General features: G+C 46.3%; 3 protein-coding genes across 8 annotated transcripts in view; 1 reads left to right on the top strand and 2 right to left on the bottom strand.

The window, feature by feature from the left end:
- The first annotated feature begins 3,769 nt into the window (after positions 1-3,769).
- On the top strand, positions 3,770-27,176 carry LOC139352033 (neuronal membrane glycoprotein M6-b-like). The gene is made up of 7 exons (XM_070994058.1): positions 3,770-4,084; positions 19,934-20,120; positions 20,520-20,679; positions 21,153-21,321; positions 23,209-23,282; positions 23,364-23,429; positions 24,513-27,176. Exons 1-7 carry the CDS (start codon positions 4,015-4,017, stop codon positions 24,663-24,665), a joined length of 879 nt encoding a protein of 292 aa, XP_070850159.1. The 5' UTR covers positions 3,770-4,014; the 3' UTR covers positions 24,666-27,176.
- LOC139352028 (ras-related protein Rab-9A-like) lies at positions 26,482-35,185 on the bottom strand. 6 transcript variants are annotated; one of them, XM_070994047.1, is made up of 5 exons: positions 35,110-35,185; positions 32,873-34,934; positions 32,021-32,245; positions 30,305-30,341; positions 26,482-29,754 (listed from the first exon to the last, which is right to left on the bottom strand). In XM_070994047.1, the coding sequence occupies exon 5, from the start codon at positions 29,669-29,671 to the stop codon at positions 29,048-29,050; it is 624 nt and encodes a 207-aa protein (XP_070850148.1). In that variant the 5' UTR covers positions 29,672-29,754; positions 30,305-30,341; positions 32,021-32,245; positions 32,873-34,934; positions 35,110-35,185; the 3' UTR covers positions 26,482-29,047. The 6 variants fall into 6 exon arrangements, with proteins under 6 accessions (XP_070850148.1, XP_070850149.1, XP_070850150.1 ...); XM_070994048.1 differs by having other exon boundaries at positions 32,033-32,245; positions 35,110-35,182; XM_070994049.1 differs by lacking the exons at positions 32,021-32,245; positions 32,873-34,934; positions 35,110-35,185 and adding an exon at positions 31,833-31,865.
- Positions 35,186-63,161: 27,976 nt separating this feature from the next.
- The window catches only part of LOC139352041 (thymosin beta-12), a 2,347-nt gene continuing 1,575 nt past the window's right edge, over positions 63,162-63,933 (bottom strand). The window contains exon 3 of the mRNA XM_070994067.1: positions 63,162-63,933. This exon is cut by the window's right edge and continues 117 nt beyond it. The gene's annotated coding sequence lies outside the window, so the exon portion shown is untranslated.

Genomic DNA, 63,933 nt, shown 5'->3' with positions numbered 1-63,933 from the left:
TCTTTGTCCGCTGTAAACCTTTATGGTTTCTCATTTCTCAATATGGTCATACAGCCGAGGGGATTATATGTGAATCCTGACCCCTGACCCCCCCCCCCCCCCACACACACACACACACACAAATGCCCAAATCATTTTCTCTGTTGCAGATTTGTTTGGCCGCGGCAGCAGTGTGGGTCTGCAGAGGCTGCACTGTGGCTCGATGTGCTGGTCGTCACCAAATCGTACACAGACATTCGTGATTCTGGAGACTCGCTGATTTTTTCCTTGAGCGTCGACAAGGTTGATGAGATTTGGAGGTTTCTCATACAGTCAAGTGCAGGATGTTGGTTCAGTGCTCCTGAACTCTGCTGCACAGCGTTTCCCAGAGATGAACAGTCAGGCGACTGCCGCAATGTCTTTTCACACACATGATGTCAGTTTAGCCGTGATGCGACAGGAACTGAATCCTCGGAAAACCGGGCTGAGAAATCCTACTTGGAATTCCAACTCGAGGAGGCTTTTTGCATTTTTCCAAGTAGGAACGTTGAGATTTCCGACTTGGTGACGTTTCTGGAACGCAACATTAGTTGAAGGTTTGGGCCAAGTCCAAGCACTGCAGTTTATGTGTGTGTGTGTGTGTGTGTGTGTGTGTGTGTGTGTGTGTGTGTGTGTGTGTGTGATGGTGGAGAGTGCCAGCGAGCACTGTATCTCATCTTCTGGACAAGTCTTTAATCTGTGTGACCCAGCAAGGGATTATGGGGGTTCTGGAAGAAAAATGGGACTTGAAACTCACCCTTCAAGCCTAATAACTGACAGTTTAGACTGTTTGTGTGTGTGTGTGTGTGTGTGTGTGTGTGTGTGTGTGTGTGTGTGTGTGTGTGTGTGTATGTATCTGAGTGTGTGTGATTCATTCTTACTGCAAAGCAAGGCTCCTTCTTCCAGCACACTGTATTAACTATAAAAGGGAATTATGTCATCTACACCTGCCTTATTCTTCTTCCCCCACATGGAAGGAATCTCGTTGTATGGCCGTCTATTAGCAACGGCACCACAAACCACCACAGGACGATACTGGAGTGCAGTTTGGACTATTGGGTCAGCAGTTGATTTACATTAAATGGCAGCTGATAAGGAGCTCATCCTCTGTATTAAATCAAAGAATGCTATAAAAAACCTACCAACAAAACAGACTGCACGTCTTGATTGAAATTGGTCAAATCTTTTATTACACGTTGTTGTTTCTGAACACATTTCCTGCATCTGTTTTGGTTCCTGGTTCTCGAATCATCGAGTTTCTGAGTCCTGATATGAAACAGGAAATTATTTGCTCTGAAAGTGAATTATGCAACCAAATAACGTGAGCAGTCCAGCAACACACACAGATACACATTTAGAAACAAGGATAAATAAGTGAAACGGCGTCTCAATGAAGAGGATTTGCTGCTTTAAAGTAAACCTGACATCTTCAATGTGTTGGTCAAGCAAAACAAATAAAACTGGAAGTGTGATTAATTGGAAAAAAATGGCAGATTGAACAACAGTTAAAGTTTATTTTGCAGCATTATTGACGTCCTTACACTAATGCTTATGATAGCGTGATGAAACACGTGCATGTTAGCAGCTAATGCTAACGTCAGGCTCCAGTTCTCAGTAGTATTTCATAGAGACTTCAAACCTGGCCTTTTGTTCCTGCAGTGGATCAGGTTTCCTCACGGCTCAGTATCACAGAGCCACTCAAATGTCAGAAAGTCAGTGTGACGGCTGACGCTCTTTGATTCTGCAGCATATGGTGCAGAGGGGGTGTTAATTTCAACCCCCGGGGTAAATGGATGCACTAAATGTCATTTATGTCACGTTAGCTGTTCTGGTGTCTGGAGGAACACATCACCTCTGTCTGCACTGTGTGTGTGTGTGTGTGTGTGTGTGTGTGTGTGTGGTGCCGGGGGTTCCTGGACTGTTGTGTGGGCTGAGCTTTGTCTGAAACGGGGCCACGTGGGCCCGAATTAAAACTCTGTTTAAGAGGATTCAGGACAGATGGCGTCCCATTGTTTCAGGATGTGTTTATTATTAGAAAAATGGGGTGAAGGACGGAAACAGCACCCCCACCCACACACTCCTCTGAATAAACACGCCACACCCACCTCTGCTTGAACCAGTTCTCCAGGACTCACCTTTCCTGATATCTCATTGGACTGTGAGATATTGCCCTCAGCCAATCAGCATCCTTGGAGGCAAACAAAGAGTCGCCTCTTAAATAAAGCCAGGCACATGGCTGTTTAGCAGTTAAGAAGCTCTGATTGGCCAAACGGGATCCAATCCAATGAAGTGAGGCTGTTTGTCCAGAGTGAACCAAGGAAAGCACAACGACGTGTCTACATGTGGAATATCAGCAAATAAAGACAAGCAACACACACATTGCTGCAGGAGAGTGAGCATCCTGCTGTGTGTGTGTGTGTGTGTGTGCGTGTGTGTGTGTGTGTGTGTGTGTGTGTGTGTGTGTGTTTGCCTTCTTTATTCCAATGGGAATAGCATCATGGCAGCGATGAATCTTTGATCTTGTTGTGACATGCTCACTGGCTTGTTGTGTCTTTAACACCCTCATACACACTCACACGTGTTAAAAATATCTAAATTCACGATGACGGGTTTGAATTTTTATTCTCAGATTTAAATTTACACCAAACTAAAATCCACAGCCGGCCCAACTTTTATTTTACACACTAAATCTTTTTTTCCTCTCGATTTCCATCCCTCCTCTCTTCTCCTTCCTTCCCTCCCGCACTCTCAACTCACCAGATGGCGAGGGGGCGGTGTGTGTGTGGTTGCATGCGCGCGTGTGTGTGTGTGTGTGTGTGTGTGTGTGTGTGTGTGTGTGTGTGTGTGTGTGGTTGCATGCGTGTGTGCGTGTGTGTGTGTGTGTGTGTGTGTGTGTGTGTGTGTGTGTGTGTGTGTGTGGTTGCATGCGTGTGTGTGTGTGTGTGTAATCATGCATGCATGGTTAGCCATGAGTTTGCATATTTACATCTCCTGCACATTTTGTCCTTATATCTTCCTCTGCCTCGCTGAGGCAACAAATAAAAAAAGAAGGTCACTTGCAGAGCAGAGACAGAGGAAACCATTCAGTGAGGAAATAAAGTGAATGAGGGAAGAATAGACCCCATTAAGACAAACATGTATCACCAGGAGAGATATTGTACTAGTATATTACACCATGAGCATCATTTCCCTCACAGGTAAGCGTGGTTTGACCGGCTCGCTCTCACCCAAAGTGGCCACGCCCTTATTTAATGCATAATTTTAACCTTAACATAATTCAGAAGAGTGAACTGTGTGAAAATTCACCCTCCTACAATCGTCAGGAATGAGGAAACTAGCTATAGAGACCAAAAACATAAACATGTTTAGTTCTGGTGTGCAGTTGGGCATTTTAATATGGGGGACTATGGGAATTACTGGCCTTTGAAACCAAACTCAAGTGGTCATTTGAGGAACTGCGTTTTTGGCACCTCCATGTTGACTCCATTCAGCAGCAGAGGTTGCTGCCAGGTTTTCTAAAGATCACTTGAGTCAGTTCTTTTATTATTATTATTTTATGGGTATTTGTTTTTCGTTTTCTCCTTTGTGATTGATTTCCTGGAGGAAATTCTCCCCTTTACTCTTCAAGTAAAACAAATTCCAATACTTTGGAAATCATTTATGACCACAATGAACCATTTGAGTCTTAGTGCTGACCCGTGAGGGACTCCACAAATAATATCCAAACACGGTGATTCATGCTTCACAAACTGTCTCCTAAACATCTTCAGCACGGTGGAGCCTACCTTTCCAACGCATCTAGTATATCAGCTTCAACAGGGAGGTGGAGAGAGGGGGAGGGTGTGTACGAGGAGAGAGAGAGAGAGAGAGAGAGAGAGAGAGAGAGAGAGAGAGAGAGAGAGAGAGAGAGAGAGCATCAAGTCACCAGGACACACTCCACCATCCACACACTGAAAGGTACAAGTGCCACAAGGAGACTATATACCGTTAAAAATAATGGATGGAACAAAGCCGGCCATGGAGTCCAACGCAGAGGAGACTCAGGACGAGGGACAGGAGAGCAAAGGTACGCGCAGCCAGCCGCTGACATTTGCGCGTTTTTGTGTAAATTTCCTTTGGAGACATTCGCGTCTGCGCCAGCCTGAGCGGTTTAACCTACTTGCAATGGCTTCTCGCTTGTGCGCGACACAATAGTGGTGTTTTTTTCTCCTTTGGCCTCTCACCTATTTGAGGGCGATTTGGAGAAAAGGCAATAATGGTCTCTCTGTTGCGGGTGACCGAGATTAGCGCACCAACCCGAGCGCAAAGGGACGTTTTTCTGTGTTATTTTGCGCCTTCAAAGGGATTCGGAGGCGGGTGGAGGAGAATAAAAGGATGGGCGGGTTGTGGAGCGTGCACGGTCTGGTTTATGGTGCATACATTAATGCCAATTTGCCTTTTGCGTTGCTGCACCATCGTGAGCTTATCTCTGCCTAATGAGCGGCTGATCGGGAGGCGGAGGAGGCTGCGCGCTGTGCACGGCTGCATTGTTCAGGTTCAGGTGTGGAGCAGCCGCTTCGTGATCCTCCCCGCCGCAGCCGCCTCGACTGTTATCTGCGGTTCCCCCACAGAGGCTCGGTGTCTGATCTGTCAGGAGCGTGATAAGTCGACGGCGCTGCTACCCATGAAGCCTGTGTTTTTTCACGGATGCAGCGGTCTGCTCCATTGGTGGAGCGGGAGGCTGCAGAAGACACGATCGGCGGTGCACTTGGCGCAGATGGATGCTTGTGTTCGTCAGTTACAACCTCAGACATGTTAATGGAGCCTCTGTAGGGCGCACACATTCAAATCTGCCTTTATACAAGATGGTCTGTCAGATAGTAAGATCGCTCTGCAGTAAGCATCCTTCAGATCGCACAGCGTCAAAATGAGCCCGTAATCAGTGTGCACGCAACAGAAATCCAGATGCAAATCACAGGAAATAGTGTGTGATGTGCACATCAAAGATCAGCCTTAAATGAGTCGATTTTATGCAACCAAACTGTTGCTGTTTCCTCACTGGAGCTGTGTGTAGGGACAGTGAAGGCGTGTCTCTGTGCAGTGGACTCAGCGTCCATACAGAGGGGATGAGGCTGACTTGTTTTCGTTGTGGCTCTGTAGTAAAATCACATCCTTCAGTTTGGAGACAGCATTCAGCCAGTGAAGGAATTCTGGCTGTGCAGGCTGCTCATCATGGCCATCTTATCCATAGAGCCACTTGAATACGAATGCTCAGGTTACCTGCAGATGTGTGTCGCTCATTATGATGTAGAATTGGATCTAAAACACAACAAAATCAGCTTTGCAGCTGATCTGACATGATGCCTTTTTGCCTTGTTGACTGTTAGAGAGCATAACAAGTAAGAGTGCACAGGCCTGGAGGGCCTTAACACACACTCAGCTCGCAGTGTTTCCCCTGCTTTATTCCTTCTTCTGCAGTTTCACATGTGCAAATGTGCTAAAGTGAAGCGGTTCTGTTTGAAAAGACATTTCGGAAGTGATTGTTCACTTCAGGGAAGGGTATAATAGTATTTTGGAAGCTAATGTTCAGATTTTTAGCTTCAGTGTTGCAAAATGGCATGAAATGTCGCTAATTTGGGATCTAATATTCACTGTAGTATTGCAAAATGTGACTCTTTTGAGAGCTAATATTCAAATTTCTAAATTCAGCTGTAGCAAATGTTACTATTTTGCAAGCAAATATTCAGATTTTTAGCTTCGGCATCACGAAATTACTACTGATTTTAATATTTTTGCCCGATTTTGTGACTCCAACACACTTTTCTACAAAAATACAGACGTTATTTGTAGTTCCTGCAGCGCTCGGTGGGCCCTGCCACAGTAATATCGCTGGGTCACAGTCGGTCTGTGACGTAAGGTGCAGGAGAGTGGGGTGTCCCTCAACAGTGATGTTTTAAAAAGACATTACATCATCCTCTCCTGAGGCACGCTGCTACGCACAGACCGGTGTCCAATGAGAGCCTTTACCATCCAACTTCAATTGACAGAGTGGGTGAGTCTGTTTGAAGACCCGCAGGATAGTTGGGCAGGAGGGCGGCCATATTTCTAGTTAACAATTAACCCTCTGATTTCCTTAATCACCATTTTATGTTGAAGCGGTGAAATTATCTCGGTACGTTCACCCATCTCCACCTCTGCAGCCTGGACTGTTGTGCTCCAGGTGTGATGTTGCGCAACCAATTCCGCCCACACCAGCGTACTGAAATAGACTGGATTGGAGGATGGCCTATTTGTTGGTGCAATCATTTGTGTGTGCGTTTGACATCTGGAATGTGACCATAAGCTTATAGCATCCGTTAAGAAGCTGAAGATTTACAGTGGGGGCAAGAAGGCGAGCGCTGTCATGTAAGGAGCTTGTGTTTCTGAGTGCCAGCGCTGCCTCTTCTGCATCAGGACACGTTTCTGATTCAGAACGCAGGAGGAAGTTTTCAAATAAAGACAAACATTTTACAAAGCCGAATCCAGCAGCTGCACAGTGTGACGAGCGAACGCTTTGTGTGAAATGATCCAACAGACGATCAGCTTGTATTTCCTGCAGCATCTGAACCTTTTATCTGACCAACAGGCCCGAGAAAACAAAGTCGAGCCGGATGTGTTTGGTTCATATCCAACAAATCTAAACATCACGTTCATTTTAGGTGATATTTGTCACAAACACCTCTGCTGTCAGTAGACCAACCCACTGATCCTTATCTGTCAAGAATAAAGAAACAGGACCGGAGGCCTTCACGTCGAGCATCAGCGCCATACGTTCACAGTTGTTTGTGGAGAGCGTGCTGATTAGCTGTGACTTCATTTGCTAGCTTAATTATGGTAAACAGACCATGTTCTTGATTGCAGCACTGTTGAGTCACTTTGCAGCGTGTGTGCTCGACATTGAGCTGAGAGTAATTACAAACTGGAAAATGAGCACAGAGCACAGGCAGGGTTGATAATCCCAGTGACGGGCGGTGGTGGACGTGGTGCTGGCGGTGGTGTTTACGGGTATGGATTGATCTTTTTGCTTGATTGTGTCCTATAATCTCTAATCTGTATGTCTGCGGAGGTGCGCTGTGCTCAGGACTCGGATAACGAGACATCAGCTCTGCTCTCTGAGGTACAATTATATCTGATTTCATTACTATGAAAGTTTGATTAGAGGAGCAGGCGCCTCCCTTGTGACGTTTGGATTTTAACTTTAATGTGGTTCCCTAAAGCGGCTGCAAGGGTTCACAGCGGCCCTGAGTGCGTTTCCAGCTCGTCTCACTGTCTGTCCGTCCTCCCCTTTGTTGGAAATGATTAGCCTGTTCACACACACCTTCTTTCCTTCCTTCCCTGCGTGTGTCCGCTCTTACATAACATGTCGCTGGCTCGCCGCCTTTGGTTATGATGTTCAGATCAGAACCGTAAGAGATTACATCATCGTCTGGAGGGGTGCAGGTTTTGTTGAATTTTCTGCATGGAGGGGCAGAGCTCGCTGCAGCCTCCGAAGCACAAAGAGAGCTCCTCTTAATCTGTCCTGCAGCTTTGAAAGTCTGTGATGTTTGACCTGAGCAAAGCAGGATGGGAAGATTCCTTGCTGCAGAGTTAATGCTAGAAGATTTCAGATGAAACATGGACAGATTCAAGGAGGAGGAAGTGGAAATCCAGGAGAGGAGATCAATGTTTAAATGTTGTTTCGGGAAATACGCTTATTTGCTTTCGTGCCAGGAATTAGATGAAGCTAAGCTAACTGGCTGCTTATGACTTTTTATGACTAAGATAGCATAAACCCATTGGATTGAACTGCTTTCTAACACATTTGCATGTTGGCAGTGATTGGTGGATTGAGGGGACTGTTTCACCATGTCGCCACTAAAAATAAGTGACTGGTTTCCATTGGTCACTTTTACGCCATAAAAGAAAATGATAAGAATCTGTGGTCTCGTCATTCTTTTCAGCACTGCTCTGGTTGGATGTTTTTTAGTTATTTGATTGATTTTATTGCTGTAACTCACATGGAGCTGAAGTTGTCAGCCGATGGATTAGTTCAGTGCTGCTCGACCTGCAAGTCTAAGGAGCCACAAGATGATTGAATGCATGAGAAATAAAACATTTCTGTCACACAGAATTAGGCCAGTGTTTTGCTCTCTTTATATGAAATACCACTTGTGCGCTGCCCTCAGCCTGTCCCCGCACTGTGGCATGACCCGTCATGAGGGAGGGGTGGGAACCACTGGAAGTCTGACATCTTATTCTGACAGAAAATGACTCAGTAACAAGCAAAAGTGCTAAAAATGTGCGGTTCCAGCTCCTCAAATGAGAATATGTGCTGGTTTTCTGTGATCGTTGAATACCTTAAAGGTTTTGGACTGATGTCACATTGTACTCGCTGTCGCCTCTCCAGGGACAGCGCAGGCTGAGGCTAGCTGTTAGCATGCTTGGTTGGATCAACAATGACCTCACAAGAGGGGGAAATAACCCAGGGTTGTCTTCTGATATCAGCTCAAGCCAGGAGGAGCCGAGAAATGCCTGAGCACCACAGCCCAGCTGAGCCGATGGAGGCCTCGAACCTAAAGGCCGACCCGTGTTTGATGACCAGGCGGCAGCAGAGGACCTGGACTGTTGTCCCTGCTGGGGCTGACATTTAGTTTGTGTTTCTGATAAACACTGGACAGGTTCCCTCCCCCGCCTTCTTGACCTTAAAGTAGATCAAGCAGCATTTCTTTATGTTGCACAAAACATTTGAATCCTTCATGGATCATTGTTGCTGTACTGTAAACATGAGAAGGTGGCCTTTAGTGACTTCTGCTCCTTTTCTCAATGAACTTGTCGCCAGTGTCGGCGTTATTATGCCTTTTAATCCACTTTGTGGGCCAAAGCAAATCACTGCTGCCACACACATAAATCCTAAGAAGCTTCTTCTCCACACTCTGAACGGAGCGAGAGTCTCATTATTCAGCTCTGGTGTGTGTGTATGTAATAACTTTAGGGCAGAAAACGGCTAAAAATCATCAGTTAGCCTCCACGCATTTATCTACTGTAGCTTCGCTAACGGCAGAATTGCATAATATCCACACACTTTCCTCTTGTCCCTCCATGCGGATACAAAAATAGAAGAACAGTTTGGTTGGATGATGCTGATGAGCAGAGGAGGTGATTGGACTCGTAATAAAAGCAGATATATTGATGTGCTCATGTTCTTCTTCACTTTTTAATGGCTTTTCTTTGCTAACAAGCATCATTTGCTCATCAGCTTTATGTCTTAAAGTCTTAAAATGCTCGACTAACTAAAGATTCATAGTTGCTGAATGAAAATGGAAGAGGACCAGAACATTTTACAGCAGCTGATTTGGACATTTTCTCTCACACACACCCACATACACTCAATGCGTAGACTCGCTGCTGTTGGCATCCAGCTCCTCTTGACTTGGTTACACATAGCCACCCCTCACTTCGCCTGAAACTCTCTCTCCAGTTTCATCTCTTTATGGCAGTTTTTCCAATGACATATCAAAAAACTAGAAAGGCTCCCACACAACGGATTGATGCTCCTAAAAAGTGACGTATTAATAAGAATATTGAGTGGAACAAAACAACAAATTGGAGCTCGCGAAGTCGATTTGAAGCACAGAGAGAAGCTGAGTTTTCCTAAAACACACTTTTGATGTGTTTTCTGCAGCTTTTTTCCCATTCTGATACATCTTTAACATCTGAAACGTAAAATCAGTCTCACAGGATGACCCTTCTCTGATGAGATCTGATGAGTTTAGCTCTGCTTTCACTTTGAGTTTGCATGCAAGGAATCCAAACCAAACGGACGTCTTATTTCATGCTCAAAGCCAGTGACACACACTCCTCTTCAAACATCGATTGTGCTCTGTATTCTGTCCTTACACGCTCTGAAAACTTGTTTTGCACATACAAATCCGTCCCTGCGTATATATGTTGTAACCAAACTGCCACAATCCTCCTGCTTTCCTTCCCTCTGTTCTCTAGCCCTCCTCTTCATCTTCTGTCCTCCCTGTCTTGTCCTGATTCTCCTGCTTATCTTCCTCACACACACACACACACACACACACACACACACACACACACACACACACACACACACACACTCACACACACTCTCACACACACACACACACACACACACCCTTCGCCTTTCCTCCCTTCGCCCTGGAGGTGTGTGAGGTTGTGGGAGCATGTGAAAGCCGTCACACAGGGAGAGGCTCATGTGTTCCTCATTTGAAGCCATTTGCCCAAAGCATGCTGTCAGCCTCCATCTGGAGATGTGTGTGTGTGTGTGTGTGTGTGTGTGTGTGTGTGTGTGTGTGTGTGTGTGTTTGTGTGTGTGTGTGTGTGTGTGTGTGTGTGTTTGTGTGTGTGTGTGTGTGTGTGTGTGTGTGTGTTTGTGTGTGTGTGTGTGTGTGTGTGTGTGTGTTTGTGTGTGTGTGTGTGTGTGTGTGTGTGTGTGTGTGTGTGTGTGTGTAGTATGTCAGGGTCGGTGTTTGCGCTTGTATTTGTTTACGTGTCAATGACCAGGAGCGGTTCAGGGGAATGTGTGTGTCGGTGCTTCGCTTGCACCGAAGGAAAAGCTCTATTTTTGCAAGTGTGGGCGAGACTGCGTGGTACACCATTGTGTTCACATTCAGCCTGAGTCCCCACACTGTGTCACATTTATGTTCGACTGTTGACAGAACAAGCAATATTTAGTATGGATGTGCCTTGTTGCCATTTCTTTTCTGCATGCATGCTGGGAAAATCCTTTAAAAATATCTTAAACTGCCTGTGTGAGCTGTGTTTAGTGTCTTTTTAAAAAGAAAGTAAATTATGAGTAGTCCACTTCAAAAACATTGTCATTGCAGTGTGGCTAAGTGTGTGGCTGTGTGAGGTGATGGTGGCATTTAAAGTATTTCTGCTCACAAAAAAACAATTAATAGCTTATGAAAGAAAACTAATTGAGAACATGTAGAAAGTTTTCTTACATTAGCGAACGTTATCCATCATATATAAAGTCTGCAAACAATAACTAACAGCCAGCATATCAGGTTTGCTAACATTAGCCACTGTAAGCTGCTGGTCATATGGATCAAGTAAGGCTGCAGCGGCAAAGCCCCTCGGTGTAGGGGGCGAGTCGCTGAAGGGGCTGCAGGCTGTTGCTTATGTATTCAGCTTTTCATCTGTTGGTGTGACAAAAGACATCATTTGAAGACGTCACCTCTGCGTTTTCCATTATTATGTGATGTTTTACAGACTGAACTATGAATTTATTCATTAAGAAAATAATGAAAAGATGAAGCGATAATGGAAAACAGTAATCTCAGCGCACCACCCTCCAACACTGCGTCCACGTTTGCGCCCCGGTCTGCAGTGGGGATATGAATAGCAGCAAGTGGCAGGTTGGCGCAGCATGCCTTGTTCCTGAGCGATGCCAACCTCCTCTGGCCTTCCTCCATCACCCACTGATGCTCAATCTGCTCCTCTCATCCATAGCCCATAAAGCGCCTGATGCCGATTAGCACTCGTCATCATTAGCCACGGCTGACATCGATAAACGACGGCGCCTGAACGATGAGTCGCTCATTTTGTGTCTCTGTTTCAGGCTGGGTTCTGTTTGGTCCTGCTTTAAGACCGCTGATGATGATATGAAGCTGTGTTTTTTGGTTTGTGGTGGCGACCCCAGACTCTCGAAGAACTTCTTCTATTTGTCTTATTCACATTTTCCTTAACATTTGATGAATAATCAAGAAAACAGTGTGGAGTCAGCCCTCAAAGAAAGTGTGTCTGTGTTACAGTAAATGTGTTGCACTAACTCATATTTCAGAGTATCTGCCCCTTTGTGCCAACCACACACACACACACACACACACACACACACACACACACACACACACACACACACAGAGTGTTTGCCGAGCCCCTGAGGCTACTGGATAGTGAATCTCCATAATCACATCAGGGGGAGGAGGTGGAGTGGAGGCGAGGGGGCCAGGGGAGGGCCACCGACTTCGCTGACATCTCGGGGAAAGTGACATTAGCCAAGTTGGTTGCGTAACTGCTGAGCCATTCAGTTCGATGGCACGGCACGTCTGGCCAGAGGGGCCATTTTATATTTTGGTGGAAAAAGACCCAAACTAACGTTCACTGGGCTCCGCTGAGCCGGCAGCTCATTACAGGTGATCTGCCTCTGAGTACTAGATCAGAAACAGCACACAGAGAGAGTTTTCACTCACCCTATGGCAGGCACTTCAAATTTACTCTTCTAATAATTGGAAATAAACTCTATTAATTGCATCATTGTACAAAATCGCCCTAAAGGACACAAATCCAGCTGTCGGTAATACACTTCAACCTATGAGGCCGCCTGAAGGCGAAGCACTTTCTCAGTAACTCGAGCTCCTCGTTTCATGTGTGGAAACTAATTTCAAGCACAAAGGGCAAATCAATGAATGAAAAACATTAAAATAAGACACTTTTTTGTTGTATTTTAAGTAATTTTTCATTTTCTTTTTATTACTCTCTCTTAATTTTATCACAATGAATCAAAATTCAGACTAATTTTCATAACTTTTGACCCTCCGTGTCAAAAACGTCGAGCTATTACAACCAATAAAGAGAAAGTTCTTGAATGTGAATGTGAATGTGATTCATTCCAGTTTTTTCTCAGATTTGTAATTTTTGTTTGTGGCACGCACAGGTAGGAGGTGTCAGTGCGAAACAGATGCAAACATGCAAACAAACTGATTGTAATCTGCACCAGATGAACCGTTTGTGTGTTTCCACGTGTGTGCTCCATCTGTGTACGTGTTCCTGTGTTGTTTTTGTGTATTTAACGTAGGTGTGTGTGTTCGGTGTGTGTCTTGGGATTTGAGTCCCTCATCCAGCTGTCGGTCTTTGGCCCAGATTGGCCACAGAAAGTGAGAGATGGAAGCAGGTGACATCCAGCAGATCAGCAGGATGAGAGTATTGATCACGCCGCCGAGCGCAGGAACAGGATTTGAGATTCGTGCCGTCCATCATGCTCAATTACGCCTGGCCAGATGCTGACCTTGTGGCATTCATAATGCTGCATAACCAGCCAAGGTTTTCTCACAAACAGAAGATTAGGGTCAGCTATGCACCGTGGGAAAAAAGGAAAAAGGTTTGTGTTGGGGAACGCGATGGCGGCTGGCGTCATCCTCTCACCTGGCGCAGAGCATATTGTGTCGTCTTGATCAGCGACGCAAACAAGCTGATTACTGCAAACATTCACTCTGTTAATGTGATCAGATGAGTGTGTGTCGAGATGAGGAAGGAGGAACTAAACATGGTTTTTTAAACAGGAAGTGAAACTAAATGCATATCCTGAAGTATTTTCTCTGTATGAACTCAAGCAGCTGAACTTCCTGCACAGTTTTCCTTTGATGTGTTTTCAGATTTATTTTTCCATCGCTCTGATGCTCATGATCAACACTGAGCTTACATACATTACTTCAGCTTTCAGCACTACATGCAAAAGAGGTGTGTGTGTGTGTGTGTGTGTGTGTGTGTGTGTGTGTGTGTGTGTGTGTGTGTTGTGGGCAGCTTTCTTTGAGCCTGAGGAAGTACTGTGGGCCTTAATTACTTCAGTCACTGGACGATGATCTCACACTTAATGTTTCCCTCTCATAATCCTGTTGGCTCTGATGAAGTTTAAGAGGGAGACAAGAGGAACTGTAAGAAATCAGGTGGGCTGACAAACATCTCCTGTCTGATTACACAGAAACGATGAGTGTAGCTTATGTCCACAGACTTCCATTGTGAAAGAAGCAACAAAATTGTGACGGTTCATGCTAAGGAAGGCCAGGACCCAGTCGCAGAGAGGAAGAAAACCAGGATTTATTGATCAAAAGTACAAGCAAAAAAAAATCACCTGAACCAGGGAGAACACATACAAGCAAGAACAGAAAATCACCACAACGGGGAAAAGTACCAAAACAAAGATGATCAGAAAAACTCAGAGCAGTAACAAGTAGCAAAATAAAGTCAACTAAAAATCACCAGACTTCTGGGAAGAAAGGGTTTACCTAAGAAAACTCACATGATAAGTACAAATGTTCAAACAAACACTGGAGGCAAGAGGAGCGGGACGAGAGACGAGAGAAACAATTCAGCAGTGAGCTGCATGTGGCAGAGACAAAGCGAACAGTCCAGCACAGGAGGTGAGCGTCAGGTGCCTTAAGAAGCCGAGCTGATTAACAGATGAGATGCAGGTGTGTCTCATCAAGCTCGCTCCCAGAGCAGTTCGGCCCCGCCTCTCTCCTGAGACCACAGCCATCACAGAAATGACAGCATTAACAAGTCTACAAGAGCTGTGTGGTTGAATTTCATCCCCATTCAAGTTGGCAGAGGGCTGAATGGGAAGTTCGCTGTCTCAGCTACGGGCCCCGTGCTCTGAGCGCTGGGGCCCATAGCTGTGCACTTGTCCAGGTAATTTCTTTACAGCAGGAAGTGGCTTTTTTGGCTTCACGCACCACTGAGCAATGTTCATCAGAATGAACGAAGCCTGAAGGAGAGCTGAAGCTGCTGCTCTGCTACGTGTGCTGCGTTCACTGCACCTCGTGTGTAGATGTTAGTTTGATTAATGAGCCGACGACAAAACACTTAACTGAATTAATGATGACAGTGACAGGCAGGTTAGTTTAGTCAACACTTCACGTTCAGATAAACCGTGGCGTGCTCGTCATTGAACCGCTCGTCTTTCTTTCCCTGTTGGACATTGTTGTGGCTGTGTTCCCAGATTTAAGCCATTACTTTGGTGTCACAACTGATAGAAACAATGAGAACAACGACAAAAACAAGAGCCGAGTCGCAATAAACTGGAATTATCCTTTAACCAGATACAGCTTTGTTTTTAACCTCATGACGACGCGGTTTTGATGTTCCCTCATGATTTTTAAAAGGGTTTCATAAAAGCTCAGAGCAGCATTTGATCTTTCAGCTCAAGTGGAAAGACGGAAATCTCCCAAGCTGAAGTTACGAGTTTGTGAGTGTTGTTGTGTCTGAAGTCTGCTGCCATCAAACAGATGGGGCTTCTTTTTCATGTCAAGCAGAGGAGACGCAGCCATGCGCCCCCTCCCATCCCGTTCCCCTTCACTTTCCCACACCCTTCCTCTCTCTCTGAGGTCCTCCTCACCTCTTGTGGGAATCTACCCATAATGCAATGTGAGGAAATTGCCCCATAATGAATACTGCACTTGTAAATTGGAATGCAGCCGCGGGCAGGGACCAGACCGGTCGCTGAAATATTCAAAAGCTTTATTAACACTCTTATTCCTGGCAAATGCTCTGTGTATTCGAACAGTTGGCGATCATCATGCGGTGCCACTGGGTTGCACAGTTTATAGCAAATTATTAACCATCAGGACGGTCGGGGTGATCTTCTTTCTCCAAGTTTTTAAAATGCAAACCCTACAAGTTCAAAAGTAGTGACAAAGTGATGAGGAGGTTTTAAGGCAACATGTATTTCAGGGATTATTTCACAGCGAACGCTCAGTCGTTTCATGTTGTGGGTGGCAGGTGATTGACAGGAAGCAGAGCATAATCACAAAGGATGTCAGCGGTGGGTGACAAGTTCTGTCTCCAGCCATGGCAACTCTGTGCCACTCCTGTTCATCCAATCAAAAAGCCTGAAACACTCTCTTCCAATGAGAAGACTGAGAATATGAAGGGGAAAAAGGGAAAACCCAAATGGAGCTTTTGTATTGACTGTGCAGATTGTTAAAATTATGAAGAAACATGTCTGCACACAGGAGTTTCTCCTGGACAAAGACTTTCTTCATTTTTTCATGCAGCTTCACAGTTTCTGACAAATCATGAACTGCCTGCAGTTGTGTAACGTTGCATAATGCCCCTGCTAGTGCATGATGGCTGTGTCGAGTAGAGCAGAAAGACTAAAACCTAAAAAGTTAAAGTGAGTCCTGGTGATTGTAATCTGAATTTAACGCTGCTATAATCAATATTTCTATCAACAATGGATGAAATGAATTATCACGACGCTCTGCAGGTCACTGTTTTGGTTTTCCAGCCTGAAATTTACGGCCCTCATCAACAAAAGTTCTCAGAAACCTGCTCAGCACCAAACAGCGGGCGAGCGACAAGCTGGTGGACGTAGAGGAGCATTTAGCAGCTGCAGAGCTGGATATTTCCCTCAGGAGTGAGTGAAGACCACAGACAGAGCTAAAAGAGAGCAGACGGTGGACTCGGCTTCATCAGGAGCACAGAGGTACACATGCTCCACTGCTCCATATCTGCTGGGTGCGTTCATAAAACACGTTCAGCGTCAGTGTGCACCACTTCCTGTTGTATCATCAGTTCTTTAAGTCCGTGCACTTCTTAAAACCTGACCAGCACAGTTCCTTCCCATATTTCCCATCATGCACTTCAGCTGCGTTCACGTCCTGCACTCGGTTTGTTATTTTTATTTCAGATTCCAGACTGTTGTCGCCGTTCAGCAGCCGTCGTCAGGTTTTGATTCAGGTTACATCACTCCGCATCAGTGTGTGTGTGCGTGTGTGTGTGTGCGTGAGGCGGCTGTGAAGGACTACGCCGCCGCTGAACTGGGTCGTGGGTAACGCGTTGCTATGGCAACTGCTGCTCGCCGGCCCTGGGGCGAAGAGCTGCTTTTCGCTCACACTTTCTCTCTCTCTGTTCTTCCTCGCTCGCCCTGCCTCTTTCCTCACCTTCTTCTTCTCTCTCTTTGTTTCGCCGCCTGCTTTCTATCGATCTCTCGCTCGGCCTTCCTCTCCATTCACCTCGCTGCTCTCCTCTCTCTCTCTCTTTCTCTCTCTCGTGCTCCATGCTTATTCCACCATCTCCCTCTCTCATCCCTCCGTTTTGTCTTCGTCTGTGGAGAAAACAAAAAGAGGCTGAATCTGTTATCACTACTTGCTTAACTGTCACCCTCAGCTGCAAATTGAAATCCTAATTTAAGCAGGGGGACATTTTCCAGTTTTGTCCTGCAGGCCGCTACAGCGATTTGGAAGGAGAACGAGCTTTATTAACAGCAGGGGATGTTAATCCTTAATTGCAGCTCTTGTCTGTCAAATTATTTGCCTTTCTGTCGCTTGAAACAATGAAAGTCGGAAGTCCCCAAATCTTCTGTTCTTTCATGCTGGCATGCTGGTGTTCCTTCACAGACAGCCTGCAAAATGTTCCCACAACCTGATGAATTGTACTTGGTCTGAGATTGTTGAGATGATATACGATACAACGTCTTGAGAGGAGCGTAACGTATTGTCTAAGCGATTAACTCCAGCTGGCTCACTGTAAGTACAGCGTGGGCATGCAGTCATATTTCAAAGAGAGAGCAGAGAAGACAAGCGGGGCAGAGATAAGAGGTAGCGATGCAGCGAGGTATAAAACGAGAGCGATGGGCCGGCCTCGGTGTGTCACCTAAATCCTACTCTAATGAATAGCCCATTGATTTCCATTAGGGCTGGCTGGAGCTGACCACTCCAGCCTGTCTGTTTCCCATTAGCGTACTTTAAAAACTGAGTCTGACAAACAATCGTAGCCAGAGGCAGACCAGATGAGGGGCCCCTGCAGTGTTTAAAGAAACCTGTGCATGGGGCGGGACGACCGGGCTAACGGCAGGAATAATATGAGCCTTAACTACCGGCCGTGCACTTATCTTAAGAAATGAGCAAAATCTGCTAACAGGCTCCTTTCACCACCTTCAAAGGACAGTTAAAGTCCATGAATGTCAAGATAACGTCAGTCGCAGTTGAAAAAGCAGGATTATCACATCTCCCTGACAGCTTTTACTCTCTCCCCTAAATAAAAAAGACAGGAGGACTAACATACTAAATTACCTGTTAAGATTGACCTTTTATGGCGGATGGAGTGTCATTGCACAGCAGCTTTTAAACAGCCTCCCGCTCGTCATTGTATCGACCTGTGAACCCCCCACCCCCCGAGGCCTGGCCCGTTTCTCGGCTCAGGATTTTCGAGCCATCCAGCCTTATCAGCTCCACCTCTCCATCAGCCCGCTTCCTTCATTAACATTAATAGGATTTGGATCTATTATGCAACAAGCCTCCGCTCGGTTACGCAACGCAGAGTCTTCAGCAGCAGCAGCACACTTTGGAAGGGAGCAGTTGCATCTTAGATTTATGGCTTGGTTTTTCATTCACTCAGACAAGGAGAGGAGGGTTTTCAATATCTGCCCGCATACGACCCCACACTGAGGTCAGAAACATGGAGGAACCACAAGCCAACAGCTCTCTGACTGATGATGTCAGTTTTGCTCAGCAGTTTATGTAAAGTGCCAGCTGTAAAATGCTGCTGTAAAATGGTAAATCACAGATCATAAAGCCTGATGACGAGGTCAGCAAATGAAGCAGCAAACTTTTTAGCTTGTAATTTTGTGGGAACAAATTATCCAATTAAAAACGTTCTGAATAGACTTGTGCCGTATATTTTATCTTGTTTGTACATTTCATGAAATTGTGCAAAATTTTCCAAATCAAGAGACAAACCAGCTCTTCCTTTGCTGCACGTATGTCTAAACCACTGCTGCAGCTACATGCTCACAGTCCCAACATGCTGATGTTAGAACATCTGCAACGTTTAGTCTTAGTTAATGGGTGCAGAGTTGTTGCATTTCATTCTGTGGAGAACATGAACGTGTGCACCAAATTTCATGGTAATCCATCCAATAGTTGTTGAAGGAGAAGTCAGGGATCACCAAAGCCAGTAGGATTCATGGTCTGAAGAGCATGCATGTCCCAGTGTTCATGGAAATCCAGTTAATAGCTGTTGAGAAATTTCATTCTTGACCAAAGCGATGCTAACAGACGTCTCCAGGAGAGATGCTGCTGATGATCCGGAGCACCACCCGGCCTGAGTAAAGAGTACAGTTTGACAAACGGAGTATGTACTCCGGTCAGTCGTGTGTACAAGGCTCTACAAACAGAAATGTTTAGATCCAACAAACTTCTGTTCATGAAATAATGATGCTTCAGAGCTGCCGATGGGAGCATGTTGTCATGGAAACAGCAAAGTGGCACACACAAGACAGTTCATTTTGTCTTTTTTTTTTTTTTCCCAGAGTAACTTCCTGCTTTGCTGGAGGAGCTATTTTTAACGGGTGTTATATAAGATGCGACTCTTGTGCTCAACACAATGTGTTATTTTCCCTCCTTTTCATTCCTCTTCATCCTCTTGACTGTGATGGGAGCAGAATGCATCGCGTTTACAATACCTGCATCCCATGAAGCTCACATCTCACGCTGGAAACTTCATGCACCAGCACAGTTAATGGCAAATTTACAAACTCTTCATCATCATCATTCTGTAGAAACTGCCCTAGAAAATAAATGGCAAGTCATTTATCTTGAAATAATTTATTTAAGGCTATGGGTTATTCATTCGATCTGGTCTTAATACAGAAAAATGTTTCAAATGTTTCTTTAAAGACAAAGGGGAGATGGAGTAGTTATTTGGAGTGGGATGTGAGCAAGTAGCGCAGTTTGCATGTAATATTCAGCACTCCCAGCTGAGCTCAAAGTGAACACTCGAGCTGTGAAAGATGCTATGATTAGGCGCACGACACGCCTGAGAGGGAGAAGTGTTGTTCTTCCCGTGTAGACTTAGAGAGACGAGCATGGCAGCATGAACATCCACGCAGGAGGAAAGATTAAACAGCAGTGGACAAAAGGCCGTCGAGTGTTGCAGTGAGTGTCGTCACCATCGCTTTATGAGGTCTCCGCTCTGTATGCTCCGTGTAAAGCATGCATTTGGTTTGCAGTCTTTCGCCATTTGCGTGCTTTGAAATCTGACATGGATTGTTTGTTCCTGTGTCCTCCTTAAAGCATTTTTAGCTGCAGGGGAAGTTTCCGACAGAATGGCCTTCGCACCAGTGAATTAACCCTGTTCTGTCCGCCTCCCCCTGCAGGATGCTTCGAGTGCTGCATCAAGTGTCTAGGCGGGGTGCCCTACGCCTCGCTGGTGGCCACCATCCTCTGCTTTTCAGGCGTGGCTCTGTTCTGCGGCTGCGGCCACGTGGCGCTGACTGGGACCCTGACCATGCTGGAGAACCACTTCTCAAGGGTCACCAGCGACCACGAAACCCTCGCCATGGTGTAGGTTCACAGTGTGGTTCACTCAGCAGACAATAGCTGTCTTTACATCATTCTTTATCAGTGAAATCAAGCAGTAAAGCACTGAAGCGTATGATAGAATGTCAGAAAGAATGAAATATGTCCTGATATGTCAGATTTCAGAAATCTTCTGCTAAAGTTGGCTAACATTGGATAACAATCTTGCAGCCACAGAACGCTGCTCACATCTTTCTAATGTTAGCAACCATTAGCGCCATAAGCTTAAAGGCAGCTAACATCGGCCAAGATATCCCTCTAAATTGGCCAACACCCTTAAGATACTGGTCTTTACTGAAGTTTGCTTACACAGTCTTGCTTTAATGAATCCTTCCTGTTCTGTGTGTGTGTGTGTGTGGGGGGGGGGGGGGGGGGGGGGGTCAGGATCCAGATCTTTCAGTACATCATCTACGGCATCGCCTCCTTCTTCTTCGTCTACGCCATCATCCTGCTGGCTGAGGGCTTTTACACCACCAGCGCCATCAAGAAGGAGCTGCAGAGTGACTTCAAGACGACCGTCTGTGGACGCTGCATCACTGCCTTTGTATGTCAGCACACACACACACACACACACACACACACACGCTCTGCTGCAAACCATCACACCCACTGACCCAGTTACACTCCAAATTAAAGCCTCTAAATGAGTTTTTAATTACTTTGATGTGTATTTTATAATGTTTATGCTTAAAATAGTGTTTACAGGCTTAGAGAAATGACACAAAACAGTAATTAATAATGCTGCACAAGCCAGGACGAGGTCATCATGAAAGTGTTGCAGTGACATCATCACACACCTCCACTGCACATTATGGACACACACAGACACATAAGAAGGACGGATACACACACACACACTCAGAATCGAGCCCTTGAGGGTAATTCTGGCACAGTTTGTCCTTTCGAGCCTGATTACTCTAATTGCTGCAGATGTCCGGTAACATTAGCTGAAACACAGACTCTGAGTGTGCGTCTGTGGAGCCAGTTCTCTCTTTTCACCCCTCTCCTCTCCTTCAGTTCATGTTCCTGACCTACATCCTCGCCCTGGCCTTCCTCGCCATCTTCGGCTTCACGGCGATACCTGTCCTGCTGTTCTTCAACATGTGGAATACCTGTGCTGCCATGAAGTCTCCTGACGCCAACATCACCTCGCCTGACTCCATCTGTGTGGATGTCAGGCAGTACGGTTAGTTGTTTCCTCCACCTGTCATTTCTCAGGGTAATGTTGTGGCTTACGTCAGCAGGTGAATTTAAGCTCTCAGCTTCTCATACAGGTGTTTTTCCAGTGTATGACTGTTGAGCATCAGTCAAACACAATGTGTGGGGGACAAACATCAAAAGCTGACAGCTGTCATTCTAAATTTCTCCAACTGTCACCTGTAATTGGATCAGAAGTAGAAATATCTCAAGCATCATGTCATGATGAGAAATCCAAAGAGCTGTCTCTGAAGCAATGCTCCCCTGAGCACCATTAAGTGTTCATTATTTTATGCTCATTATCACCACAAACCATTGCTATGAAGACTGGCAGCCTCCGAGCAGTGTTTGTCAGCTCGTCCTCGAGTCATTCAGGCCAGCGTGTCCTTTTATATTCCTGCTCTGCTCTGTTCCTGCACACCTGATCTAATTTAGGATGACACGTTTCCATTGCAGTTTAATTGGATCAGGTGTGCAGGAGCCTTGGAGGTGGGCCTTGATAACTGGGTTTGGAAGAGCACAGAAAAAGGCTGAATATCCTACATGTATAACACCAACTTCATGTCAGCTTACGTTCATGTTCCGTGTTTATCTTCAGAACTATGAGACCAACTCTCTGCTAGCAATGGTTTATGGGAAATTAGCTGTTTAGGATAAGACACTAAATGTGCTACATGTCAACTGAAGTGTAGGAGGAGTAAATATGTATCTGCTCCATTTCAACTCACTGGACAGTGATTTAAACCTCACTCATCAGAACTGTGGACCCCCACCATTAGCAGCTCAACTAAAGACATGTTCCCAGTGCTGAAGTGGCAAAACTACTGGAAGTATTGGAAGGAAATTTGTTTCAGATTCACCTGCCAAAAAAACAAGAGGGAGAAGACATGTTCAAGTGCACCATGTTGCGTATCCCTCAGGTATTTTGACTTGCAGCTGCAGTAAAAAGAATCAGGCCGCATGCTGTCTTACATGTTGTCAACGTTTAGGAGAAGTTCCCCTGATCGAGGCAGCCGAGCTCAAACGTGACAGGCAGCCACGGCCATCGAATACTGGCCATATTGGACATATATTAGCCATCATAAACTTAGTTCAGTACTGCTTATACATGAGAACACTGCACCACTAGCTAGTCTTGCTTTAATTGTTGAAAAATACTCCTTTTTCCAGTATGATTCAAAAAGCTTTACTCTGTCCGTTGTCCCTGTGCACAGAGCAAATTAATCTCCATCTCCAGTTCACTTTGAATGTTATTTTCCATACAGGAAGAGGTCAAAAATACATTTAGATTATTGAAAGCCTGATTGAATCTCTATGAAAATCCACCCTCCTGCAGTATTACGCCGTACGCAGTAACGCTCTCCTATGATTGCATATCTTGTTATCTGTTAGATGGCCTAATGCACAGTATGTGACCCATATTTGAAGGACAGCTGGCCTGCTTACAAAGCAGGATGAGGATCACATATGCTTCATTGGCAGTCATACTGTACTACGTTGTATGAAATATTAACCCCAATTACTGGCAGACATCAAACTATTATCAGCAGCTACAGTTGATGAGTGAAATGTTTTGGTACTAATGTTTGTAATTGTAGAAGAAGAAAAGGTAAAGGATGAGTGCAGCCTATAATAAGCGTTTCCAGCCAGTTCTCCAAAATGTTTTTACAGTGAAGATATGAATCAAAATAATGACCCATATTTTTCCCGTAGGAGGGGCTCAGAGGCCCGGACAGCGGCGGCCCTGTCTCCTTTAATCTTTATCCGAGCCTAAGTCATAATGCTTTCAATCAGGCAGTCTCGGGGGAGGAAAAAGCTTCTTGCCTCCGATGAGACGGCGGCGCTCCTGTGATGTTTCATCTCTCTGATCCTGTAGGTATAATTCCGTGGAACGCCACGCCAGGAAAAGCTTGTGGAGCCACACTGGGAGACATCTGTAACACCAGCGAGGTGAGAGGACAGGACGTGACGTCTTCTCTTGTCCTCTGTCATCCCTTTGCTTCCTCACTCATGTCCTCTTCTCGTCCACAGTTCTACCTGTCCTACCACCTCTACATCGTCGCGTTCGCCGGCGCAGGTGCCACCGTCATCGCATTGGTAAGCTGCTCGCGATCCCACGATAATGGGCTCCTCAAAATATGCACGTTGCCATGGCGTGCTTATCTGTTGCCACGGCAACCCCGCCTCTCACGGTCGTCTTACGGGTTGAGAGCCGAGCCGCAGCCTGCCTCTGCTGCGTGTAGACAGGGTCAGTGTGTACTCTGCTGTGGAGGCGGACTGTTTTGTTTCACGTCCAGGGAGAGACTAAGGAGAGACTAAAAAAAGCAATGAGCACCTCTCCAGATGTTACACTGAGTCACCTGACAACCCTCTGCGCTGCCATGTGTTCCAGCTAACGTCCAGGCAGCAGGACGACATCCAGAACAGTGAGATCAGAAAAAAGCATTTGAGCAAACGTGAATCAAAATCAGAAATCAAAATGTTCTTCACTGGCTGGTGACGTCGCTCTGGTTGAACAGTGACTTCCAGGTGACGACCAGGTGACTTCACTGACGCCTGCTAATCAGTGGAATTACCTGGAAGCAAAGTCTGAGTTTCTAGTCTGTCCACAGTGGAAACAGACTCAGTTAAGTGTGATTGTCCCACAATGCAACACACAGAGGAAATGTTGAAAACGTTAAAGCAATTAGTGGTGAGAAGTAGCTTTCTTTGCAGACTTTAAATGGTTGTTTCTTCAGCGTTTGCTGAATGTGTACTTCATGCTAATCATTACAGGAAACTTTTTGCGTTCAACACACTGTTACACAAACAGGAAATAATGAAAAAAGGAGCAGACCACGATCAAACCTCTTGACTTGAGAACGTCACGCCAACCAAACTTCAATAATAAAGGAAAATGGTTTTTCCAAAAATCAGTAATTCTTTATTTCTCCATAATTGGTTCTAATTTTTTGCAGCTGGTCGCAGCTCTAACGTTTCCTTCGTGCACTGGATGGTGGGAGAATAGTTTCCATCAGCCAAAGGAATCAAGCATTGTCAGCGAGCAGGCTGTTTCTGCACATCTGTCGTGCTTTTCCTGAACACTCGTGATTTTTTATATCATACAGCATTAAATCAGTGTGTAGCACATCATTCCCTGTCTGTAAAGTAAATGAAGAAAACATGTCCGTTTCTCCTCAGATCCACTACCTGATGATTTTGGCGGCTAACTGGGCCTACCTGAAGAGCGCCGTCTCCACACACGACTACCAGGACATCAAGACCAAGGACGACCAGGATCTGGAGGCTGAGGCGCGCTCCAAGGAGGGCCAGAACTCCTCCTCCTACTCATAAGGACAAGCGATCCTCTCCCACCACCACCCATCTCTCCACATCTCAACCCCCACCCTGCAACACCCAAGACCCACCCCTCCCTATGTTAAAAACAAACCACCTCGGTCATGTTTGATAGTCCCCCCACCTCCTGATTCTCCATCCTCTTCCCTTCCATGATGTTGATTAAGAGCTGTGGGCTCACACCAGAGGGGAAGAGGATGGAGGCTCAGGAGAGGCGGCAGGCCCAGACGGAGGCGGATGCTTCAGAACGGGAGAGCTCGCCCGCCGGGGTCGAGCTCAGGTACGATATATCAGTTCAGAAGCGTCTCCTCCCCCGTACCTTTGGGCGCCGGCTCGTGAACGTGGCCCGGCTGTGATGGCCTCGCGCCCTGAGCCAGCACAGCCTCTCAACACACAACTCCTAACAGCCTAAAAAAAACATTGTTCACTGTCTGCTTCAGCCACAGGAAGCCAGGCAGCGACCAACTTCCTCCGTTTTTTGGTGTTTTATATGCATATATATATGAATATGAATATATTGTGCGAATGTGTACGAATGTTGTTGTTTTTTTTAATACTCTCTGAAAGTATGCCAGGTACTATTATGATCTTTCTTCTTCTTCTTCTTTATGTTTTTGCGCTCATAGGTTTTTCTCCTTTACTTTCTTCTCCATCTTAGACTTTTTATTGCTATTGCTCGATAAGTTGTTGCACTATTGCGAAACAAAAAAATAAGGGAGACGAAAATCCCTTAAAACACAAAGCACCCCAGCCCCCCCCGTCAAAGAAATACCTAAAAGACTCAAATCATGTGGTATCTCAAGGATTACTGTGCATTTACGTGAGCAGAGTTTATTTATCCACCGAGGTATTAACCGTTGGTTTAAGGCGGAGGAGTGGCGAACGTTTATTAAGGCAATCGTTTTGGGGAAAAACGCTCATTCGCTTTCTTGTCAAGAGATCGTTGAGAACATCGTTACACTGATTTAGTTTCTTTTTGGTCGAAGCCAAGCTAACTGTCTCCAGCAGTGTTTAAGCCTAAGCTAACTGGCTGCTAGCCTTAGCTTGATATTTACCCTATGAACATGAAAGTGGGGTCGATCTTCCCGTCTGAGTCTCGGCAGGAAAGTGAATGAGTTCACTTCTCGAAATGCCAGACTGTTGCTCTTAAGACCTCTCTGGTTTTCGCTCCACTCATCACCAGCGGCAGCAGGAATCGAACATATGTCCATCTCGGTCTTTCAACACAAACAAAGACACACACCTCAGGAATCAAACCAAATCTGAGTTTCACTAGTTGTGTTCTTCTCCAAAGCTTCACCCTCTAAACACTGACCCTGAGCGGACTGGAACACTGCCCGTCTCAGTTACACCGTCACTTTCTGAAATCCCTCCTCTTGCCGATGAAGTTCACCTGTAAATAGCCGAATCACCCGAAAAGATCTCGATGTACACCTCTCCCAGAACGGAGAGCACAGCCACGCTCAGTTATTTTCTTCCACAGATAAATGTAAATGTACCCTTTGAGATATGTGTTTAGCACTCAAATACTAGTTCTGCATTTGATATGATAATTGTAATGTAACATCTTGAATGATATGTCGTGAGAGGGATACAGTGCAGTCATGATATGATATGATATGATATGATATGGATTGAGGTGCTTGTGACGTATACATTTTAAAACGTGACAAAAAAAATATGGAAATTGATTTTTAATGTTTTATCAGTTTTAGGCAGCTGAGTTCTTCTTGTGATTCAGTAATAATGATTTTATTAACTGTTTTTGCTTTTTTTTTTTTTTTCGATGGCCAGCCAAACGAGTGACTCATCAACACGTGAGTTGAGACAAAAGTCGCTTTTTTTCTTTCCTTTCTAACGTCATGCCTCTCATATGAGCCACAGAGACTGTTTGGGATGTTTACACTCTGAATAAAACAAGTCAGGAATTTTCATACATTAATTTTATAATCAGATATTCTTTAATAATCATGAACTATATTCTATATTGATCATCACCGGTTAGTTTACCCTCAAAAAAAAAAGAAAGAAGAAACCTTTTTGAATTTTGATGAGATGAAGCATGTCAGTATCGTCCATGTGTGCAGCTGTCTCTTCTGTATAAAAAAGGACTATATTGCCATGTGTGTTATGTTTGATAAATATACGTGCTTTGCCGGCAGGTTGATGTAAAGACAAACTTCAATTTCCTATAAGACGATGCGTGTCAGGGTGTTGTTGTTTCCTCGTTATTTGCATGAAGGAGACATGACTGTGTCTTTACAGTTTTTCAGGTGATGTGTAGTCAATTGTACCGACAACTATGGTAGGCGGTGTTTGCCCCCCTCCTCCACACCCCCCCTCCACCCACTTTTCTAAAGAAAACTCCATTGTACTTTGATGGCATTGTAGTCCCTGTAGGTGTTTCATTATGGTTTTATTTTTTAAGTTGGAAATAGTTCTATGACTCCTATATAGTGATGATTTTTGTAACCTTCTCTAGTAAAACCGATATTTTTTATTATCGTGGCGCCTTGGTCTCCTGTCTCGTTCTTGTGTTTGGGTCTTTGAATTTTATTATTTCCTGTTTATGGTTACAAACCCAGATTTAAAAAGTGATAATATACAACAAACCATTGCTTTAGAGCTGGAGCTAACAACTACATAAAAGAAATTCACCAAAAACGACGCCACGACCACTCAGTGTTTTGGCTTTTCTGCTTCAAAAATAGCCTGAAATGCTCAGTTCTCAAACCATTTGCTGATTAATTCTCTGCTGACTCCTCGGCTCACCCACTAATGTCAGCTCTCATCGGCCAAATGAGTAAATGAAATGATTGAACCGGCAGAACTCCTTCCTTCTCCCACAGGATAATGCAGTTGACACAATTTTTGACTGTAAGCGAGTGAATGATAAAGCTCCAGAAATCCTCCATGTTTGTTGTGTTTGCAGCATTTGCCTTCAGTAATCAAGAGTCACCTGCAACAGGTGCTGCTAATGACTGAATTAGACAGCGTCCTGTGCCGACACAGTGGAGAAACCTTTAAACAGACAAACGCTGACTCCCAAGAAAAGGTCACACTGCTTTCTTAAAAAGTCAGTATTAATTTCTTTCTGTGGAGTGTCGACATGAAAACTCTGGCTGTGATCTTAAAATACTCGCCGCTGCAGACTGGATCCTCTGAACAGGTTTAAAGACCCTCCACATCCACGGTGCACCCACACAGGTGATTTCCCTCTCTACCTGCTGTGAACTGTGTGGGCGGGCTCTGTTTGATTTACATCTCCCTCATTCTCCAATTTTGCTGCTCCTTTTCTGGAAATAAAATGGATTTTTTTCGACATTCGGTCTGCTGAGCCCACATCATTCCCAGAAAAGCTGTGCAACTTCAACCTGGCCGGTAACTGAAGGCGCGTGCGTGGACGTGCACGGCTGCTGGGATTCAACATCAGTAGGGGAATCACATCTGAGATGGCCTGTGCCACGGAGAGGCCACAAACTGGGCTTTCAGCTCACGTTTGATATGTGAGCACTCTCTTGTGGACAAAGAGGGTATTACACCTCCAACAAAAAAATCACACACATTAGATTTTTCTGCAGTTTGATGCTGGCTGCGGTTTTATTTCCAGTGTAAAAATGGTGGGAGATTTGCCTGAAAGAAGGCCACAGTGTGCTCCTCATTTGTGATTGATAAATATTTCCATACAGGAAATGATTAACAGCAGCAAATTCATCGGCCGTCTAGAAACCATGAAACACTGAATTCCATCATGACGTCACTCGTCTGACAAATTTCTAACCAACATCTATAAGATCTCTGGTACAGATGTGATTAAAACTCATGTGATTAAAAGTAATGCATCTCATTCATTTCTTACCATAGAGACAATGCATTAATCTCAGGACTTCTCTTTTTGTGGGCGACAACTTTGAGCCGCAGCTGCTTCAGTGACGTCAGAACTGTTGGAACAAAAACCCTTTGACGGTTTCAAATGCTTTGTGTGTTTCGGGAACTGTTATGACTTTCAGTAAGCTGTTTCAGCTCTTATCAGAGAAACCCCCTGAAGGCCTTCCCTCAGACAGTTACCTCTGACACAGTGGAGGCTCAGCACTGACCACACACACACCTGTAAACACACACTGCATCAGAAACTGGAAATGAAGTCTGGAACGTGGTGTTGAGACTCTTCTCATGTGGTGAAATTGCCAAATATTGGCACAAATCTTTTCAATTTTGGTCTAAAAATATCTGCTTAAAAGTGTGGATGATGGTCAAAAGTTTATCTGTGGGCATCGCACACAGGAGTCCCAGAACAGACACCAGCTCCTCCCTCACAGACTCATGAAATCAGAGCCGAGCAGTCTGTGGCTGAAGCCTCACAGCAGCTCCTGCAGGAGTCACAGCGAGCGCTCGGCTCCGCAGCAGGTGGACTCGGAGGGACTCTTCCTCTGCAGGTCCACCGTGTTGTTGTGGATCAGGTGATCGGCTCGGTCGTCCAACGCCAGGACGCGACGGACCGCCTCCTCAAAGGCTGAGGCCACATTCGTAGCGTCCTTGGCGCTCGTCTCAAAGTACGGGTGGCCGCCGTTCTCACGGCACCAACGTCGTGCATCGTCCCCCGACACCTGCCGCTCGGCCACGTCCAGTTTGTTGCCCAGCACCACAAAGGGGAAGTTCTCGGGGTCCTTCACGTCAGCGTAATAATGGAACTCCTTCTTCCAGTGGGCCAGGTTACGGAAGCTCTGACCGTCATCCACGCTGAAGGTGAGCAGGCAGCAGTCGGAGCCGCGGTAGAAAGGCGTGCGGAGGCTGCGGAAGCGCTCCTGACCTGCCGTGTCCCAGATCTGCAGGGTGACGTGGTGGCCGTCCACCTCCAGCTCCCTGTTGAGGAACTCCACGCCGATGGTGTGGAAGAGGTGCGAGTCAAACTTGTTGCTGACGTAGCGGTTCATGAGCGATGACTTACCGACGCCGCCGTCACCCAGGAGGATCACCTTCAGGAGGGCTGACTTGGATGTCATGGCTGCAGTGAACCGGGTCGGGACAAATGTGGTTTTGCTGTTCTGAAGTCTGGAAACAAGAAGAGTGGAGACGGTGGTTTCACCTGAGGAGCACAGACACTTCAGATTAGACATCAAAAGAGCAAAGCAAATCTCACATCTGCCAGTACTTTGATAATCAATCATCATTTTCCTGCTCACGCTGCCAGGATCATTACAGACTCACTCTTTCCATTGTTCTAACTTTCACAATAAAAGCATGATACACATACACTAAGTGTTTGCCAGTGGAGGATAAACTCACTCAATCATTTCACCAACAGGCAACTCAACCAAATAACTTTCAGAAGGTAAAAGAATATTTGCTTTCTTGACATTTGATTGTTTATTAGATGAATAAATAAACTCACTGCCTACACACACTCCTGAGCTGAAACAGCAGGGGGTGGGGGGGCTGCAAACACACCTGAACCAATACATCTGCAATCTCCAGACCCTACTGCCTCACCCTCAGACAGCGAGCAGCCAGTCCACGATCGATTAATAAACTTCCCACCCCGCCTGCGTCCCGAGGACACTGATCACAGGACAAGTGAGTCACCCGCTAGTGATGCCATTCAACAACAGAGAGAAGATCTGAGAACAACTCCTCACCGTTAAATCAGCACACAGATGTCATTTTGTCAGCGATCTGTGGGAGACAGAGAGAGAGTATTTAAGTTCACAGATGACCACGTGGCCGAAGGACTTCACCCACTCACAGCTCAGCTGCACAGAAAAGTGAGGATTTAAGCACACTCTTAATCACACACCACACACTGGCATACTTAGCATACCAGTTCAAGCCAAACGGCAGTCAGTCCACCCACATACCAGAACAAAGCTCCGGGATGAAGATGGGAAATCTCTCCAGGAGGAGGTTTAAGGGAGGCGAGGAGGAGCTCATCCATCACAGGCCGGGAGCAGACAGGCTCCACCAAAAGTCTGCTGCTTTCTTAAAGTGTGTTTCTGACTTCCTTCTTTTCCAGCAGACAGCAGCTTTAGTTAGCTTTGGTTAGCTTAGCATCACAGTCACAATGAATCCAGTCCATAATCACATGATAAGTCTGACTGTTCATTAATGTTTCTGCATAACATGGCACGGCTCGCCGAGGGAGGATTCTCTGAAACACGCTGAATTTGGGGACTTTAAGGGACATTAAGGTCACTTAAACTCTGGAAACCACTATCTTCATTAACTGTTTTATCTAGAAAACTTCAGAAAAATGCCAATTTCCTCCAGCTCAAGCAGATCTACTATAAATGCCTTCTTTTATTTGACTAAAAACCTGAAAATATTCAGATGAAAAAAAGCATGAAAACATTTCAGAAGTTGGAACAGCCAACATTTGACATTTTTGCTTTAAAAACGGACCAGAACTAAATGATGTCTTTGTCCTGAGATGATAAAACACTGATGATGCAGGGATGCCCCCCCACCCCCCCACCACCACCACCACCACCACACACACAGCAGTCATGTGCTTCATTCTCCCTTTAACTGGCCTTTGTGTTATTTCCAATAAAGCAATGCATGCTTTATGAACCATGAGTTCATTTCAACCTACAAACTATAACATTTCCGTCCATGTTTTCCAGGCTGGTCAGGGGAGTTTGTGCTCCATCAGCGGGGAAACCACGTGCGCATGCGGAGCTTTGCAGGGCGCTGATCACATATCAATAAATGTGTTTTACAGCAGTGACAACACGGTAACTGCAGCTATCAGGTGTGACCGCAGAAGAAAACAACATTTTAAAGTTCAAAGTTAATTCAGCAGCCTTCCGGGTACAAACTGTGTTGACAATCTTTTATTTGCGCTACAAATTCAGATTTTTTGCGCTTCAAGATGACGACCAGTAATTAGATCCATTTTCGGACGCGCATGTTTTTGCCATTTCTTCTTTTTAATTAACACTTTACTGTTCGTGTCTTACATCGCCTTTATTTAGAATATTAAACTTAACATGACATGGTGGTAAAAGACACGGCATAGGAGGAAACGTAAGCAGTTAACTCGTGCGACTATTACTCGTGCCAAGCCAAACCAAACCAAACCAAACCGGGAGATTGGCCGAGTTCAGTCAGAGTAGCTACAATATAATTAACTTATAAAAAAGAGGTTTAATACTAAGTAGCACTCACCTTCTTTGACATGACTGAATATTGAACTGTGCTGTAGGCGCCGTCCGTATTCTGAGGAAATTATGGGTTTGTCCGATAATGGAAGTTTAACCGCAAACTGTTGCTGTCCGATAATGGGCGCACTAATACTTCACGCTTTGCCGGGCGATTAAAAGGAAAGAAAGTGAGGTTTTTTAAGTATGTCATACCTGTGACTGTACCTGTCAGTGCGGCGGTCACAGCGGCGGTTAAATCCCCCTCGTTCATCCCGGCAGGGTGCTGCTGTCAGCCGGTGACATGGCGCTCCGGTCCCCGCTGCTCTCTGCCCTCACTGCCCTGATGACGCTCATATGACCCGCGAGCGTCACGCCTCCTCCCGTCATGCGCTCTGCTGGACGCGGTGAGGGCCGAACTGTGATTTTACTTCCTATCTTCTGGGGAAACAGATATGCACACAATAAGTAGAGAGTATTTAAAAAGATTCGTTTTTAACACTGAAATTAATCAACAGCCCACCAGGCGGGCTGAGGCCTGCAGAGGGTCCCAGAGGAGACCCTCAGGACACTCTCACCGCTTCAGGCTCTGCAGCAGACACAAGAGTGTTTTCAACAAAAGAGTGTAAAATAAGGTGTTTTAAAGATAAAAGGGCGAAAGGTTATCACAGTGTGTTTGCATGCCTCTACAGAGCGTTAAGACCCACCAAAGGAGCCCGAAGCACCTCCAGCTCCTCGCCTCCACCTCTCTGTATGTGTGTGTATGTGCACAGGACAGAGAACAGAGCACAGATGTGACAGGCCGCCGTATGATAAGAGGCAGCATGTGAAAGTGGACACAACGCAGAGGACAGCCACAGCGCTGAGACACTGAGCAGCCACGCTCCAGCTGCATCTGGACGCTCCATGTCTGACTAAAAGTGACTTTGTGACGCAGGATTTTATCTTTGGAGCTGATTTGAGAAACGTGTTGAACGTGTTGAAATCAGAGGGTTTAAGTTGCTTTAGCTGCATGGTGGTTTCAGTCCAGACGCTGAAAGATTTCATAAAACAGAAAGCAGAACTCACTCTTACAGATGAGCACACAGTGAGCTGAATGTTTCCCATAGTGCATCACAAACATCACAAACACTATGGAAGACTCTTCTTCTCCCAAATGTTCATTTTGTCAGCATTCTGGGTGGAAAAGTCCCAAAATGTGTTTCTGTAACTCTTCGGCCTGCACAGCAAAGGCCTGACGATGATGAGCGGATGAGTCGTTGTGCCACGTGGACTGAGTGAAGCACCATGGGATATCCACGCCTGCGGCAGATTACTGACTCACATGCTCGCTTTTCTGAGGTCACATGTCTCGTCCACTGGAGCCGCTTTGCTCCACATGAATGGGATATTGTAAAGGTGGCTCGAGGCATGTTTCTCCTGCTTTTCTAAGAGATTCAAGCGTTCAGACCTGAAAAGCTCTACGTGAGTATAAAGTATTATTATTAGTGTGACTTATGTGTAAAAACACATACGTTATGCATCTGTGAGGGCAAAGGTCAAAAGATCTACATTATTCCTCTGAGCAGAAAGTGCTTTGCAAGGAAGAGGAGCCAGAATAAGTCTTTAATGAGCTTCTCTAAGGACAGATGAAGTGGACGAGACAGGAAAGGACTGATGATGAGACGCACTTCCTGAAACGCTGTGGTCTCCAGGCTGCGGTGACTCGGCTCTTCAGCTCTTCACAGAGTGGATTTACTGGTGAGCGCACGTTAAAATACCAGATCCTGCCACGCAGAGTAGGACACAGCCTGAAAGTGTCTTTCTGAGGCACACGTCTGCGCTCTGTCCTGCAGGAATGCTCTGTCCTCTGTTTCCACTCTGCAGTCCTATGACCAGTCCTCCTGTTTCAGCGGTAAAGGAAATATCTGAAAGTCCTGTTTTGTCTCGTCTCGCTGTTGTCAGCACTTCTGGGTTGCACCTTTTCAAATGAAATCTTTGCACTGAGGTGAAAACAGGAAAAGCACTAAAGTGAAGTAAAGTGAAAACATCGTTTAATTGATGAGCAGAAAACGAATCAGCATCAATGAGCGTTCATGTTATTTTACAGACACTCTGTTGGGGTGAATGGATCCGTGCATTCAGAGGCAGACCCAGCCGCTGTGGTACCACTGCTGCCCACACCCGCTGCAGGTCACAAAAGTCATTGCGTCGTCGTCAGGGCCGCCCCGCCTCACCCACGCTGGCAAGAAAAGGGCCCCCCTGGACACCTGCGTCACCCGACAGTCCGTCCCCCCGCACCTTTTGCACTGGATCTTCTGTGTCTTTGTCCCCTCTATCCCCTGTGGAAGCTGTCTTTCGCTCACCCCGCGGGACGAGTACTCCGCCCTCAGCTGCCGGAGCTCGGCGCTGGCCATCTCCTCTGCAGACATCCGAGCGAAGGCCTCGGCCGACAGCGAGCCGCTCAGGAGGCCCTGACGAAGATGGCTGTTCTTCGGATTCCTCAAGTTGGCCACCCTGCTCCTCACGCAGGCTTTGTATTTGACCTGGCTGGATGTGTGGCGCTCATGGACGTGCCGCTCGATGTCTCTGGCCAGCTCTGCGGCCTCGCGTTGATCAGGAAGTTCAGGGCAGAGCGCGGCCTGGAGCAGCTGGACACATTTGGATCTAACAGGTGAGAAGTCAGAGGATGCACATGAGCTCTCTGCAGGGAGGGAAAGAGTGTGGAGGCCATCTTTTAGCCCTGAGGATGACGCTTCTGCACACTTCACACTCTCCGCCTCACATGTCTGTGCTGAACCACAGTGGGAATCTCCCTGCTCGGAAACCCCTCCATCTCCACGGCCATCAACCCTGCGGGAGCGCTCCGGCTCCTCGCTCTCCGAGCGTTTCACGCCCCACGTGTCTCTGCTGTACTGCCTCTTCCACTTGGACAACAGGCTCTTTGCCGCCTTCTTCACGCTGCTGTCAGAGCAGCTTTTCAGGAGCCTGTAGAGAACCCTGACGACGTCCGTCGTCTCCAGCTGCTCTGCTGTGACGTGCAGCTTCTCCAGGTCAGCGAGGAGGGTCGAGATGTTCCCGTAGCTTCTGTCTGCGTTGGCTCTCTCTATCTGCAGAGCACAGCGGACTATTTCTTTTGCATCCATGGCAGCTGCAGAGAGAAACAGAAGGTATTTAAGAAGTGAAACAACCTTATTATAGATGAGATTACACCTCATCTTAAAGAAAAGTAGCATTAAGATCTGTAACGGTGTCCGTGTTGTTTTCAAAGCATGCACCAGTCAGCGTATTAAAACACTCCTCTCTCCGTGTTGGTGTCTGTCTACCTGAACTTCCTCATGGTTTGCAGCGACAAGCAGAAACACAAGGAACGGCTACAAGGGAGCAGCCATGTTGAATGTCTTCGAACCAGGAAAATGCCTGGACTCGCCTCTAGATGGCGCTGCAGCCTGATGGAAACAGGCGCTCAGCGTGTTCATGAAGGGTTTGGCTTTGTTTGCTCTAAGTTTCCTGTGAAGGAGCTAAAGCTGAGCTCACAGTTTGACATGTAAAATAATTTTTTATTAGATTTTTGTTTCTTTTATTTTGACCTATTTTGACTGTAAATGAATGCAAGGTTTCAAGTGTGAGCTGGACTCTTGCGGTCCTGGTCGCAGGTCTTTGTGGTGTTTTAAATCTTCTCTCGGGGCCTGGTCGTTGTGCTGTGACACTGCAGTTTGTCTGAAATGAAGTGTAGCTCTGATGCAAAGATTCAGATGTGTGCTTTTGGCTTTTCAGGCTCTTACTTCAGAACCCAGTCTGTTTATTTTCACAGCTCTTTTCTTTACACTGACAATAACAACAGAGCTGGATCAACGTCTCTGTCAAAGCACAGACAAAGTTGAGGGTACGACCCACCATCCTGTGGATTAAAGTATCCAGTGAGGAGATCATTTCAATGGTTCATGGACTCATCTGCATGATCATGGCTGTGCTTTACATTTGTAAGGCTGTGATGTCGATGGAGGACTTGTGTACGCTGGATGTTTGGAATCGGTGCAGAAACATGCAGTCACACGGCCTCCAGACAAGAATTCAAGAGTGGAAGGTATCTCACAACAAGATGAGGCAAGCCTCTGCTGTTGTGCAATTATATGTTACTGGCTAAGAAGATGAATGAGTGCTTCAGATAATTCATGGTTGTGGAGCGAAGAACAAGAAGCGTTTCCGTGCATCGAAACCACTACAGTGGACAGTTTGCAGGTAGCTGTTATTATGTCCTCAGAGCCAATGAGACAGTTTGACATAATCACACACTTGACAGTGACGCGTGTGCATGAAAATATACCAGCGGTGGGTGGTGGAGAAGCTACACATGTACTCCTTTAACAGTATTTGAACGAGGATCCTCAGGAGAAATGTCACTGGATGTGGCAGCAAATCTGAGTGAGACTTAGGGACTGTATGAAAAGTGTTAGGGTGGGGACGGGGTAGAAATTTTTCACCTCAAATAACTCAATAGAAGTTTTTAGGATACATTTTGCAAAGAAAGCCTGAAATTAAATCTAAATCTAAAGAGCAGAAGAAAGGCCTCTGTCCATCACGGCTACGACTAATGTCCACGACAGTTTCTAAAAAGCATGTCTTCCAATATCCTGTTTGATCTGCCCAAAAGTCATTCAGCTGGAACAGTCCCTGAGGATACGGATACTTTAATGATTCAGCCTTCAACGATGGCTTTGCTAATGGTTGTGAACATGGACAAGAGGAGACATGTGACACACACGTCTCTGTGCACATCAGATCAACATAAACTGGACTAGAGTTTGAGTTCTGTCAAATGAATTGAATCATAGTTCATCATTCACACACAGACATTTCCATGACACGCATACACGAGCTGGGTGCCATGGTGTAGCCTGAGGTATGACATCACCCTCTTCATCTTCTATTAAAAATTAGCTCTCAAGATTTATGCAGCTGGGGCCAATAGCGGTGGAGGTCCTGAGGGGAAACTGATCCGGTGTCTGTGTGTGTAAAAGCTTCTGGCTCTCAAGTATTCAGACTGCAGCTTTTAAACCCCCAAATGGAGGCCGAAGCTTCCAGGAGGCTTTTAGTAGCGTTAATGTTTAACTTTTCTTTCCCCAGAGTGCTGCTGAAGGAGTCTGCTGAGGATATTCAAGGGGCATCTGGTTCCCTGTTTGCTCTTTTGGTGGTTGTTCTGGGATTTCGGGGACTGACTCCTCACTGTGTGATGCCTCTGTGTGTGTGTGTGTGTGTGTGTGTGTGTGTGTGTGTGTGTGTGTGTGTGTGTGTGTGTGTGTGAGATGGGTGGGGTCCAGCTGGGCCTCCAGTGAACACATGCAGGAGACAAAAAGAAAAACGTCCCTCCAGCAGCCGACACGCCGCACACCTCCTGGTTTTTGTTCCTCCGACCACACATGACTGGAATTCCCGAAAACTCGCACAAGGCTCCTCGGGATCTTATCAAATGATTTCACTGCGGCCTGTGTGTGCTTGTACGCTCCTTATCTGTGGGAATGGAATTTTACCAGCACGCCGCTGCTGCGACGCCCGCTCGTCAAGAGGTGGCGCTCTCTGCACTGCACTGATTTCATTGGCGCTGTATGAGGAAGTGGAGTCCTGCTGTATCACATCCTGCTTTTGTTGTCTCCGCCTCTTGTGCAGACCACGCCACTCTTGACGGCGTGTATGCATGAGCGCACACACACACACACACACACACACACACACACACACACACACACACACACACACACACACACTCACAACCCCGCCCTGAGCTTGAGAAATCCTGAGGAGAGAGGCTTTCTTGTTAAAGTGATCAGTTTCTTCATGGGCAGACATTCATGACAACACGGCAAGCCCCTGCACCCTGAAACCTCCCCCAACACACACACATACGACACAAAACACACTTGAACGAGTGTGTGTGCACATCAAGCACCACAGAAGAATAAGAGGCACTACAAAAAGAGTGAATCGTGAGTCGTGGCTGTGAATTATCCACATGATGCTCTGCCAGTGCAATATTCAACCAGTTCAGGGGACTGTACACAAATTATAAGCAGGGGGGGGCTAGAAAAGGGGGAGGGTTGTGTCTTTCTTTCTTCTTCGCTGAGGGGAGTTTGGCTTTTGGGACAGAAGTTTTACTTTGAAATGTATATTTAAGCATTCCTCTGCAGGGTTAATAAACAGGAGGACTGAGATAGTTACGGACTGTGGCTCTTGTGTGCACAGCGTTCATAAACCAGCAGCAAGTCGTACCAGTCAATCAATCTGGATTGCTTTTGTGTGGATTGAGCAAACAAGCTACGGTGAAGCAATCAGCTGCTAGAGGGCAGATTTGTTTTGTTTGCTGGTTTAAGATGAACAGCAGCCGGCTTCATATTCAGTGCAGACGTGAGCGAGGTATCGATCTTCTCATCGAACTCTCAGCTGTAAGCTTATTTCACAAAACAGATTTTAAATCAAAGTTCACCATCAGTGCTGTAGAGTGAAAGTGAATTGTTATATTATTTGAATAACTGAGAGGAGAGCAAAGGTATAAATGAATAAAATATGAATCATTCTGGAGAGAGTGATGCAACACAAAGAATGAAAGACAACTCTCCCCAACACCTCCGTCAGTCTGCGTTTGGCGTTATTGGACCGAACGCTTTTGTCAGCGTCGTCTCTTCTAACGCAGGTTGGTGCAGCTGCGACGTGAGAGACTGTGTTTTCATGCTGCGAGAGCAAAATCAACCTCGATTTTTGTATCTGTGCTTAATGCTTTTGACAGGGGAGTAGCCTGGCTGCTCCCTACCCATCGCACCCACCCGTCACACCCACCCATCATAACCTTGAGGGTGATCACACATGACTGGAGTGGACCCTTTCTTTCTCTCTCGCTCTCTCTGTGTTTCTTTTCTCCGTTTGTGCCACAGGGCTCATTCTGTTTTGACTGACACTCTGAAGGACTTCTGCGTTTCTATTTTCGGGGTTATAAATTAGACAAAGTGTCGCAGTCTTTAGCTTCTACTTATTAACAGTCTTGCGCCGCCTCAGACAGGAAGTGAGACTCCCAAAACAGGCAACCACAACAACTAGCAACTGTTATGTCTGCTCTGCTCGATCGTAATGTTGCCCTTTTCTAATTAAACTCTTGTCCGAGCCAGGAACAAGGAAGTACAGCTGTTATCAGCTTGTTTGTGACCTGGCGGGATGAGTCAGATCATGACATCCAGTAACTTTAATTGTTTGTGGGGGAAAGTGTGGTTTGTGCTGCTGCTGGAGCTGTAAGAAGCTGAACTTCATGACGCCTCTGCTGATGCGATTCAATGCTTCTATACCTGAAGGGAAAGTTCTCCAACTGCGAGCTCTGAAAAACCTGAGTTTACTGTCAGCTAACGAGCTCTGTTAACTCATTACGCACCAAAGGCAGTGACCTGAAACGTAATAAGAAAAGTGTGAGCATCGATTTGAATCCACAGATGACTTTGCTCTGAAGGACGTGACACACAGATCCTCTGTGGTTACATGTGTTCCCTCTGGTGCACAATTATCCACATTGATTCACCACATTTGTTTTCCCATGAAACCCCCTCTCCCACACACACTCAGACCGGACACATGCTCGGCCTTATGGGAAATCCTCCGCCAGCTTGCCCTGGGTCACAAATAACCACATCCTCCTCCGTTGCTCACAGTTGTGCAGCGTCCATCAGCTCAGATTTGTAATGTGATCACAATGGAGGGGTGCGGCCGAAGAGCAAGCTGTGCACAGGTGTGAGTTCAGTTCAGCTGTGCGTGACAGCGATAAAGTGACTCCGACAAGAGTCCGAACCCGACTGAAAAAGGATTTAAGGGTACAAATAGACATGCTCACAGCTGACAGCCAGCAGCTATGCAGAAACAAGCAGAAGAAAGCTGAAATAAAGCACACACATTACTCAGAGTCTGTTTCTACTGGAATCAGACGAGACGCTTCAAAGCCAGGGCCTGATGATGATCCTGATTGTGATTGGTTTAAAGACATGCAAAGAAGCCAGAACGCTTTTTCCTCTGCACCAGAACCCTGATGGGTTCAGCCGGACCTTCTCCAGAGCTAAACTGACACGTGGAGCTGCTGCAGGTCGGCTATGCAAGACTAGCATTAGCCACTTTAAGCTAGTGGTCAAAGTGAGGCTGTAGCAGCGAAATCCATGAGTGTGTTATACTGAGAGGCTTTCTAATGCATCAATACCATGTTTTTATTTACTATATACATTGTATATCTAACTGGTTCCAGATTAGTGTCTTTTATTATTGCTCTCTATATTAGCATCTCTAATGATAACTTTAAAACTGAGCTTCAGTCGAGGTCACTGCACTTCCACCTGGTGCAGTCCACAGTGTCTCATAGTTTCACATGTTCAGCTCATAAGTTCATACTTTACTTTACCTCATAAAGGGCTGGAACCACACACACAGGGCGCACACACGGTTAAATATCTGCCTGTGTGACGAGCTTTAAACAGGTGCGATCAAGTATGGCGAAGATAAGAGCTGAAAGTGCTTTTGTGTGGAAAGGCGGCGCCCTGTGTGTAAAGGAGCAGTGAAACAGAAGGCTTTTGTCTAACGTGGCCTGTTCTGTTCTCCACCTTCTATCAGTCTGATATGAAGCAGTGGCAAGATATCGAGTGTTTCTTGGATCGACTTTATAAAATCCTCTGAGGCAGAATTCCTGTCGTCGTTGACATGAGAAAGATTGATGATTCATGTCTTTTGCGAAGCCTCCACGCCAGAATTCGTTCAGGATTCACCTCAATGTGATGATCAAACTTTTGCTCAAAGTATTGCTTCCAAAACAGAGAGGACAGAGGCAGCATGTACTGTCCTTTTTACATTTTTAGCCTGCACTCTCCCCCCGTCTCTGGTAATTTCCGTTGGGTGATTGAGGCTGAATTCCAGATATCCCGCAGTTAGAATTCATGGGCCTGCAGACAGGACACGTCTTAACCTCTTCCACCTTTCATTCTCCTCTTCTGCCCTCTCCTCTTCCTTTTTCCATCTTTTCTTTCTCCTCTCTTTCTGCTCCTCCACGCCACACATTCCTCCCCTCCCTCCTCCATCCTCCATTTCTCCTCTCGGCGCCTCTCCTCTACTTCAGCCGTCTGATGGATGCACGATTAGGAACGTGGAGAGTCAGAATCGGTTAGCCGCAGGGCTGACACACTGTATGAAAAGGCGGGCGGAAGGTAGAGAAATGTGAGAAAAAGTGTGGGACGAGGTGTGTTTTCAGACTGGGGCTGAAAACAAGCCATGGGAACGTACACACACACTTTTACTGTATGCATGTGTTCATGTGCATGCTCACACCCGCTCCCACAAATTCCTGTTTGGTCATGTGGCAAAGACATTAACAGTCAACAGAGAGCAGGAGTCACCACATCTTTCTCTTTCAGCCTTTGAGTAATCAATAAAGACACACACACATGCACACACAAACACACACTGTTTAGCCTAAACCATGAGATGAGAAGAAGCTGTGAACAGATTAGGTGTGAAAAAGGGTGCAATCACACCTACAGTTTGTTTTGAACAAAAATAAAATACTGGAAAATCTTTGCGTTAGCTCATGCCAACATGAGCAAAGCAGGCTTTAAGGTGAGACGATATAAAAGAATATAAAAACATTATCTTCCTCTGAAGGATGAGAAGTGAAACACACCGTTTCTCATGTCATTACACTCCTGTCTAATGCAGGCTAGTAGCTTATGTGAGCTAATGCTGCCAAACTGACACTGATGAGCATGTTACTCTGCGTGTTAGCTGGTCAAAGATAAGCATGATGGCTTCAAAACAGCCGAAAATGAAGGAAAACTCAATTTATCATCAGCTTGCTGAAAACTTTCGTATTTTTGGCCGTGTTAGCGGTTTGGCTGCTGACTGAAATATTTAGAATATCTGAAATAACTATTGGAGCAATTTCCATAAAACTGCACAGACATCCGTGGTATTCTACTGACTTCTGGTAATTGACTAACTTTTCCTTTAACTATGAGGTTCACATTTGTGGCTTTGATTGAAATATTTTAACAACCGTTGGATGGATTGCTCGGACCTTTGGTTCAGATGTTCATGTCCACCTCAGGATGACTTGTAATGGCTCTGAGGACCCCTTAACTCTTCATCCAGCACCATCGTCAGCTCAAAGCTGTGCAGTATTTTGGTTTATTATCAAATACTTAATACTAATCAGCGAATGTTAACGTGCTAAAATGTTTAACTAAGATTATGAACATGGAATCATTAAACACCATTGTCACTGTGAGCATGTTAGCATGTTGATGTTAGCATTTAGCTCAAAAGCAAGCAGTGCTTAAGTTCACAGAGCTGCCAGCATGGCTGCTCGTCTTGCCCCAATCTCATTCAAGTTTCAAGTTTCAGTCCATGCAGCTTCAGCTAAAAAGGCTCGTGGCTCATTATTTTCTCCTTTAACTCTGATTTCAGCTTCAGTTGCTGTAATTTCATCTTCATACCAGAATATATTAAGAAATTGTATGTGAAAAAGTACATTGTTTAACTGAATTAAAGCAGTAACAGCTGCAGAGGAGAGGACGAGCAAACCACTTTAAACATGCTAACGATGAACACACACTCTGAAATCAGGACTCGTCCAGCTCAGGACATCGCACACATGTGATGACTGACTGTTTGAAAACTCTCCTCCAGCCGTGTTACTTGTGCAAATAGTTAACCTCTGAACTGCTGAACATGTGGAATCTGTGGTGGGATGCACAAACGCCACTGACAGAGGTGGTGGTTGCTGAATTTCAGGCCTTTCTGCAGCTACGGCTGCATTCAGAGGATGAAGCTGCTCTTACAACGAGCTTTGCATGATGAAACACACAGGCGCACGCACACACACACACTCTCAGAGGGGACATCTGAAGACAGAGTGCAGGTCATGCTCTTTTCATTCCCCTCGTCTTTGAACTGAAGTCCTTTGTTACGCCGTTGATCTGAGTTAAACCACAACACTACTTCTCACTTCCTCGCTTTCAGCCGACATGTAGCACTCCAAAACGGGAACATTAAAGCAAAAAAAACAAAAAACAAAGTACACACAATGTGCTGGTTCACAGCTTAGAGGAAGTAACACAAAACAGGAAAATGGTGAACAACTTGTGTCGTCTAGCACTGATGCGTGGTAGCTTGCTTTACCTACGTAGAAACAGTTGATAGCAGGGATGAAGTGCTCAAGTTTAGTTTCACTTCACCTTGAAATACCAAGAAAAATGATTTGCATCGACAGCATTTCATATGATCTCATCAGACATGCAGAAAAATGCATTTTGATGCTCAAATCTTGACTTTCAGCAGGTGTGTCTTTTCAATTGGTTAACCTTGCAGCCAATAAGAGCCTCGTCTTTGCAAGCACCAAAACTAAATATATCGTATAACCTGTTCGAAAGCCAGCAGTTACATCAGCTGCTGAGAATTGGTAAATGACCATTTTAGGCCATTTTGTTTCTTGGCCTAAACATGCCACAGGCGTGCGGAGGCTCTTGGGTAATTGTGTGATACTGACAGTCGGTGAAACACAGCAGCTGGACCCGAGGTGGAAAAGGGGAACTGTTTTCTCCATGTGGTGCAAAGGTTCACAAGCTCATCCTGGCTGCCTCGACACGGTTACATAACAGCGAACATGTGAAAGAAACGGCGAGGGAGAAAAAAGAAAAAACGAGGGGAAAGATAGATGAGAGAGAAAAGGGGGAGGAGGGAAAGAAAGCAGATGATGTCATGCATTGCATAGTAAGAGGAGATCAAGTCAGCAGGCAAACACACAAACATCACACTTTTCTCCTCCTCTCATTCTTTGAGTCAGAGATGGCGAGACGCTGAGCGACAGCTACAATGCAAACATCGAGTTTCAGCAGATGTGGCAAACCGGCCTTATTTGGCATCACAGGGAAGAAAAAAAGGAAGGAAGGAGGCGGCGAGGGCCAAAATTCCACATCAGGTTTTTATCAAATCAAGACTGATGTGGATTCAGCAGCAGCCTTTAAGCCTCGGCCTGCCTGCTCCAAAACCTGAATAACAATATCTGCAGGCTGTCAGGTGAGCCGTGCTGAGGCCTGAAGTCTGTCCTTCCTCATACTGAGCTGTGTACAGACTGCAAAGACACAACGATGTGGGGTGACAACAAACGGAGGAATAAGGCTTTAAAGATGCAAAAAGACGCGTCCAAAGTCATCCTCAAGCTCGTGTGGTGCTTTCTTTGTCTGTCGCTGATTTGGCGTGGCGACCTCAGAGCACAAACAGTTCATTTTGACACATAAAGACACATTCAGCCGCTCACATCTGACAAAACAACCAACAGGAAACAGAACAGACACCTCCTTGTCTGCTCGCTGCTCGCCGTTTTCAGAAATAGCCGCCCCCGCTGTTATCAAGCCTGGGTCACACTTCCTGTCTTTCTGCTGTTTGAATTTGCGCAAGGGATTGTGGGTAAAGACTGGAGGTATGGTAGGCACTGCCCCCACCCCTCCGCCCACCTCTGCAGGCAGCAGGAAGTCAGCGCTCCCACTTCCTCCTCAGCCAGAGCAAATGCAGAAGTGGAGATGGTTTGGGTAGGAGAGAGGTCGCTCTCAGTTCTCTATCTGAACCTCTTCATCGTCCTCCTCCTCCTCCCTGTTATCATGTCTGAGCCCATTTTGTTGTCTCATCGAGAACTGGCAGAGCAGTAATTACTTCTGCAACTCTGCTGCAGAGGAGTGTCATTACAAAACATGTAGAAAACACAAAAGACCTGCAGGAGCGTTGGGGTTTCTGTGCCAGTAGAACAATTTCTGTCTACTGTCAGGAAATAAAATATATATAAGAAACCACTCTGCAGCTCGTCCAGACTGCAGCACAGATCAGATACAAGGACCACAACGGGAAGGAAAGCAGAGGAAAGATGAGGCTCCAGCTTCAGAGAACAGAGCCAAAGCATCCAAACTGTGACTTTCTTTGTGTTAATTGCTTTTTAAGAGTTAAGATAGTGCTGATTTCCTCTTCTCTCACACCAATCCACAGCAGGGAGAGTTCATCCATCCATTATTTACACCCACTTATCCTTTGCAGGGCTGCACCAGCGTGCTTAAAGTCTCCAACTAACCTGAGCTGTGTGCTTTGGGCCTGTGGGAGGAAGCAGTGCTAACCACTGAACCGTGGTGGGGGGGCGGAGGAGTTTAAGGTGTCAGTTTGCTTCAGCCGAGGTGCTTGTCAGATGGTCAAACAGGGTCTGGAACCCCTCCCACAGACTCGTTTCCTTTGCAGCGTACCGAATCTGAATATATGTCGTATAATCTGGTTCTTTTCGAGCACAAGCCAAACTTGAATCCTCATCCCGAACACGACGGGCTACAGCGTGACTTCACTGGATCACCTGCTGCACAGTATCAGTACCAGACCAGTATGTGTCTGGTCTCACTGTTTGTCCCGGGGGTCACTAAGCATGCTCTGTAACCACGAGCCAATTAAAACAACCACAGCTCGGTGTCAAGCAGGTCTTTGATTGGCTGCCTATTAAGCCATGCTGCAAAACACAACAGCACTAAAACTACATGGACTGTTAATGCGCCCACACACGGACAACAAAGAGCCGACTGCACACGTTTGGAAGTGTATTTTTACCCTTTGCTTTCTTTTTATAACAGTAAATATATGGAAGCAATACAGCTTCATGCTGATTTAATATGTTTGAAGGATAGAAATTCCTCCTTTTGGCATTTTCCTTCTGAAACACTCAAAGTTGGATGCTGCTGGGTGACTTTTCAGGCCAGAGCTTCTGTCCTCGCCTTAATAAACACGCCATCCCTCCCACATTCCTGAAACAATGACTGTTCTCTGTACAAAAAACAGTGGTTCTTCAGCTCAGGGACGTGTGGCCGAGCGAGGAAAAACCCCTCTTGATGTGGTCACATATTGTCCTCGCAATGGGAAGGTTATCTGACTGGTTTCAGAGTAACAGAGGAAGGGACGGCCCACATTCTTTAGGCCTGACCTCATGCTAGAAAACCATTATACCTGCTCAAAAAATGGCGAGGAAAGCCAAAAGCAGCTGAGTTTCAGATGGATTATGTGTTGCAATGCATACTTTCTCAAATTACTGTGCCTTGCTTGTTCTCCTTTTAGTTTTGGTACGTCTCACAGCTGATAACAGGAAATATTTCAGTCATGATCTCACGATTTCTCATTAAAACTGTGAAAGACGAGTTCAGCCTGGAGTGAGCTCTTCATGCAAACAGTGACGTGGATAAACACATATTTCACATTGCTTGGAGTTTCTGGGAGAAGAAACATGTCATTATTTACTTCTCACTTTCTTCCTCCTTCTCTTCCCTTGAAGGTGCAGCTGCGAGCTCGACATATCAGTTATCAGAGGCTGATAGCCGGAGATAAGGGGCCCGACTGGGAAATTCCTGCAGAAAATGGGAGCATGTTCATTTGTGTCCAAATATGGGAGCGTGCTGGCACTTGGCAAGAGGCGAAAAAAAATTAGCTGAGCGACATATTTGAGCTCGTGTGTGTGTTCCCACCAGGAAAAAGCTCATTTTTGGATGAACACGCTTCGAAAACAAGACCTCCGACCCCAGGTGGAGTCTCACAGCGTCTGTACGTCTGCGCTCGGTGCACCTGCTGTGCACAAGCAGCCAGTCCCAGAGACGCCTTATGAAAGCATAATGCATATTCATTTTCCTCCTCTTACTTTACCTGCCACAGTCAATCCATCACCCATCTACGTGCACACACACACACACACACACACACACACACACACACACACACACACACTGAATGAACAACAAAGGCTGCTAATGAGCAGGAATGTCCACAGATCAGTGAAACAGCACGGCGGCTGAGGCAGCAGGGGGTCCTCTTGCTGCTCGGCTGTTGTCCGCAGGCAACGGTGCCCCCCAATCAGACAATGGCTCCCCTGGCTTTTCCCGCCATGGGTGTGTTAATACAGTACAGTGAGAGAGAGAGACAAAAAGGACGGAGGGGAAGAAGGAGGCGATGCTACACGATGAAAGACGCCTTAAATCAGTCATCCAGAGGAGCAACTTTGCTGTTAGAAGCTAAAATATGAGAAATGGATCAAGAGACTGTTGAGGAGGGTTATCAGTGAAAGGCGGGAGTGACAGTACATTTCATATCTCCAGATAAAACGCTGCACATTGCACTTCTCAACGCCACTTCCTTCCGTGGTGCCATTAGGACCGTTTCCAGGAGTTAAGCTGAAGCTCGATTTCGCTGATGTCTTGCATTTGCACAAAACTGAGTAAACACGCTGCAAAACGTCTTCAAGTAATTTCATTCTCAATAGAGTTACACTTTTCTTAACTGCAACTTTAAATTCTGCTGGCAGCATCCCACCTAGGCCAGAAAAAGCAGTTTTTACACATAATATGTCTATTGTTGGCTTTTATTAGCGTCATATGCCAACAAGAACCTATGGTACAGCCATGAAATGTGACATAATGGAGCTCAATATGTGAGACAACTTGTAGCCAAATGGCATTCACAGGTAGGAAAATAAGCCATGCGAACTGTGCTAGCAGCATGTAAACATATTCAGAGGTTTAGAGCAGGGAGTGCTGGAAAATGGGCTTCACCTCCACTGTGGCCAGAAGAATCTATTAAACCATTTTACTCCCATAAATCCCCCTGCTGTATCATAAATGAAAGTGTTTCTTTCCACAGATCATCACAGTGCACGTGCCCGGCGCCTCACAGAACTCATAACATCCCAAACATGCAGATTTCCACGTCACCCTTAACTCACATACGATGCGTGTGATGACATAAGTGGGGCAGAAGCGGTTACAGTAATGCCCATCTGCTGCAGCGGCTCGGTCTAATGTCTGAGGAATGCACAACAGGAGACGTTTGGCTCGGGGAAGAGGAATGTTCGCAATTATGGCTGGCCTGGGCGGACTGGGTTTGTGTGTTTGTGTTTGAGATTGAGATTGTGTGTGTGTGTGTGTGTGTGTGTGTGTGTGTGTGTGTGTGTGTGTGTGTGTGTGTGTGTGTGTGTGTAAAAGGGCTGAAAGACTTGCGGACAAAAGAAAGAAAGAGAAAAATGTGTCTTCAGGGACAATGGCAGTCTAGTTCAAGATCGCTTCGAAGATAAAATGAGGGGAGTATTGTGTGTGAGTGTGTGTGTGTGTGTGTGTGTGTGTGTGTGTGTGTGTGTGTGTGTGTGTGTGTGTGTGCTCCCACATACAAACCACTCCTCCACAATTTGTCTGCCTCCACTGTGCCACTAGATGGATGCAGGGATTACATAAGACGAGGTCTGATTGGCTGCTTCTAAGCATGACAACTGGACAGGTCTGCACAGATGCATCCCAGTGCATTGTGGGTAATAGTGGAAAGTTGCATTAAGGGCAGTCTGTCTGTCTGTCTGTCTGTCTGTCTGTCTGTCTGTCTGTCTGTCTGTCTGTCTGTCTGTGTCTCTGTTATTATTAATACTCATATTTGTGCAGTGGGCTGTTGAAGGGAGACAATATGGAAAAAAAAAAACAATCTGGATTAATCAGTATTTGTACAGCAGCTTTCAAAATAAAAGCCCCACAGCGTTTGAGCATCAAGCCATAAAAAAAAGGTCAGTATCAGAGATGGAGCTGAGAGCAGATTATATAAGATTGCATAAGAGCATTTATATCAAATGCATTTGTTTAAAAATGAGACGCCTCTATGTAACCTTTGACTTCAAAATCAGACTGAAATCTAAAATATAATCTACAGCGATATTGCAGTGATTGTGAATATCTTTCCATTCTTTCAAGAAGACATTTAGCAGCATTTGACTGGAATCTGAGCTGTTAGGACATGCACATTTAGAATAAACTGAATCCACTGAGTGTTCAGTGAGTATACAACAGCTCAGAGAGTTTCACCTGAAATCTGCCGTCATGCCTTCTTCACATCACCAGGAATATTTGACTTGTCCCAGCCAGACAGAGATAGGACATAGAGTGGCAGGTCTGTGCATGTTTGTCCCACATCTTACAATGCAAAGACACACACACACAAACACACCCACACATGGCCGCTGAAACACAAGCTGAGAGTGAGTCCAAACACTCTCCCTCTCGGTCTGAAGCCAATCGGCGGATCAGCTAGTTTGAGTCGCAGCCATTGATTTCTCGGGCCATCTGCTCGCTTCTGGCCCCGGCACACATTTCCATGACAACGCAGTGTTGACAAATGGAGGAGAGTTTTATTTAAGTCTGCAATCTGCTCATGCAGTGAAGTTAATTCTCCACCACTTCCTTCATATATGTTTATTAAAATGAGCGCCGGTGGCTGCTGATGCGGTCTGACTGAGATGAGCTGTAATCCTGGATCAGCGTGCTCATAACGGAGGGCAGCTGGAACATAAAACACATATTTCTTTCAGGAGAGATAATAACTTGGAAATTGGTGTGGATTTTTTTAAAGTTATGCTTCTTTATTATCTGCTTTTGAAGCAGCTGAGGGCACGACACCCACCAAACCATGAGCCGAAGAAGCAGCCTGAAGTGGCACCGGCTCTGCTTTGAGCCACCTGTGAGTCTGTTTCAATGAAAACCAGATCAGGTGATCATTTGAGACTTAGAGGAAGTTTACAGAGCGGTTTCAACGGCGTAGCCAGGCCCTGCAAACAACACAGAGCATCCACACAGCTGCTCCACTTCCCATGAAACAGGTCGCTCTCCTTTTGTGTGCACGGAGATCCTCTTTCCCGTGACCTTTTCTCTCATGCTCAACCAGCAGTTTTTCAATTCCTCAAGGCTTCATCCATCCTCATGCGTAGCTGCTCTGTTTACAGATTACAGCCGTCATTTAAATCCAACAGAGCTCCAACCTGCTGAGGAGGAAGAGCAGCTTCACAGCGAAGGTATCTGTGCTCCTGTGAGGTGTTGAGCAGTTTAACTGCATGTTCGGGTGAAAAAGAAGCTGTTTTAGTGTTTAGCTATAAGATACTGGGTGTGCATCAAACCAGAGATGAACTGCAGGGTGAAGTTTGTCGCTGTTCCAGGAGCCTGTGAGCAGATCTAATAGAGGGTTTCAGCACTTTCATTTGAAGTTAATTACAGACTGTGGATGTAGAACAGGCCCCTCAGATTAACAACCTGTGCACTTCTTGATTGACTGCTGAGACTTGCAGACACTGAACTGCAGTAATATACTTACTTTACTTGTATATTAGACAAACTAAATAAGTGAGCTTTATAGCTGCTGGTTAACTTATTTTTTAGTTATGTTATGTTTAGCTTGAAGCTAACATGCACCAGGTATCACTTGACCAAACTCAGCATCGCCGGTTCGCCACTGAAACAGAACTGTACAATAATTCTGCTTTGCAATGAGACGTAATCTTCAGCTTCAAGGCAACGTTTTGCTGCCAATGAGTCAATTTGCATGAAAACTTCAAACGCGATGCTCTTAAGCGAACAGCTAAAATCTTCTTAACCATAAAAGCGTCCTAAGCTCTCGCTGCTGTCAGGAACACACATCAGCATGTCCTCCTATTGAAAGCGATGACAACAAAAGTAAGCCGTCGCTGCACAGAGAGCGTTCCCACATGCAGCCTGGCTGTGGCTAGAAGCGCCGGTTGTCCTATTTATTGGCGGCGAGCCCGGCCTTGAAATCCAACTAAACCATTTCACCCCTCTGGCAAGCAAGCGCTCCTGCTGCCGAGCCCAGCCGAGCCCTGATATGACATAGATGTGCAAAAGAGAGAATCCATTTAGCCGTACTCTTCCCGTCTCTGTGCAAATGGATCAGCTTCTAATGGCTTCGGGTTGTGTTTGGGGCGACCCGCCTGGTGGATGCTGGAATGTGAGAGGCTGCCAGCCGCTAACATTAGCCTATTGTCTTCATATCAGATGCTGACAGACTGATAGAGGCGGCATTGTAGGGAAACTTGAGGTTTGACTTGACCACTATCTAATCTCATCACCCTCTTAGCTCGGTGGAATGTTAAAATGGGCGTATGTAACCAGTCTGCTGCTTCACCTCTGGAGTCTGACTGCGCACTTCAGCTCCTGGCCGTTTAAAACTTCTCTGGTGTTTGTCTCCAATTGCTGTCACAGTGTCAACACACTCAGCGGACTGTTTATCGCTGTTCTTTAAGACGAACGTGACTTCAAAGGCTGTGTACTCTGGATTCACTTGGTCATTTCTTTCCATGCTAACTTACACTGATAAAACCACTCTGTTTGCTTTGAGCCTTATAATCTTTACTACTTCACTGAACGTGGCAGGTAATTACCTCAAGTAGCATCATTTAATAGCCAATGCTTTGCCTCCAGGCTGCAACGGTTCAGGTAAAACAAGACTGAAGTAGGACTTGGCTTAACATACCCACACTGGATCACACAGACACATCAAGATACAGATGATTAAAGCACGTGCATCTGCACACACACACACACACACACACACACACACACACACACACACACACACACACACACACACTGCACGTATGTCGAGTTTCTTTGCATCAGGCTAAAGAGCACAGGGGCTACCTCCAAGTCTGCAAACAAACCGCGATCCAGAAGCCACATCTGAGCCGGAACCAGCTCACATATGTTCCATCAGTGTCACAAAACAACTGAAAGTCGACTTATTGTCAAAATGCACGGGACTGAAATGAAGTTTCTCACTGATATTTCCAGTGTTTTTCTTCCAAATTATTTCAATGTAGTCACCATGTTCAGTGGATTCATTGGCAGGGGTGAAGTAAATCCACACAGATAGTTTGATGAACTTTGAGGTGAAAATAGATGATGTGAAAAGAGGAAACAGAGAGCCAGAGAGGCCAAAATGAAGGAAGCTATCATATGTAGCTTATTAGCTAAAGCATGCACTTTAACTCTTGAACACTTCCCTGTTGCAATATGAATAACTCTAGAAAAGAGGAAAGGTTTGCAGACAGAGAGGAGACAAACACATCTTAAAAACATCCTCAGAAAACAGTTTCCTGAGTCATTCTCAAAGCTGACGTCTGAACTCAGGTAAGCAACAAAAGCAGACCTCAGAGTGGGTTTTGTTTTAGGTGACAGAAGGACCTCACACACACTGAGAAACACTGCAGGGAGGAGACGCCACACATCACTCCTCACACACTTTCAACAGAATCACGTCTAAGTCTATCAGGCACGATGTTTTGTAGCTCCTCGGGCGATGAGAGCGCTTGTGTTTGGGAAGATTTGTTATGGAAAGAGAGAGATGGAGGGTGGGCCTGTTTCTGGGAAGTAACCCCGCTCTGACCTCTGAGAAGGAGAGGCTGGGGGGGAGGGGGGATGCCGGAGGAGAGGAGGAGGATTCTTTGGGATTGTGGCAGCCCTCTTTCTCCTCTCCTCCTCCCCAGCTCTCCGTTTCTCATGTTAATCCTCTGCTATTCTGTCTCAGATTTCTCCTCAGAGCTGAGGGCCAGAAAACGTCGGTAAGACGGCGCAGCGTGCAGAAATACTCCCTCCTAACCAAACAAAAACAAGGGGGATATTGAGCTGGGCTTCACTCAGCTGGCCCTCGAATGTTTTGGCTGCGGGAACAGACCAAGTTTCACTGTACACATGCTCGTACTCGCAGCGTTCGAGGCGCCGTTCAGCTGCTCGTGTTAAAGTGAAGAAACCATCAGAGGAACGTTTAAAAGCTGGACAAATTCAAAGCAGCCTTCAGGGGAAACATCGTCCAGCCATCACCTCTCTGTTCATACATTTGTTGGTCTGGCATGGCGGGGGCGCTCCAGCTCACAGCTGACATTCCCTCCTCTCCCACGTCAGTTATTCCCGCCCACATGCAGCGAGGTCCGAGCTGCGTCGGAATGCTAATCTACGGAGGAACAGATGGGATGAAACCTCAGTTTCCACAAGCCAATCTAAACATTTACATTCTGATCAGAGCGATTCAGAGGATGAGGCCTCCTCCCTCCCTCATATGATGCGGCTTACCACTTTTTATTGAGCACACACTGCTCACATCCATCCACGGCAAAAAACAAAAACATTTCAGAACTGGCTCTTAGCAGGAAGAGAAACAAATCAGCTGTTTCTGGAGAGGCGAGGTGGGCCGCCATCATGGCGCTGCACGATTTCAGACATTTGATCCACATTTCAGAGTGAGGCCTCAACAGGTGTAGATGCTGGTTGTAAAAGCAGTTTTTTCTGTGCTTTTTTGGATGTGGTGGTTTTGTTTTTGTTTATGATGCGCCCGATTTGGTGTCAAACACTGGGGTTGAAAAATCGATTTAAAGAACAAAATCTTGCACACCTGGTCATCCACCTGACTGCAGATCTCTTTAAAACATGTGCATAGATGATACAGAGTACGTACGCCATGTTTTACCACAAAAACAAAGATATGTTCAAACGTGCTGCTGTCAATAATTTCAAAAGGAAATTCGTCTTAATTCGGCCACGCTGAGACAAACCAGGCGACAGCGCTGTGCCAAAGCGTGCCAGCCGAGGCTCCCCAATGAAGCAGTTACTGGGCAGTCATTACACATGAGCACTGACGCCATTATTGTTGTTGTGGCCGTGTTGGCGGCGTGCCTACGCTTGGGTGCAGGGAGTTTTTAGCAGGCAAAATGGGGCACGGGGAACAATAGGGGCGTGGGTGGCATTTGGAGCTCAGCCCACGACGCCAGTTGCCAGAACAGGTCATGTGCCAGATCTGCAGACAAAGAGGGCGAGTTGGTGCTCATCTGGGCAGAAGTCCAGTCCAACTTGGATTGGGACGGTGGAGGTGGGGGGCGCGGGGATGTAGGCACACGTCTGACTAAAGCCTTTATGTTGGGAAGGGGCCTCAACGGACAAAAAGACACAGGGACCGGCTGTTTCCCCCTGCAAAGACGGAGGGGCACTCAGGCATCTGGGATTCTATTCACCCAGCAACGGCTCAAATCTTTACAGCGAGCGTTTTGGGAAACGATCTGCTGATTTACAGCACAAGCAGAACAGCGTTAGCATGTGTGCTTAAAATATCAGCGTCGGTGTGCAGCCACACGGACCCTCATTAGGTCTCCCTCCTCTCTCACTGGTTCTTTGTCTTCAGTCGTGTGTAACCTCTTCACACTTTGTCTCTCTGGCTTGTTTTCATGGGAACGATCTACCACCACAAACAAATGCTCTGCCCACAAACCACCATAATTCATTAATCCAGACCTCGTAACGAGCTGGTTTCACCTTTGAGACTCAGAGGGGGGAAACTTGGCAGAACAGAGCGCGACTGAACCTCGCACCTAAAAACAGGAAGAGCAATCAGCTCCTTGACTTCCTGGTTCAGGGGCAGCGACAGAATTAGTCCAGCGGGTTTCTTTGAAGGACAGAATCTGCAGAGGCCTTGAGAGCTGCTTTCTTTACACGAAACTCTTCCAGAATTAGAAACAGAAGCCTGTTATGATTTCTTCTTATGCTGCAAATTTTAAGACATATCAACAACACCATTAATCTGCTGGCTCACATACTCGTTTAATCCCCTCAGATAAACCGCCTCAACAACAGATACTGACTGTACTTTTAGAATTGAGATTACTATGCACATGCTAAGTAAATCAGGTCTCGTTATCTTTATTGATTGGGTGTTGACCTGGATTGCTCACACTATCAGTGAGTCTGAGAACTATTTTTGCCTCATAAGTGCAGCAATAATTGGTGTCTGCAGTCCACAGCAGTCATCTACAGTCAACAGTTATCTATTGATGAATCGCTGAATAGCTCATCTTAAACATGCAGCATGGCACGCACAGCGCTGAACGTCCAACGCTACAATAATTTGGGGCTAGGTCAGACTGCAGTGACGGCGTAACAAACAGCAGGCTGCACATGTTGCACGCAGAGTGAACAGAGAGCGTCTTGCTGTTGCTGGTTTCCCCACAGGCCTCCGGATGAGCGCGTTAGGCGACACATTTATCCTTTAGCAGCGAGTATCAAACAGGCTGCACATCATTTGGCCCGCGTGTCCATGGCGAGCTTGCATGTCTCTTGCCATGGAGACAGCGTACAGACCACTCTGACTTAAGCCAGGCATGGCGGGGACAGAACAACAGCCGCTGATGGCCGTGCGCTGGTGGAAATGCATGAACGTGACCTCTGATGAAGGTGTTGTCTCGTGACTTCAGTCACTGCGGTCATGAAGCGACAGCTGAGCGGCACCAAAGGAATATATGAGCAAAACTTTGACAACATGAATCATGTCGATGCACAACTTCCTCCTCCTTATCAAGTCACCCCTTTCCTCGCTGCTGAGCCGTGAAGACTTCACATCCTGCGACATTTTAAAAATGGAGGCGAGGCTCTTTTTTGGAAGCGGTTTGAAATGTCATAGAAACTCACTGCTGATACAGTGTGAGAGGAAGTTAAGTGCAGCCAGACTTCCCTTTTTGGACTCACAAAAGGCCTTATTCATTTCAAAAAAACAGCGCTGGAAAGGCATGCTGGGATATTCAGGAGGCTGAGCAGATCTTGGCGGCGATCAGGGCTCATGCCTCCACGTGGGGTAACCCCCCCCCCCCGAGGATTCTGGCCTGGAAAAAGACAAGAAAAGAAGAATTTACTTGCGGGTTTGGGTTCAACTCGTGACCTTTGGCAGCATCAAACTGGACAAAGACTGCATCTGACGAATCACGGAGCACATTAAGGGCGGTTTTGGTTGCTGAGACTCAAGAAATTGACTCAAAAATCAATTTCGCAGCCTGCTGCGATGATAATAAATCTCATAGTCAGTTGATCCCTGCTGGGGAAATTGGATTCCCTCGCTGCCAACCACAGCGGGGTCAAAGGTCAGGCTCCGTGATCCAGGAGCTCTGAGAGATTCAAGTCCTTTCTCAAAGCAAACAGCTCGAACACAAACAGTGGAGCTGCAGGTTGAGCTCGTTAGGCACAGATCTGTTGATATAATACTTACACTCCTATCATAGTTTTTCCCATCAGGCACACCTGGAACCTCCTTCTAAAGAGGAACAAAAACTACTTTTTAAAACTCTCTGATGTTTCAAAAAGCGATCTAATAATATCTTCATCCATTTAGGATGACTGTGGGTTATGTTCAACATCCCTTTCCATTGCAATAACATTTGTGTTTTGCCTGTAAGAGTGATCTCAATCAGAAATTTGCTTCCTTTAGACAAAACAACATGTGGTTCGGCATTCTCGGGATGCCTGGAGAGACTGGCACATCTGCGTCGCTGTCCTTGGCTGTTCTGGATGGTTGACAGCAAAGACGAGCTCGAGCTCAACAAATTACGAAGCAGGAGTTTCAGCTCTGCTATTGTTTGACAGAGAGAGGGTAAACCTGATGAGCTTAAAGGAAACATCAAGGTTTTAGGTTTTCTCTCATCTTCTTCCTCGTCTCCGTCCTCTAAGCTGTTATATGGTGATAATGTCTGTGCAACGCCACCAGCTGTGTCTGGTTTTTACATCATTCCTAATAATAACACTGTGCAGAAAAAACTGCTAAAAACACATTTCCTTCATGATCATCCAACAGCAGAACGAGCCTTGAGATCCATGACATCATTGCTTTTCTATGCACACACCCCCAGCGTCACGCTCTCAGATGTGAACACTTCAATAAATCTCAGGATGAGGCAGAACTTTCCGCTAACGAGGGGAAAATCAGCCAATTCTGCCTTTTAAAATCTCTTGGCATTCACGAGGGAGTGTGTTTGGGTCTGTGGGCGTTCACGCAGGTGTGTGTGTGTGTGTGTGTGTGTGTGTGTGTGTGTGTGTGTGTGTGTGTGTGTGTGTGTGTGTGTGTGTGTGTGTGTGTGTGTGTGCAGCAGAATCGTGTATTTCACTCTAAACACAGCAGACCACACATACACAGCGGGCTGTTCATGATGCGTTCGGCTCACATACGTCACATCTCAGTGCATTAGGGAACCCGAATATCTGTAATCATGGCTGCCTTCACTCAACAAAGAGCCGTTCTTGTGCTAAAGCAGAGATTAACTCTCAGGTGAATTCACTTCTTTGCTTTCTTGCTGAGAGTCAGGTGAGAGAACACGTACAAAAACAAACATTTGTGGTTTTGTTGTGGGAAGTTATGTGTCTTATTTGTTATGTGGTTAGCTTAGCGTAGCGTTCTGAAACTCAGTCTAGGATTTAAGAGGCAGATTAGCTGTTTTGCGGGTTAAAACACGTCAGTTTTGGTGTTTCTTTGCATCCTTTGTTTGAATGGCTTCTGGATAACAAAGCAAACAGCAGATTCTCCAGATTCTGGGAAGTGTTGAAAACTGTGGTCAGAAAGCACCACAGTCTCAGGTGTTTGATTGGTGCATGCTCCCAGCCTCGGCCCATGGCGGGGCTCCAGCTTCCTTGTTGTCCTACCTTCCACTGTAAGTGTGCTGCTTTGTGCTGTTGACACAGCTTCCAGCTGACCTTGGCTCAGTGGGACTCACTGCCATGCCAGCAGGCGTTATCGCCACTGGACTGACCTCGCCAACGGGAAATAAAAAATAAACACAATGTCAAACAAGTGTGAGATATGAGGTTAAGTGGATTATGGGTGTGGTGTTTGAACTCCTGAGATTCAATCAGGGCTGTGAGTATCAGATGCCTGCGTTAAAACGTATTTAATGCAACTATACTAAATTCCCGCGAGCTCTGGAGTCCGTGCAACTCACAGCACTTAACATATGACTGATTAAAGAACACGGTGATGGCATCCTGGGTGCATTGCAGAACCCAATGAGGTGTTGCACAATGAAGCCTTTGAGCAACAGTGTTTGAGCAACCCTGTGAGCCTCATGTCATATAACTATATGATGTAACACTGTGAGGAGACTTTATTGAAGCCCTGAGGAGAAAGTGAGATGAGGAGCAGCAGGCTTAAGCAGGACAAGCATGCGCTGACCCTCAGGGCCTCAAAATATAGATAATGAGCTTATAAATAGGCAAAAGCACAGTCTACTGTGATTTCCATGTTTTTAATAATAACCCCTCCTTTAGGCCATGTGCACAGCAGAACAGAGAGGTACTGTTGGGTAATCACCAACTACACAAACACAGACAGACAGATAAAATTATCAGTGAAACCCCGCCCTGATAACACAGACATAAACTGACTGATGCTGGCACCTCCACCGAGAGACACCATTCATCACTATTCATTTATAAGCAGCAGCAAGAGGCAAAAGGCCAGAAACTTCTCTCCTTTACAGCAGGAGAAGCAGCAGCTTCAGGCGCATGCAGCCGAGCCGAAGCGGCGTGCGAGGCTGCAGCACCTGCAGTGTGTGTGCTCACCCCGTCCTCATGACTGCAGCTACGGTCCGACAAAGACACGTGGAAACATCTGCACGGACATTCAGGTGCGGCTGCGGCTGCAGCCTTCAGACGTGGTCGAACGACACGTCGTTCAGACTGATTCACGCTGACCGCACCCTGTGAGCCCAAACTCTGAGGGAGACAGAGGTCAGAGGTCACGTGATGTTACAAAAACACCAGGAGCTGGTAGGGAGGGTTAGCAGGGAGGATCTTTGCCAACACTGAAGCTTGGATTTCTGGTTGAAAGCTAGTTCCAAACTTCAGCTGCATGTCGGCCTCATGCCGAGCGATAAAACTCAAATCAGGACATGAAATGACTGAGCCTGTATTAACAAGGGGGCAGTAATTAAGCAGCTCTCTGCTGGGACTGCAGAGGTAATTAACGCTCATGATCAACATTCTTCCAGCGAGCAGCTCGGCTTTGGGGAGTCTCAGGGCGCCACACGCTCTTCTCAGACACTCCTGACATTTTGATGAGGCAGAAACATTTTTAGTTTCTGTTTTGACACAAAATAAAGTTTTTTTGAATCAAGGTTTTCTGATTTCTGGTTACAGTTCATGGTTTTACATCACAGTGGTTAAACTCAAGTGAGAAGCCAGACATTAAGCTCTTTATCTGAATCATGGACATGAAACGTTAGCATGCTGGAGCTAAAATTATTTTCAAGGTTCAGGAAATCTTTTTTGGAGGGATTCATTGATTTTTATTTATTTATTTTTAGATATGCTTTTCTGCTGCTTTTGCATTTTTAAAATAATCAAAAAAATCCAACATCCCACATGCATTTCTAAAGAGACTGGAGATCTTCCAGCTTATGAAAAATTGATCTGCAAGCTCCACATTTGTTGCTATCAAGGGGTTCTACTGAAAAAATAGTAACAGTAAAGTGGAAATTTTCCCTGTAGTGTTTAGGAAAAGAGAAACCAGAAGGTGTCTGCGGCAGCAATATCATCTTTTGTGAGGAGGAAGAGGAGACGCAGAGAGCGAAGGAGGAGGCGTCTGGTCTGCAGCGTGGCAGTCACAGCCTCTCTGCTCCGGGGAAATGTCAAGGCTGTCGCACTGAGTAAACCCTGAGGAGAGCAGCCGCTGAGAGCTCCTCCATGTTTGCGCCTCACGCATGCACCGAGGACACTCACACATGCACAGAGGCCAGCTGCGCATGCATCCGCTGGTGGGATCGCATGCGCAGCTGCACGTTCAGCTGCGCTCACTCTCGGCCGTCACCTCAGAGGGGATGTTTGCAGGACCACCTCATCAGGTCACAATGAGTGGAGCTGACGCGCTGTGATGTGCTGCATCGATTCTGTGCAACGCTCAGCCTAATGCATTTACAAGCAATGGTCAACGTCAACACCATTTAGACACCATCGATCGGGGCCTAATAGAGCATGTCGGGGCTAATCAACCCAGGCTGCAGACAGGCAGCTCGGCTTGCTGCAGAAGAAGCGTCTGTACTGTAGGACCACGCCCGCTCCGGCTGTGCTTTTATGCATCACTTTGATTGTGTAATTAGCAGTTATTCAACAGTTAACGGACTTTTACCAATCTAAGGATCTGTTGTAATTAGAATTTAAGCAACATGAGAGACATGACAGGTGGAGGTTTTGGGCTCTTCCTGTGCTTCCTGTAGCCTACACTGCATGTCTGCATGCCCTCCTTACAGTGAAGCGTTGGCTCATGTGTGTGAACTTTGTGTCTTTGTTCAGAAAAGTGCTATAAAAAGTTAGTTCCTGCTTCCCTGCTAACTCCGGACGGGGAACTGCACTTATCTGTAAACACACTGCACAAAGGGGACGGTGCTGGTGAAACACTTCTGAGGTCTGATTCACTGCATGAAAGCATTTTAGTGTATGTAGATAGTGTGTGAGTTCAGGACCAGTGTTAGGAACTAAAAAGGCAGTTTCCCAGTGAACTCTCTGCGATCCACACACTAACACACGTATCTGTTTTGTTTCATGGTGTTATTTCAGGGTTTCATATTAGGCTGTAAATGCGTCGCCACCAGAACTCAAGGAAATCCCCGTCTGTCAAAAGTGAAACATCAGGAAACGTCACAGAAAGGAAACATCTTTCAGGGCTCACAGACAGAGATAATGCGTTAACGTGGAGCACTGCAGCAGTCCAGTGAAAAAACTCCACACCTGGTGATTTTGAAGGATTCTGCTTTTAAAAAACACATTTTCTGTCCCACAGCTGAAAACAGGCCTGTTTGTCTCAGTCTGTGAAACACTGACGTCCTGGAGATACGTGGTTTTCACCGGACAATGCTGGCATGTAAAAAATATGTGATCACATGACCAATTCTGTCCCTCCGGAGCTTCCATGCTGCACTTGCTGGATTGTGCATGTAGGAAAACATCACAGAATCCACCTAAAGAATCGCTCCTTTGCTGATGGTCCAGTTTCATCCCTGAGCTCTGCACTGAATCACACTCTGAAGTCACATCCTGTGAGTTCATGCACCCTCGGCCCTCCAAACATGGCTGCCATTACCCCACAACGCTCATCATTGCCGTATGTCGTCAAAAAGCTCCAGTGGTGAGTATTTGTATCTGATGACCTCTAACCCGACAGCACAGAGGAAACACGTGCTGCGTATCTGCAGGCTGAACCTCCCCTCATATGTCTCGACGTTGATCTGCAGACACTGACACCACAGACAGTCTTGAGAGACATGATCTGGACAGGAAGCCATAATAATGACACAAGCTTGCAGCCTAAAACACCGTCTTCCTGTTTGGTCTCTCTGTTTGTACCTCTGCAGCCAAACAAACGGCGGACATGTCTGAAAGCTAGCGGTCAGGTGTGAACGCGCCGTCAATGGCGCGCTCATCCCGCTTCACTGGCAAGAGCAAATGCAGCCCCTGGGCGGGTTGTTGCCATGGAAATCCACAGCAGAGGCTGTGTTTGTCTCTGCCAGCGAGTGACAGAAACATAATGGACTCTGTGGAAAACCAGCCGGTACCTGCAGATCACATGTAACACCGATAAGAGCAGAACGCTCGGAGAATGAGCCACGCTGATATGTGGCTGTTTTCTCTGCTCTCCAACAATGGAGGCGGCCATCTGAGCGAGGCTGCGGCCACGCCGGCGGCGCTGCGAGGTGAACGTTAACATGCTGATGTTCAGCAGGTGTGATGTTGACCAAGTTTATCGTCTTAGCTTAGCACAGTATGTGAGCATGCTAAGCGTTGCTACTTAACACTGAATGCAAAGTACTAGTACTGCTAATATTAGCTTATCGATGTGTCTTTTGCATCCATCCACGCCTCCCCTGTTGACTTTGTTGCACCGTCACTTGGTGCTCTGAACTGACTCGCATTTCCACCCATGAACCCGCGGCGCTAACATGGCCGCAAACATCGAGTTCATCGTTTACGACAGGCAGAGGCAACACAACCCCACAGTGCTGCAGCCTGCCAACGGCTCTTCAGCAGCGGCACCTGTGCACTCAGCAAGCATCTGATCATACGGCCGGTCTCAAAGACATGTCTTCAGTGGGGACAAAAGGCTGCAGGAGACAGATGGTCAAATTTGTCTAAACACAGACAACAGAGCAGAATGTGCTGAGTTCATAATCTCCTGAGAATCCCAAGCACAGCACCGGGACAGGTTTAATGACGAGCGCCTGGCGGAGAAACAGGCTCCGTGAGGATAACAAGCATCTGACGGCCGGCACCAGGAAGTGACTCAGCAGCAGCTGTTGCCATGGGTTACCAGGCAGGACACCCATGGGACTTCAACAGGCTTGCTGCTGACACATCTGAGCCCACCGCCACCCCTCCCTCCGCAGCGACTCCACCCCATCTGCTGCTCCACCTTAAATCCTCCATCACTTTCTCAGGGAGCCCTGACGGAGGCCTGCGTGGAGCCGTGCAGAGGGGAGGCAGGGGGAGAAACGGGAGACGGGGGGTGTTAATCCCATCTGAGCGAGGACCTGCGAGGCTTTGGCCTAGTCCTCCTGCGCTAACCCACTAACCTGCACATCCACCCCTCCTCCTCCTCCTCCTCCACGCAGATTAATGCCTTATTAAGAGCAACTGACTTAACATCAATCCACTTACACTAACGCGAGATTTGGGGACTATTACGTGGCCTGCGATCAATCTTCCCATCGGCCTGGGAGGAAACAGCAGAGAAGATAATGCTTTGTCTCTGCTCCGTAAACACGGTGTTCATCCACCTCCAAGACACGGGCTAAACACTGGAACACAGGTGCACCTGACTGGCTTAGAAATGTCGATTTATGCGATGACACTCCTGAGAGGGGTTTCCTCCCTCAAAGCTCCGTCCAGTCAATCAAACAAAAGCAGGCACCATCACATACAGCACCTACTGCAACGCATGCCGTTTACAGGAAATGTCAGCGATGTCATGCTAATGACATTAAGGCTTTGTAGGCGGTGGCTAATTTAGGACCAAGGCAGTTTAGGACGAACGGCTGAGTAAATCTCCCGCTGAGGCGACACCCTGTACTCTGGGTCAGGGCACATAAGACAGCGCTCACCAACGCATCAGGGCAGATAAAAGATGGAACAGAACAGGGTACCACACACACACACACACACACACACACACACACACACTCCTCCAGTATCATGCATTCACATTGCATTAAAAAATCCTCACTGCCTTCAGCTGTGTTGAGCAATGATCCTCGCTCCTCAGTCGGCAGGGTCTACTTCCTGGATTGCAGGACTATTCTGCTGCAGGGCTCGAGTTCCTCTGCAATAATCACTGACCATAACCTCTAGAAGGAAACACCTTCGTCACAGGTGGTCTAACGAGCTGCTTTCCTTTCCCTGCCACTCCACACACACACGCACACACACGCACACACACACGGATACAAACTTCATCTCCTGTGCTGGCAAATCCCTGCAGGCCTCGCTGGAGAAGTTTAAGCCTTTCAACAGTGCACAGCCTCATCCCTTAAGTAACGCTAAAGGATTGTTTGGCATCTGAGAGTGCGAGAGTGTGAGAAGTGGGTTAGAATAAGACCAATGTTCAGGAAACGTTTACGAGTGTGTGTAGATCTGAAGACTGTGATGAAGGTGCAGCAGTGTGGGTGATGAAGGTGTGTCTGAAGAAGCAGCCGCAGCAGTTCTTTAGTAACAAATTCTTTTTTATTACAACATTTCACGGTTTTCCATTTCTCGTAATGGTTTGTGGCAGAGTGACATGACTGCTGGAAATCCAAAGAATTTTTGATCTACGGTCGAGAGCGAACACATGGAATCGATTACCAGATTTTTTTTTTCTTTTCCTCATTGGAGATCATTCAAAGACAGATTGCGACACAAAAGCTATCCCGAATCACTCGTTACAATTAACCGTAAATAAGGTCCATTTGAGCATCTCCCACATCTGGATGGAATCCGTTACACTTTTTTATCTTTGTGTACATACAAAAGAAAAAACAATGTGACAGACAACAGTATCAATTTTTGGGGCATTTACATTTTGGCCAGCATACAAACAAAGTTGTGCATTTCCGAAAATTAGAAGACGAAAAATAAACAATAAAAAAAAGCTTGACGCCTCAGCTTTGGCGCAAAAGCAGCCACACAGGAAGTTGGGTGTCGGTGGCGAGGCGATGATGAGCTTCCTGGGACGCGGGCCACGCCCTCGTCCCGTCGCTGCTGCACACAGATGTTGGTGGTTAAAGGTCGAAGAAGAGACGTGCACCTTCTGCAGCACCCCCCTGCCCCCCCACCTCAGACAGATTCATCCCCCCTGACAGAACGACGAGCATGAAGGTGGTTAAGGTGGCGCTTGTTGAGGGGACGGGGGCCGGCCGCCCTGGCGAAGGCGTCATCCGTCCGCAGGCTGTGCAGCTTGGTTATTGTTGTCGTTTCATATTTTCGGTTACAAGG

This window comes from Chaetodon trifascialis, chromosome 24 (genome assembly GCF_039877785.1).
Source record: "Chaetodon trifascialis isolate fChaTrf1 chromosome 24, fChaTrf1.hap1, whole genome shotgun sequence".
In the NCBI taxonomy this organism is placed as follows: Eukaryota; Metazoa; Chordata; class Actinopteri; order Chaetodontiformes; family Chaetodontidae; genus Chaetodon; species Chaetodon trifascialis.
The sequence above is the reverse complement of the archived record's forward strand: the minus strand, read 5'-3'. Positions and strand labels throughout refer to the sequence as shown.

Excerpts from the sequence above, each read along its gene's own strand:
- LOC139352033 (XM_070994058.1), top strand. The coding sequence starts at position 4,015 with ATGGATGGAACAAAGCCGGCCATGGAGTCCAACGCAGAGGAGACTCAG. Across the intron at positions 4,085-19,933 it reads CGAGGGACAGGAGAGCAAAG|GATGCTTCGAGTGCTGCATC; the intron begins GTACGCGCAGCC and ends CTCCCCCTGCAG. Across the intron at positions 23,283-23,363 it reads ACATCTGTAACACCAGCGAG|TTCTACCTGTCCTACCACCT; the intron begins GTGAGAGGACAG and ends TCTCGTCCACAG.
- LOC139352028 (XM_070994046.1), bottom strand. The coding sequence starts at position 34,929 with ATGGATGCAAAAGAAATAGTCCGCTGTGCTCTGCAGATAGAGAGAGCC.